Source organism: Myotis lucifugus, unplaced genomic scaffold (assembly GCF_000147115.1).
Source record: "Myotis lucifugus unplaced genomic scaffold, Myoluc2.0 scaffold_97, whole genome shotgun sequence".
Lineage (NCBI taxonomy): Eukaryota > Metazoa > Chordata > Mammalia > Chiroptera > Vespertilionidae > Myotis > Myotis lucifugus.
This window is the reverse complement of record NW_005871145.1, coordinates 2,037,623-2,109,711: the sequence shown is the minus strand read 5'-3', so window position 1 is coordinate 2,109,711 and position 72,089 is coordinate 2,037,623. Positions and strand designations below refer to the sequence as shown.

General features: G+C 37.4%; 7 protein-coding genes across 7 annotated transcripts; all 7 read right to left on the bottom strand.

Annotated features, from left to right (window-relative positions):
- Window positions 1–2,932: 2,932 nt before the first annotated feature.
- Window positions 2,933–3,901, bottom strand: LOC102431380 (olfactory receptor 10AG1-like). The gene has a single exon (XM_006092066.1). The coding sequence runs from the start codon at window positions 3,881–3,883 to the stop codon at window positions 2,933–2,935; it is 951 nt and encodes a 316-aa protein (XP_006092128.1). The 5' UTR covers window positions 3,884–3,901.
- Window positions 3,902–14,395: 10,494 nt separating this feature from the next.
- On the bottom strand, window positions 14,396–15,364 carry LOC102431064 (olfactory receptor 10AG1-like). Its single transcript, XM_006092065.1, has one exon. It carries the CDS (start codon window positions 15,344–15,346, stop codon window positions 14,396–14,398), a length of 951 nt encoding a protein of 316 aa, XP_006092127.1. The 5' UTR covers window positions 15,347–15,364.
- Window positions 15,365–21,016: 5,652 nt separating this feature from the next.
- Window positions 21,017–21,952, bottom strand: LOC102439872 (olfactory receptor 10AG1). The gene has a single exon (XM_006091929.2). It carries the CDS (start codon window positions 21,923–21,925, stop codon window positions 21,017–21,019), a length of 909 nt encoding a protein of 302 aa, XP_006091991.2. The 5' UTR covers window positions 21,926–21,952.
- Window positions 21,953–36,331: 14,379 nt separating this feature from the next.
- LOC102439548 (olfactory receptor 5F1-like) lies at window positions 36,332–37,276 on the bottom strand. Its single transcript, XM_006091928.1, has one exon. The coding sequence runs from the start codon at window positions 37,274–37,276 to the stop codon at window positions 36,332–36,334; it is 945 nt and encodes a 314-aa protein (XP_006091990.1).
- A 7,905-nt stretch (window positions 37,277–45,181) lies between these two features.
- LOC102430742 (olfactory receptor 5F1) lies at window positions 45,182–46,126 on the bottom strand. The gene has a single exon (XM_006092064.1). The coding sequence runs from the start codon at window positions 46,124–46,126 to the stop codon at window positions 45,182–45,184; it is 945 nt and encodes a 314-aa protein (XP_006092126.1).
- A 9,097-nt stretch (window positions 46,127–55,223) lies between these two features.
- Window positions 55,224–56,168, bottom strand: LOC102430422 (olfactory receptor 5F1-like). The gene has a single exon (XM_006092063.1). It carries the CDS (start codon window positions 56,166–56,168, stop codon window positions 55,224–55,226), a length of 945 nt encoding a protein of 314 aa, XP_006092125.1.
- Window positions 56,169–64,927: 8,759 nt separating this feature from the next.
- Window positions 64,928–65,965, bottom strand: LOC102430116 (olfactory receptor 5F1). The gene has a single exon (XM_006092062.1). The coding sequence runs from the start codon at window positions 65,963–65,965 to the stop codon at window positions 64,928–64,930; it is 1,038 nt and encodes a 345-aa protein (XP_006092124.1).
- Between the last annotated feature and the right edge of the window lie 6,124 nt (window positions 65,966–72,089).

Here is a 72,089-nt window from a genome sequence, read left to right as displayed (position 1 = left end):
ACATGCTGTACTTATGTAGGATTCTATGATCTCCAAAGTGTTTTATTATCAGTTCTGTTTCAATTTCCTGTATCATAATGAAGGTGAGAAATCCAAATTTTCAGCTTTGATTGGAGTGCAGATTTGGAGCTTACATCCATCTTCTTTACATGGTGAGTATGATGAATCTTGATTCTCAGAGTTCTACAATGTTCTAAAATAAATGAAAGATATCAATACAAAAGTCAGAGTGAAATAAAGTAATTCATCTTCTTTTTTTTCATATTTAGTTATAGCTGCTTTTTTATTTGTTATGTAGTTTTTATTTACTGAATAAAAAGTTATTTCTTTTGAGTTACATATTACATTATTTTTGTAATGGATCCAAACAATAAATAAAAACATAATAATAAATAAATCAGAAGTTATTTGAAATCCTGCCACTATGAAGAAGCCAATATTTTCTTTTTCTTTTAAAAATACATTTATATTGATTTCAGAGATGCAGGGAGAAGTAGAGAGAGAAATAGAAACATCAATGATGAGAGAATATTATTGATACACTGACTCCTGCACACCCCCTACTGGGATTGAGCCCATAACCCAGGCATGTGCCCTTGACTGGAGTCAAACATGGAATCCTTCAGTCCACAAGCCGACACTCTATCCACTGAGCCAAACCAGCTGGGGCAAACCAATATTTTCTAAAACACAGAGAACAGAGTAGTTGGTGGTTGCCAGAGGCAGGGTTGTGGGGTGGGCAAAATGGATGAAGGCGGGCAAAGATAAAAACTTGGAGTCATAAGATCAATAAATCAGAAGATGTGACCTAGGTGGCTATAGTTAATAATACTGTATTACATATTTGAAAGTTGGTAGGTGAGTAGGTCTTAAAGTCCTCATCATAAGAAAATAATGTTTCATACTTATATATGGTAATGGATGTTAAGTAGATTTATTGCAGTGATCACTTCACAATATACTAGTAGATGAACATCAACTCATTATCTTTTACACCTGAAACCAATATAATATTATATGTCACTTATACCTTAATTAGAAAATTAAGAATGTTATTTTTTGTTTTATGTATCATAATTTCTTTGTAACAAGTCCTAAATCTAAATAAAACTATAATACGTAAATCAGAAATTGTTTGAAATTCTACACTGTGAGGAAGGCAATATTCTCTTCTCGTCCACAACCTGCCAGATACTCCCAATGTAAATACACGCCCACTACTGACAAGTTCATGCAAAATGCTACATGAGATGAGGGAGTTCTATCCTTCTTTGTTTTATAAACATAGAACTATGACCTACACACATGTGCATTCTTTCTCACATGTCAGCAAAGCTTGGGATGTCCTCAGAGAAGTGGATCTGATCCATTGTCTTGAGACGCTCTGCAGTGTTGCTGGTGCAGATGTTTTCCAGTGTGTTAGTGGTTTCTAGCTCAGAGGGTCTTCCCTTTGCTTCCAGCTTGCTGTTGCACAATAAAAAAAACCTTTAATAAGCATTCTTGAACAAACCCTTGTAATACTCATTCTTGGCAAATATTATTTCTACCACTTGAGGTTACTTTTATGAATTGTTTTACTTAAAAAGATTACTATTTTGATTTTATTAAAAAAAACACAAACCACCAAATTATTGCCCACAAATGATACAGAAATCATGCCAGTTAATTCACATAAAAGCATTTTAATGAAAAGACTATTTATGTGGTTTATTACTTTCTTTGATCTACTGTAACAAATTACTACAGATTGAGTGGCTTAACACAACAAAAATTAGGTCTCTCACAGTTCTAGAATTCAGAGTCCCAAATCACAGTGTTGGCAGGTTCTCACTCCCTCTGAAGGCTTTCAGGAAGAATCTTTCCTGTTTCTTCCAGCGTTTGTTGGCTCCTGATCTTGGCTCCATGGTTCTTGGGTGCATCCCTCCAATCTCTGCCTCAATCTTCACATGGTTTTCTCCGTGTCTCTATCTGTTTTCTAAACCTCTATGCCTTTCTGTCTCATAAGGACACTGGTCATGGGATTTAGTGTCCACATTAAGTCAGGATGATCTTATTTCCTAAATTTGATGCAACTTCAAAGGCCTTTTATTTTTTCCAATTAAGGCCACATTTTCAAGTTCTGGATATATATGGTCCTATATTCAACCCAATACACATTGGCATGGATAGTTTAGAGTAAAAATTTCAGATACTTCTAATACTAAGTAGATATTACTGAAGCAAAACTCAAAGTTGTAAGGGGAGGGATGATGTTATTAGAGACAGTTAGAGCTGGAATAATAGAGGTGACACCCTCAGGATTGTAGTCTTAAAGCACCATGGAGAGTGACAGGAGATAGAAACAGGAAAAATGCAAAAACCAACAAACAGAAAAAAAAATGCTAGAATTGCCCTGCTTCTACCATCTCAGCTGCTGCTGGTTTTCCCTCGTTGGCCCAATATAATCACAATACAGTAGAGGTCAGTAAATATATCTGAAAAAATGGGAAGGTTAAAGAAAATATATCACGGAACATGACTCTAATATCTGGTTATGTAACACACTCAGTTAAGTATCATTGTATTGCTCAGCCAATCTCTTTCCTCACTAGTTCATAGTGAGAGGAAAGATGAATCTTCAAATTAGATTATTACAATTCAGATAATTTGTGCTCTGATTACACAGAAGCCCTTTAGTTAACTCTATGAAACTAAACCCCCTTAACATAATGCGAGGTGGCTATGATGATATTAATGATCATTACTAAAAAATCGGGGTGGGGGCAAAAGAGAAGAAATAGGGGAACATCTGTAATACTCTCAACAATAATTTTTTTTAAAAAATGCATAAAATTTTCAAAACAATAAAATAGGAATGAAACTAATTTTTTCCCCTGTTGTATCTATGTAATAAATATATAAACAAACCTGATAGCAAGTTCAAGTCTTTGAGTCATCGTAGTAACTTAGTTGCTAATTTTTTCAGTGCCGTCATGATGTCTTTGTTCCTCAGAGTATATATAATGGGGTTCAATGTTGGGATCAAAACGGTGTAGAAAAGGGAGATCAGTTTCCCAATTCCTTCAGATTGATTTGGTTTGGGTCGTAAATAAGTGATAGTAGCCGTACCATAGAATAAGACTACAACAATCAGGTGAGATGAACAGGTGGAGAAGGCTTTAGCCCTCCCTCTGGCTGAAGACAATTTCAGAATGCTGGAAATAATTTTGGCATACGAGACAACAATCAACAGAAATGGAACCATGATAAATACCACTGCAACTACATAGACCGCTATCTCATTCACAAATGTGTCCCCACAAGCTAGCTTGAGTACTGGGGGGATGTCACAGAAGAAATGATTAATTGTGTTAGACCCACAAAAGGGCAGAGAAAAAATCTGGCATGTTTGGCCAATTACGACTGGAACTCCACTGACCCAGGAGGCAGTGACCAGCTGGACACAGACCTTGTGGTTCATGACCAGAGGGTAGTGCAGAGGGTTACAAATGGCCACGTAGCGGTCATAGGCCATCACGGTCAGGAGGAGACACTCTGAGCCTCCGAACATCAGGACAAAACACATCTGGGTAGCACAAGCAAGCAAGGAAATGTTTCCTTTCTGGGTCACAAGGTCCATGAGCATTCTTGGGATAGTGACTGTTACGTAACAGATTTCTAGAAAGGAAAAATTGCTGAGGAAAAAATACATGGGGGTCTGGAGAGCAGGCTCAATTTTTGTTATCAGTATTATGATGCTATTGCATATGAGGATAGTCAGATAGATGACTAAAAATATCCCAAAAAGAATCCATTGGATATTGGGAATGTCAGAAAACCCCAAAAGAACAAATTCCATCATTGCAGTGAAATTTGAGTTTCCCGTGTTTAATCTGTTCTCCATCTGCAAATATGGTAAATTCAAGATGGTTAATTCATTGATGTTGTTGAACCACATCTTCCTGTTCTTTTAATTGGGTTTAATGCATGAAAGTAGTTCTATAAACTCTAAAATTATTTCCATCATTACCTTGCTCTATTTCTAGGAAATGGTATTTGAAACTTTAGAAATGAACTGATATCCAGTTTAAAAAAATCCAACAAATAAAATCCTAATATATTTTATACTTAAGTGGAATGATATGAAAAGGAAAAGAGAATTGTCATTGTTATTTAGAGCTAACTGTGCAATAATAATATCTAATCATTGCACCCCTATTAAGGGTGGAATTATGACGCAAGCTTTTTTACTGTTTTTGTCTGAATTCATCATTTTTATTCTGTATTGATTGACCTATTCCATCTTTTTTCAATGTAAAGCTTTTCTCTTACAGTTTTTCTTTATTCTTATTTCAAATGAGCATTAAGCCTTCACAATTATATAATCAATGAGAATCAACTTTCTCAAAACAAACCTTTTAAGTTAGGGAATAAATATATTCAATATTAATGTTCTACTCTATGTACCACACCTATCACTTATGCTAAGTATAAAAAACAATTCTATCATCCTGTTAAATAACATCTCATATACACTGTATGCAATTTATGATAAATATAAATCAATAAACTTTTAACTCAGTCAAGAAATATGGCTCATTCACCCACAATTGAAACCAAATACAATTCTCTTTTTCTCTTTTCCTTTCTTAATTTTGCTTAATAAAATATAACTTTGATTCAACCTAATTATTTGCTCTGGACATGTAGATAGTTGGAACATATGAATGAATGTAAATACAAACACAAATATACACACACAATCTTGCTCTAGTTTATGTTAAATTCCCCCAGTATCAGACAATTGACAATTTCTATTACACTTTATTAACATTTGATTTGCACCTTTCCAAAACAAATATTATGTTTTCCCATCTCATCAAATCTACTATACTTGTTGCCACCTTCTAGCCTCATCAGCTGTTTTTCCTTAATACTTTGATAAATTAAAACTCATAAGAGAAATATTTTTTCACAGTTCCCTATTTCATCAGTACTAGTTTTCAAAATTACATGAAGTGAATAATTTTATTGTAAATAATATTACTATATCTATTTCACATATTTCTAATTTAACTTTACAGTTAAGAAAGATAAGAACTGCATGATTTTTCTTAAGTAAGTATTCATTTTCAGATAAAGATCCTAGAATTTCATGCTTCCCTGTTTTATTCTTTGTATGTTGATCCTCAAGTTTGTAACTATCTTTAAATTAAGTAAGCTTAAAACAAAATTACTGCTTACCTTTATGGATCTGCATGAACTTGACTTTGTGAGTGTAGGTGCTTTCTAACCTGTAAACTTTTTAGGTTCCTTGGTGTCAGTCACAGTAACTCTACAATTCTTGCTAGCTTCACGCTGGCTGTTCTTAAGTAGGAAGTAGCCATGCTCACCCTGGGGGACATCTTTCTCCGGTGTACCAATTTAATTTCTAGGTGACTGCTTCTGTTTGGCAATCATCTGGGTTTATCACTTGACACTGCTTTCTCTGTAGATGACCTGTCTTCTTCAACCCCTTCTTGGCATAAAGCTCCCCAGTGTGGGGTAGTCCCTGGTGAAGAAATATCACTCAATCACCTAATTTTACTTTCAAGATAAAGTTAAAAATCCTTCTGTGTATTGTATTTTAGATCCTTCATAATTGGTGTGGATTTGCTTTCCTTTATTTATTCCTATGATTCGTACAGATCTAGAGCATCCACAATTTTAGAAAAATGTGCACATGTTTTATCACATGGACATGGCACACTTCCTCTCTTCCATACATTGGGCAGTTAGATCCCTTTTCATGAGTGTAAGTCTCTGTCCCTAGATTAACTGTTGTGAAAAATAGAGCATCTCATGTGTGCTGGTAAAATTCTGGATGATTTTATTCATGTTATGAACAAAGGGAATATATTGAAATGATTCAGAGACACAGACAACAGCATGGTGTTACCAGAAGGAAGGAGGGTGGGGGTTAGTAAAGGATACAGGAAAGTCAAATATATGGTGACAGAAATTTGGCTTTGGGTGGTGGGCACATAATGCAATATACAGATGATTTATCTTAGAATTGTACACTTGACACCTACATTATCATTAAACAATGTTACCCCAACAAATTTAATTAAAAAATAAATAAAATTTAAAAATGCAATATCTGGGAAGCACCATAAAGAGAAGAGTAATTAAAAAATTGTAAGCCACTCAAAAATAAGCATTGTCCTAGCTGGTGGTGCTTAGTTATGAGCATAATAATGCCTTTTCCTATGAGTCATATCACATAAGCAAGAAAGATGTCATAAAAAGAAACATTCCGTGATTGGGAATACAATAAAATCCCCAAAGGACAAAGTCCATCATTGAAGTGAAATTTGCTTCTGGTCGGTATTTTGTGGCGTTCCATCTGTAAAAATAGTGAAATTAATCATTTATCCTTTTGATTTTTTTATTGACTAGAAAAACTGAGGAATATATATTTCCTGTTCAAATTCCAGCGTTTTATATCATAATATTAAAGACAAATCTGAATCCAATGGTGAACATATGCTAAATTAAACATAGCAATAGAGGAAAACCAAGATGGTGGCATAGGTAAACATCGTAGATTGTTGCTGAGCACAACCACTTTAAGAATACAACTAAAAGATGAAACGGACATCATCCAGAACCACAGGAAGGCTGGCTGAGTAGTAATTCTACAACTAGAAGGAAAGAGAAAAGCATACCGAAACTCAGAGGAGCTGCGGTGCGGACGTAAAGTACAGAGGTATGGAGGCACATGCGGAGAGGGCTGGTGGCTGAGGACGCGGTTATCTTTTTCAATCAGTAGGGAGTCTCAAACTCTGAGCTCCAGTTCCAGGCGAGTCTCTGGCGACCCAGACTCATACGGGAGAAACGGGACTGTCTGGCATCGGTCAGAACTCGAGGGCAGCTTTCTCTCGGAGGTGCTTGCAGCAATTGCCAGGACACTGAAAAGCGGGGCCTCTGAGGGCAGCCATAGCTGCTTGCTCTGCCCTGTTGATCCCCTGGGACCCCCGCCCTGCCCAAACTGTGCACCAGCTTTTGCATATGAAAGGCCTGGCACTTTGCAATCTGAAAATTACCTAACAAACTGGCAGCTGGCCCAAGGCCCCAGGGCAACTTGCATTGCTTCACAGCTGAGCTCCTGCTGGGTAGCCTCAGGCAGAGGCTAGATTAGCACCTCCTTAGAGATCCAGGAGCCAGTGTGCCCAGTGGTCAGAGTGGGACCATCCAGATTTCAGCTCCTCAGATCCATAAAGGACACACTCAGGGGGCAGACTCAGTGAGCACCAAAGCCCCACTGAAGCAAGTCTTGCCCCGGAGGGGTGTCTCCAGTACAGAAGTTCTCCCACTGCAGACACAGCTGATTCTCACAGCCAATTGGCCTGGAGGTCAATTCCTCACCGTGATACCTACAACAATCAAGGCTTAACTACAACAAGACTAAGCACAAAGCCCACAAGGGGGTGCACCAAGAGTGTCCACCTCAGGTAATTGGGGCACTGAGTCACTGGGCCCTATTGGACACCTAGCACAGAAAGCCACTCTATCAACACAGGGAAGCATAAAAAATGCAGAGACAAAGAAACAGGACACAAATGACAGAAATAGAGGAAAGAAAACTACTGGATATAGAGTTCAAAACCACACTTTTAAGGTTTTTCAAAAACTTTCTAGAAACCGCCAATAAATTTAGTAAGACCCTCAAAAAGTCTGGTGAGACCGCCGATAAATGTAGTGAGATCCTCAAGAAATCTAGTGAGACCCTCGTGGTTATGAAAAAGGACCAACTATAAATTAAGCATACACTGACTGAAATAAAGGATATTATGCAGAGTTCCAACAGCAGACTAGAGGATCGCAAGAATCAAGTCAAAGATTTGTAATACGAAGAAGCAAAAAACACCCAACCGGAAAAGTAAAGTGAAAAAAGAATCCAAAAATACGAAGATAGTGTGAGGAGCCTCTGGGACAGCTTCAAGCGTACCAACATCCAAATTATAGGGGTGCCAGAAGAAGAGAGAGAGCAAGATATTGAAAACCTATTTGAAGAAATAATGACAAAAAACTTCCCCTACCTGGTGAAAGAAGTAGACTTACGAGTCCAGGAAGTGCAGAGAACCCCAAACAAAAGGAATCCAAAGAGGACCACACCAAGACACATCATAATTAAAATGCCAAGAGCAAAAGAGAAAGAGAGAATCTTAAAAGCAGCAAGAGAAAGACAGTCAGTTACCTACAAGGGAGTACCCATACGACTGTCAGCTGATTTCTCAACAGAAACTTTGCAGGCCAGAAGGGAGTGGCAAGAAATATTCAAAGTGATGAATGCCAAGAACCTACAACCAAGATTACTTTATCCAGCAAAGCTATCATTCAGAATTGAAGGTCAGATAAAGAGCTTCACAGATAAGGAAAAGCTAAAGGAGTTCATCACCACCAAACCAGTATTATATGAAATGCTGAAAGGTATCCTTTAAGAAGAGGAAGAAGAAGGAAAAGGTAAAGATACAAATTATGAATAACAAATACACATCTATCAATAAATGAATCTAAAAATCAAGTGAATAAATAATCTGATGAACAGAATAAACTGGTGATTACAATAGAACCAGGGGCATAGAAAGGGAGTGGACTGACTATTCTTGGGGGGGAAAGGGGTGTGGGGGTTGCGGGAAGAAACTGGACAAAAATCATGCACCTATGGATGAGGACAGTGTGTGTGGGGGGGTGAGGGCAGAGCGTGGGGTGGGAACTGGTGGAGGTGAGCTATGGGGGGAAAAAGAGGAACAACTGTAATAATCTGAGCAATAAAGATTTAATTAAAAAAATAAACATAGCAATACAATAAAATATACAGTAGGTTTGTATTTTAATGGAATTGAAAGGTTCTAGAAGCACGCATTTCTATTTTTGTTTGTGAACAGAGCCCAGGTTTTTACTCACTTTTTATTCCACATATTACAATCTACAGCAGAAACATTTATATCTACTATAATTCCCAATGGAGTGCTCACCATAAAAGTTTGAATTTTACTTTTTGGTAATACAACTCTTACATATAACTTTTTGTAAGTACAGTGTGTGTCATTCCTTAACTCTAATACTGTTATAGCTCTTCCTAACTGCATGCACTATGCTCTGACATTTTATTCCTGTTTCATTTATCTGTCAAAATCAAATAAATAATATTATCGCTAGGCATTATATTTCAAGATCTTTCACTCACCCTATACCATCATGCAATAGTCAATAAATATATTTTGAACTAAAAGTGGTTAATTAATAGTGAACTTATGAAATAAATTGCATAGATAATATTATTTCAGGAATGTTGTCTACTCCATATAACCTGAAATGATTAGTTGTTCTTATTTTAATAATATATCTGAGATGAAAAATAAAAAAATTCAAATTAAATAGTATAAATTATTATAAAATACTAGAGGTCCAGTGCACAAAATTCATGCATTGGGGGTGTGTGTCCGTCAGCCCAGCCTGCACCGTCTCCAATCTGGGATCCAAGAGGTAAGTCCAACTGCCTGTTTAGGACCGATCCCAGTGGGATCGGTCCTAAGCAGGCAGTTGGACATCCCTCTCACAATCCAGGACTGCTGGCTCCCAACTGCTCACCTCCCTGCCTGCCTGATAACCCCATAACCACTCCACTGGCAGCCTGATAAATGACTTACTGCTCCCTTGCTGGCCCGATTGCCCCTAACTGCCCTCCCCTGCCAGCCTGGTCACCCTTAAGTGCCCTCCCCTACAGGCTTGGATCCCTAACTGCCCTCCCCTGCTGGCCTGATCACCCGCTACTGCGCTCCACTTGGGGGAGGCCATCTTGTGTGTTGGAGTGATGGTCAATTTCCATATTACCTCTTTATTGTATAGCATAATGATTAAACAGTTGCTCTCCAATAGTCAAATACTTAATTATTGTCTTAAAGTTTTTAGTTCTCTTTTTAAGATTTAAAGAGCTGTGAAAATTAATATTGATAGAGCTACTTCAAAATAAAGTCAGTGTTGCCGTCCCAAAGGAATTGCGTAACATGACTTATAGTCCTCAGACCTTTAGAATGTTTGACTGGGATAGTCTTTAAACTGGACCAAAGCAACACTGTATTCCAAGTGTTTTCAGAGCTAACAGGGAAGCAGACATCCTCACTACAGACTGAAAATTAAAGACAATCTTACAAGTAGCACTACCATGTATAGCTAATGATATACATTCTGAGGAATAAGGATGTCAGGATGGCCTTGAGAAAATGGATTACTTAATTTGTATTGAACATGCATTAGCCACTGATTTGAATGCATAATCTGTCCTCCCTTCCTATTTGAGCTTTGGTCTAATCAGAACTTATCTCATGCAGGCTAGTGCTAATTCTAAGATGGTCTTTAATTTGTTATATACCAATTATAACTCAATTAGAAAAATAAAAAGGTTTTTTGTGTGTTTTACATATTATAAATTCTTTATAACAAGTCCAAACTATGAATTTCTATAGGTGCAGTTTGGTTGCACCTTTAGAAATTTCTTCCTTGGATCATTAGCATCAACAGAAATTCCTTCTATTTGTGTAATTATGCCTCTTCCCTTTTACATAAATAACCCTTGCCTCTATCTCACAACCCCAAACACTGTTTGGGTTTCTATCTTAATCAGTGCTACCCAAGTAGCTATTTTCTTTCATCTCAAATAAATGCTGTTACCTCTCACTTTGGCTTTTTATTTTTAAGGTTAACAGAAACCCATCTCCCCCAAAAAGAATAAGGTGGTTTGGAAAGTAAATGTTAGAAAGAAAATGTTTAAAAGCAAATAAAAGTACAAAGAGGTAAAAAAATAGATGACAGAGAAATTAGAAATTCCATGTTTGTATACTATTTTACACCTACTATTTTTAAGAAAAAATTACTTCTAAAAATATGTCTTAATGAAAAAAATCATAGAATTAATCTTTAAAGTAGCATATATATTTTTATATAGTAAGTCATAGAAGCAAATATAAAGAAAGATAAACCAGTGTCTTTTCTTATTAAGAGGGATTTGGTCCAAATTAGTTTCAGTTATTTACCTGATTAATTATTAACACAAACATGCTGTACTTATGTAGGATTCTATGATCTCCAAAGTGTTTTATTATCAGTTCCGTTTCAATTTCCTGTATCATAATGAAGGTGAGAAATCCAAATTTTCAGCTTTGATTGGAGTGCAGATTTGGAGCTTACATCCATCTTCTTTACATGGTGAGTATGATGAATCTTGATTCTCAGAGTTCTACAGTGTTCTAAAATAAATGAAAGATATCGATACAAAAGTCAGAGTGAAATAAAGTAATTCATCTTCTTTTTTTTCATATTTAGTTATAGCTGCTTTTTTATTTGTTATGTAGTTTTTATTTACTGAATAAAAAGTTATTTCTTTTGAGTTACATATTACATTATTTTTGTAATGGATCCAAACAATAAATGAAAACATAATAATAAATAAATCAGAAATTATTTGAAATCCTGCCAATATGAATAAGCCAATATTTCCTTTTTCTTTTTAAAATATATTTGTATTGATTTCAGAGAGGCAGGGAGAGGGAGAGAGAGAGAGAAACATCAATGATGAGAGAATATCATTGATAGGCTGCCTCCTGCACACCTCCTACTGGTGATCGAGCCCGCAATCCAGGCATGTGCCCTTGACTGAAATGCAACCTGGAACCCTTTAGTCCGCAAGCCAATGCTCTATCCACTGAGCCAAACTGGTTAGAGCAAACCAATATTTTCTAAAAAACAGAGAACGGAGTAGTTTGTGGTTGCCAGAGGTAGGGTTGTGGGGTGGGTAAAATGGATGAAGGCGGGCAAAAGATAGAAACTTGGAGTCATAAGATCAATAAATCAGAGGATGTGACCAAGGTGGCTATCTATATAATAAAAGCCTAAGCAACTGTCAAGGCTAAATGACCACAATAACCGGTCACTATTATGTGCACTGACCACCAGGGGACAGATGCTCAACACATTAGCTGCCCTTGGTAGTCTGTGTGCATCCCCAGGGGGAGAGCCACTCAGCCAGAAGCTGGGTGCAAGCTGGCAAGTGCAGTGGCGGTGGCAGGAGACTCTCCCATCTCTGCGGCAGTGCTAAGGAGCAGTAAGCAGTAAGGAGTGAGGGCTCCTTGACTGTGAGAGGAAGCAGGCCGGGATGAGGTACACCCCTGCCGCCCCAACCCTGTGCACGAATTTTGTGCACTGGGCCTCTAGTAGTTAATAATACTGTGTTGCATATTTGAAAGTTGCTAGGTGAGTAGGTCTTAAAAGTCCTCATCATAAGAAAATAATGTTTCATAACTATATATGGCAATGGATGTTAAGTAGATTTATTGCAGTGATCACTACACAATATAGATGACCATCAAGTCATTATCTTGTACACCAGAAACCAATATAATGTTATATATCAATTATACCTCAATTAGAAAAAAAGAGTTATTTTTTTGTTTTACATATTATAATTTCTTTGTAACAAGTCCTAAATCTAAATAAAACTATAATGACTAAATCAGAAATTGTTTGAAAATCTACACTGTGAGGAAGGCAATATTCTCTTCTTGTCCACATCCTCCCAGATACTCCCAATGTAAATACACAACCACTACTGAGAAGCTCATGCAAAATGCTACATGAGGTTATGGAGTTCTATCCTTCTTTGTTTTCTAAACATAGAGCTATGACTTACACACATGTGCATTCTTTCTCACATGTCAGCAAAGCTTGGGATGTCCTCAGAGAAGTGGATCTGATCCATTGTCTTGAGACGCTCTGCAGTGTTCCTGCTGCAGATGTTTTCCAGTGTGTTAGTGGGTTCCAGCTGAGAGGGCCTTCCCTTTGCTTCCAGCTTGCTTTTGCACAACAAAAAACCTTTAATAAGCATTCTTAAACAAACACATGTAATGTTCATTCTTGGGCAAATATTATTTTACCACTTGAGGTTACTTTGATAAAGATTTTTTTAATTAAAAGGATAACTATTTTGATTTTACTTTCAAAAGAAAAAAAACCCCACCAAATTATTGCCCCCAAATGATACAGAAATTATTCCAGATGATTCACATAAAAGCATTTTAATGAAAAGACTATTTAGGTGGTGTATTACTTTCTTTGATCTACTGTAACAAATTACTACAGATTGAGTGGCTTAACAACAAAATTAGGTCTCTCACAGTTCTAGAATTCAGAGTCCCAAATCACAGTGTTGGCAGGTTCTCACTCCCTCCGAAGGCTTTCAGGAAGAATCTTTCTTGTTTCTTCCAGCGTTTGTTGGCTCTGATCTTCTTGGCTGCATGGTTCTTGGGTGCATCCCTCCAATCTCTGCCTCAATCTTCACATGGTTTTCTCCGTGTCTCTATCTTTTTTCTAAATCTCTATGCCTTTGTGTCTCATAAGGACACTGGTCATGGGATTTAGTGTCCACCTTAAGTCAGGATGATCTTATTTCCTTAATTTGTTGCAACTACAAAGGCCTTTTATTTTTTCCAAATAAGGCCACATTATCAAGTTCTAGATATATATGGTCCGATATTTAACCCAATACACATTGATATGGATAGTTTGGAGTAAAAATTTCAGATACTTCTAATACTAAGTAGATATCACTGAAGCAAAGCTCGAAGTTGTAAGGGGGAGGGATGATGTTATCAGAGACAGTTAGTGCTGGGATAATAGAGGGGACACCCTCAAGGTTGTAGTCATAAAGCACCATGGACAGTGACAGGAGTTAGAAACATGAAAAATGCAAAAAACCAACCAACAAATGAATAGAAAACACGCGCACACACACACACACACACACACACACACACACACACACTAGCATTGCCAAGCTTCCACCATCTCAGCTGCTACTGGTTTTCCCTCGTTGGCCAAATATAATCACAATATAGTAGAGGTAAGTAAATATATCTGTAAAATGGGGAGGTTAAAGAATATATATCATGGAACATGATTCTAATCTCTGGTTATGTAACACACTCAGATAAGTATCATTGTATTGCTCAGCTGATCTCTTTCCTCATTATTTCATAGTGAGAGGAAAGATGAATCTTCAAATTAGATTATTACAATTGAGATAATTTGTGCTCTGATTACACAGAAGCCCTTTAGTTAACTCTATGAAATTAAACCCCCTTAACATAATGTGAGGTTGCTATGATGATATTAAAGATAATTACTTAAAAATGGGTGGGGCGGCACAAGAGAAAAATGCGGGAACGTTTATAATACTCTCAACAATAAAAACAAATTTTAAAAAAAGTGCAGAAATTTCTGAAAGCAACAATATAGGAATGAAGCTAGATTTTTTCCTGTTGTATCTATGTGATAAATATATAAACAAACCTGATAGCAAGTTCAAGTCTTTGAGTCATCGTAAGAACTTAGTTGCTAGATTTTTCAGTGCCATCGTGATGTCTTTGTTCCTCAGAGTATATATAATGGGGTTCAATGTTGGGATCAAAATGGTGTAGAAAAGGGAGATCAGTTTCCCAGTTCCTTCAGATTGATGTGGTTTGGGCTGTAAATAAGTGATAGTAGCCGTTCCATAGAACAAGACTACAACAATCAGGTGAGATGAACAGGTGGAGAAGGCTTTAGCCCTCCCTCTGGCTGAAGACAATTTCAGAATGCTGGAAATAATTTTGCCATAGGAGATAACAATCAACAGAAATGGAACCATGATAAATATCACTGCAACTACATAGACCGCTAACTCATTCATAAATGTGTCCCTACAAGCCAGCTTGAGTACTGGGGGGATGTCACAGAAGAAATGATTAATTGTGTTAGACCCACAAAAGGGCAGAGAGAAAACCTGGCATGTTTGGCCAACCATGACTGGAACTCCACTGACCCAGGAGGCAGTTACCAGCTGGACACAGACCTTGTGGTTCATGACCAGAGGGTAGTGCAGAGGGTTACAAATGGCCACGTAGCGGTCATAGGCCATCACGGTCAGGAGGAGACACTCCGAGCCTCCGAACATCAGGACAAAACACATCTGTGTAGCACAAGCAAGCAAGGAAATGTTTCCTTTCTGGGTCACAAGGTCCATGAGCATTCTTGGGATAGTGACTGTTACGTAACAGATTTCTAGAAAGGAAAAATTGCTGAGGAAAAAATACATGGGGGTCTGGAGAGCAGGCTCAATTTTTGTTATCAGTATTATGATGCTATTGCATATGAGGATAGTCAGATAGATGACTAAAAATATCCCAAAAAGAATCCATTGGATATTGGGAATGTCAGAAAACCCCAAAAGAACAAATTCCATCATTGCAGTGAAATTTGAGTTTCCTGTGTTTAATCTGTTCTCCATCTGCAAATATGGTAAATTCAAGATGGTTAATTCATTGATGTTCTTGAACCACATCTCCATGTTTTTTTAATTCAATTAAATGCATGAAAGTATTTCTATAACTCTGAAATTATTTCCATCATTACCTTGCTCTATTTCTAGGAAATGGTATTTGAAACTTCAGAAATGAACTGATATCCAGTTAAAATAAATCCAAGAAATAAAATCCTAATGTATTTTATACTAAGAGAAAAGATATCAAAAGGAAATGAGAAGTGTGCATTGTTTTTTAGAGCTTATTGTGCAATAATAATATCTAATCATTGCACCACTTTTAATAGTGTAATTATGGTGCAGGCTTTTTCTTTTATTTTTTTCTTTTTATTTTTTTTTAAATTTCCTACAGTTTTACATATGTCTCCCTTTTCCCCAATTGACACCCCCTGCCCCCAGTGGTGTAGGCTTTTTCTATTTTTTTGTTTGGGTTCATCATTTTTAGTCTCTATTGATTGACTTAGTCCATCTTCTTTAAATGTAAACTTTTCTCTTACAGTTTTTCTTTATTCTTATTCAAAGTGAGCTTTAAGTCTTTCCAATTATATAATCAATGAGAATCAACTTTCTTAAAACAAACCTTTTTAAGTTTGGGAATAATATATTTAATATTAATGTTCTACTTTATGTACCACACCTATCACTTAGGCTAAGTACAAAAAGCAATTCTATCATCCTATTAAATAACTTTCCCTATTAACGTCTCATATACAGTGTATGCAATTTATGATAAATATAAATAATAAATAAATAAACCTTTAACTCAGTCAAGAAATATGGCTCATTCACCCACAATTGAAACCAAATACAATTCTCTTTTTCTGTTTTCCCTTCATAATTTTTTTAATAAAATATAACTTTGATTAATCCTAATTATTTGCTCTGGACGTGTAAATAGTTGGAACATATGAATGAAACTAAACACACACACACACACACACACACACACACAAATCTTGCTTTAGTTTATGTTAAAGTCCTCCAGTATCAGACAGTCAACACAGTCTGACAATTTCTATTACACTTTATTAATATTTTATTTGTAACTTTCCAAAACAAATATTATGTTTTCCTATCTCATCAAATCTACTACACCTATTGCCACCTTCTAGCCCCATCAGCTGTTTTTGCCTTAATACTTTGATAAATAAAATTGATAGGACATTTTCTATTTCACATATTTCCGATTTTACTTTATAATTAAGAAAGTTAAAAACTGCATGATTTATCCTAAGTAATTATTCATTTTTAGATAAAGATCCTAGAATTTAAGTGCTCTCCTGTTTTATTCTTTGTATGCTGATCCTCAAGTTTATGACTATCTTTAAATTAAATAAGCTTAAAACACAATTACAGCTTACCTTTATGGATTTGTGAGTGTAGGTGATTTCTAACCTGTAAACATTTTAAGTTCTTTGGTGCCTTGGTGTCAGTCACGGTAACTCTACAATTCTTGCTAGCTTCACGCTGGCTGTTCTTAAGTAGGAAGTAGCCATGCTCACCCTGGGGGACATCTTTCTCCCGTGTACCAATTTAATTTCTAGGTGACTGCTTCTGTTTGGCAATCATCTGGGTTTATCACTTGACACTGCTTTCTCTGTAGATGACCTGTCTTCCTCAACCCCTTCTTGGCATAAAGCTCCCCAATATGGGTTAGTCCCTGGGTGAAGAAATACCACTTAATCACCTAGTTTTACTTTCAAGATCAAGTTAAAAATCCTTCTATGTATTGTATTTCAGATCCTTCATAATTGGTGTGGATTGCTTTTCTTTATTTATTCCTATAATTCGTACATATCTAGAGCATCCATAATTTTAGAAAAATGTGCACATGTTTTATCACATGGACATGGCACACTTCCTCTCTTCCATACATTGGGCGGTTAGATCCCTTTTCAGAAGTGTAAGTCTGTGTCCCTAGATTAACTGTTGTGGAATGTAGAGCTTCTCGTGTGTGCTGATAAAATTCTGGATGATTTTATTCATGTTATGAACAAAGGGAATATATTGAAATGATTCAGAGACACAGACAACAGCATGGTGTTACCAGAAGGAAGGAGGGTGGGGGTTAGTAAAGGATAAAGGAAAGTCAAATATATGGTGACAGAAGATTTGGCTTTGGGTGGTGGGCACATAGGGCAATATACAGATGATGTTTGTTAGAATTGTACACTTGACACCTACATAATCATTAACCAATGTTACCCCAATAGATTTAATTAAAAATAAATTAAATTTAAAAATGCAGTATCTGGGAAGCAGCATAAAGTGAAGTGTAATTAAAAAATGTAAGCCACTCAAAGATAAGCATTGTCCTGGCTGGTGGTACTTAGTAGTTAGAGCATTGGCCTGCACACCCTAGGGCCACAGGTTGATTCCAGGTCAAGGGGTTTTGGGTTCACTCCATTGGGGCACAGTGTGAGGCACCAAGTCAATGTGTTTTTCCTACAGAGATGTTCCTCTTCCTCCTTCCCTTCCAATGTCTCTGAAAAGCAATGGATAAATATCCAAAGTGTTATTCAAAGTGGTTATAAGATTTTACTCTCCTGTCAGCAGGTGTGAGGAGAACGATTGCTTGACCCACTTGCCAACATTTGGCATTGTTGGAATGTTCAACATTTGCCATTCTAATGGTTGGTTGTGATGCCTCATTAAGTTTTGATTGCATTTCTTAATGACTAAAGATGTGCATATTTTATGTACTTACTGGCTATATGTTTTTTGATGAAGTGTTCATTCAGTCCATTAGCTCTTTTTTTTTTTACTGGGTTGTCTTATTATTATTGGGGCAAGTATTCATTGTATATTCTTGTCATAAATCCTTGGTCAGAAATCCAGGGTGGGGCCAAAGTAAGTTTATGTTGTGAGTACAGGAAACATAGTATTTATTCTTGTATTTTTATTTTTAATTACTGTATTGTTTTCCATATGAATAATTGTAAACCTACTTTTTTCCCACCCTATATGTATAAAGAATATATTCCCCCTCTCTCTAGTTTACCTTTGTATCTCTTAATGCCATGCTTTGAAGAAAAATATGTTAATTTTAGTATAATAAAGTATGTGTTTTTATGAATTATGCTGTAGCACTTTATGGACTCTAGAAACCTGTTCAAAGATTGCCTTCATGAGAGGCATTCTAACGGTGAATAAGCATGACCTCCTGACCTGCCTTGACACATTCCCCTGGGGAAATTTGGAAAGGTTTTCTTCATTCCAATGCCTCTTCCCATTGTTCTGTGGAGTCAGCAGAGATAAAACTGCCAATAAGTTAACATTTTATGTCTAGTGTTTTGCAGCTCAAGTGATCATCTTCATAGGGGACCCACCTGAGCCATACCTGTGCTTCTCACCCAAGAATTCACGCTGACCCTGGGAAGCCCACCTTTGTCCATGGCGCTAACATGGATAGGGCAATCCCCAGGACCATACAAGGGTTTCACCATTTTCATGGCCCTTCTGTGACTATTCGTATTTCTTTCATCTTCCTCCAACTGGTTTTCTAGTGTGATATAAAATCCTAAGGTTACACAGTTTAAAAGGAACTAGAATTCTGATGTTCATATGTTGACTGAACACAGAACTTAGAATGCAGGCATTGTGTATACCAATACCCACCCTGTCTTCCATGCTTCAGATACTTTTCATAGTTTCAGTATTCCATACATAATAGTCTGATATTATTCGGGGAGAACACAGCTCTAGAGATTACATTGATAAAAATATATTAAGAAGCAATCCCCAGTAATTTTGATAGCTCTTTTACACAGAATTTAAGACTATCTCTAAGATCTATTTACTTATGATATTTTATAATCTATTTTATATAAAGGTCAAAACTATATTTTCTTATAATTGGATACTTTGTGACCTTTTTTAAAGTCTTTTTTTTCAAATTTTCTCTTTAAGCTGTGGTTTTAATGCTAGGGAGGAATTGTACAGAAATTATGTTATATGTACTCTCTCATCACCTTCTAAAGAGCTCTGATGATGGATGTGATTGGAGAGATGAAGAAGGTATAAGTGAGGGAAGGCTTTCTGTGTTTTGAAAGGAACATCATGGGGCACTTGGTGAGGTAACCCAAGATCCTGGAAAGGTTGGCGCTAGTTTTACAGAATGCAGGATTATGTGGAGGAAAAGTGGCATAGGGAGTACAGAGATGACTAATATGTGTTTTTTCTCATTTTGCTGCTCTAGCATTCAAATTTACATCTTCCTATCTTCTCACACAGCGATTCCTTTGTCATTAAGGCCCTATAAAGTTTCTTTAAAGAAAGAAAGGAAAATTGCTGATTTGTGCCTCAGTGAGAGAGCTAGAAGTGAGAAAAGTGATTCTCACACCTCCCAGGGGTAAAGTTTTAGTATCCTTATTGCTAAAAGCCTAAGTGGTCGTCACGCTGTGATGCCATCACGCCATCACAAGATGGCTGCACACACAGGTGGGCGGGGCGGGGCTTGATGCTGCGTGCGTGGCAAGGAGCCTGCCTGGGAGTCCTGCCTCCTCCAGGCTCCCAGGCAGGTCCCCCGGCCTCATGAGGCAAGGCCTGCCTGGGGGTCTGGCAAAGTCTGCCTGGTAGTCCCCCGGCTTCGCACGGTGAGGCCTGCCTGGGGATCTGGCCTCCTCCTGCCTCCTCACAGTGAGGCCTGCCTGGGGGTCCTGGGAGTCCTGCCTCCCAGCTCCACACGGCACGGAGTCAAGACACCCGGCTCCAGCCTACCTCTTTGGGGCAATTTATTGAGGAGCCCCGGATGGGTGGGCAGGGTCTACCTCTTTGGGACAACCAATCCTGGGGCTCCCGCACTGTGACAGGGCACAGGCCAGGCTGGGAGACCCCCTACCCCCGAGGACGAATTTCGTGCACTGGGCCTCTAGTTTTTATATAAACATCCTTGTTTCAATTACTGAAATACCTTTATTTTTCTAACCTCCACAATTTGTATTATTTTTTCTATGCATTTAAAACTTGTAAAACAAAATTACAATCAAGTCTTTTAATTAATACAATAAAAGTAAAGGCAATTATTTGGCATTCTAAAGGAAAACTAAATTCTGGAACTAAGTGTGCCCCTTTTTGCATATATGAATTTATCTTACCGAATTAGCTGATGAATCACCAATAAAAACAGGTGGAATGTCAACTTTCTTTAATGCAACAACTTACTGTTGTTGGATTATAATTCTTCCTTGCTTTCCATGACCTTGTTTGATTTTAATACAATTGGTGATCATGAGCTGATAAAACATCAATAGTTATACCTTTGCTGCAAAGTTAATTCAATACCTATTATTTTTCAGACAACATGTTGGGCTCTGGAGATACAAAGATGTATATTCTTTTTTTTTTTCTTGGTGAAAAATAAAATGTAGGCAATATTCTGGAATCTTAGAGAACAATGACAGCAACAACCTTTAATGACTCCACTGTGTTATTTCAAATATTTCAATACCTTGGACTGAGTTTTTGAGTTAATTTGCTATTTAAAAATAAAAGCATAGTTTATTTTATGTGAGATACAAATATGATATCACTCATCCAGAATACTTGAGATTCCTAGCAATATTGGAGAAGAACCAAAATTAATGTCTGGAGTCTGTGATAAATAAGAAACACATTTAAGGAAGCTACATTTTAAAGTCATAGAACAATCCATGCTGATAGGAATTTTCTTAATGCCACCCTAACATCTTTGTTTCTCAGGCAATATATCATGGGGTTCAACACTGGTATCACAATGGTGTAAAAAAGAGAAATAAATTTGTCCATCCCTGCTGAATAACTGGACTTTGGTCTCAAATATGAAATCATGCCTGACCCAAAGAATAAAGCCACAACCATGAGGTGGGAAGAGCAAGTGGAGAAGGCCTTGGCTTGCCCAGCTGCCGATGGCAGTGTCAGGATGGTGGAGATAACTTTCACATAAGATCCAAGAATCAACATGAAAGGAATAGTGACAAGTAGAACAGCAAGAACATAAATCAACATCTCTATCATAGAAGTATCCCCACAGGCAAGCCTAACTATTGGTGGTATGTCACAGAAAAAGTGATTCAACTGGTGAGATCCACAGAAGGGTAGAGAGAAAATCTGGTAGGTGAGCCCTATGTGCACTGGAATTCCTGTCATCCAACAACCAGCTGCCAAATGGATACACAGTCTATTGTTCATGATGAGAGGGTAGAGTAATGGCTTGCAAATGGCAACATACCTGTCATATGCCATTGCAGTCAGAATAAAGCACTCAGTGCCTCCCAACACCAGAAAGAAATACATTTGAGTAGCACAGGCCAGAAAGGAAATACTTCTATTTTGTCTACAAAGATCTATTAACAATCTGGGGACAGTGACTGACACATAACATATTTCCAAGGAAGAAAAGTTCCCAAGGAAAAAATACATGGGGTTCTGAAGGGAAGAATCAGCCTTGATTATTAGAACAACGAGGCTATTTCCCATCAGAATAATCACATAGATGCTCAAAAACACCCCAAAAAGGAATCCTTGCAGGTCGGGAACATCAGAAAAGCCAAGCAGGATAAAACCCATCAATGTAGTGTGGTTTTCCCATGGGGGATTTTGTCCTGTAGATTCCATGTACGAACAAAACAGTCCCAGTGGAGAAGTCCCTTCAATTCACTGGCATGGGATAGATAATCCAGGTTTTTGTCTGTTGGTTTTGTACTTTTGTTAATATATTTGAAATCCAATATCTTAAAATTCCTATATGGCAAAGCAGAAAACAATGTTAAACTTTATTTTTCCTGTTCATATTAACAACATGCACAAATGAAGAACACGGCAAAACAGACATGTCGGGTAGCTTAGTCTTGGGGTAAGAGCTTCTCGAGGTAACTTGTGAGAAATGTTTCTCCTTCCCGCCCAATCTGCTCTATGATTGCTTTTTATTTGCATTTTTGTCTGCCCAGCACCTGCTGGTTTACAATCTGTTTAGATGATTTTTTTCATCATGTTTGGTTTTATGTTTCCTCTGTGAACTTCATCTCAGATGACTGAAGGGCAAGGTCATCAGAAGACTCCAGTGCAATCCCAGCCTGGGCCACATCATATCTGGTAAAGAGACATAGACACTCATCAGAAAAGTAAGAAATATAGCCTTGTTCCATCATCAAAAGATTCCACTTAAATATCCCAGAAACTTATATGAGTAATAACATATTATAGCAAGTCTTATGTTCATTTGAATTTTAGAATGTGAAATAAAGATATTAGAATTTGCTTTAATACCCCCAACAATCTTAACAGCTTTACTTATATTCTGAACCTTAGGTATACTTTAGAAGTAATTAGCTAAATTTAGGGCTTTATGGGATAATTAAACAAGGGAAAGGTAAAATAAAATATGTACAAAAATTTGATCATATGGTTCACCCTTGACACCAGATAAAATATAAAATTTGTTTTGTACACTTTTTTATATCTCTAAATATGTATAAGCTCTTGAATACATAATTAATATATATTACAAATGTAATATATATTATGTATAATGCATATTTAAAATATCTGTATTAGAATAGCCATTAGAAAACACAGTGCTAAATGCAGTGTAGGTTTAGCCTAATCAGCTCCTTAAATAATTAAGCATTTTAGACCAAATAAGTTCAGTCTTTCCTCCACTGTGTTGGACCCTAGACATCACTCTTATGATTTCCACCCAGCCTTCATTGGTGTTAAACCATGACCTTTTTCACAGCAAGACATACTCCAAGATCTACATTGTCATGAGTTTTGAAGTTTCTCCTCCATTTCCCAGACTCCAACTTCATCTTCTCTTCCTACAGAATATAGTCTTCCTTTTCACTTTTCAGACCCCCAGTTCCTCTTCCCTCTCACAAATCCTGAGCTACCGAGTACTTAAATTTCTACTCTTTGTTTCTTGCATCTCACTAATCCTAAACCCTGGCCTTCTTAGTTCAGTGAATTCTCTATTCTGACATTGTTAAGTTTTCACTGCATATCCTAAAGATAAAAGCTCTCTCCTAGTTACTTCTCTGCTATGGCTCAGAAATTTCAAGAGGAGGGATCAAGGACCTGGGGCATTTCAGATTCAAATACTACGTTCTACAAGCAGAGAATAAGTACACTCCCCCAAGTCTTCTCTTTCCATCTCTTTGTTTTTCTGGTCTCTCTTTTTTCCCCTTTTGGTAGTTATTTCCTCATTTTAGATCTACTCAAAATGTTCAAAATTTATACCACCTTACTTATATATGTTTTCTCTAAGAAGTTATACCTATGAAAAAGAACTGCAACAAAAAGAGAATTGAATTTTCAGTAACCCAGATAAGTTGGATAAATGTATCAGGGTGTCAATCAATATATATTTTGCAGCATATATTGTAATTTATTATGGGTAAATACTAAGTGTCAGAATGTGTTAAACACTAAGGATGCTAATGGTAAATAGTATGAGCCCAGTTTCTGTCTTTACAGAGCTTACAGACTAGGTGAAGTCAGACCGATTAGAAAGGTTATTACCCTAGAATGTGCAGCATCTACATAGGAAGGAGCGTAAGGTGTTATGGGGACACCAGATGATTTCTTAAGGAAGTGACATTTACTCTGAGACGGGGTAAGATCTTACATATCACAGAAGCATTTTGTTATTTTTTACATTTAAGAAAATAGAATAAAAGACTTTCCAGAAAAAAATTCCCTCATATTATTATTATTTAGGTTTGCATTCCAATAGCTAGCTGAAGTCTTAAATGGAGCGGTGGTTCATAAATATTTCTCTTGGGAAAATTTAACTAAATTCAAGTACTCGCTGACCAAAGAACTTGACATTAATTGACTTAAAATGAAAATTAGATATATTCTGATAACATGTCTTTATTTAAATGATCAGAGCTTAATTTTTCTTGCTTGAAAATATACACAGTAATAATAATAATATGTGACTCAGGGAATTGTTTTGAGGGGTAAGTAATATAACCCATGTTAACTGCCTGCTTTAAAATAGGCAGTTTTGCTTCTATTAGGCATTGTATTTATGATTAACATACTTATTGTACTTATCATTATTATTTTAACTTACATATTTTTTCCTCTCTTCTCAAACTTTTCTCATCTTTTATCCTGCCATGGAGTAGCTTTTTCTTAATCTAGAAGAGGAGAAAATGTACAGGAGGGTGTTTTGGCAGGAATACTAAGCTTAAAAGTAGTATGCTGCCGGTCTGTACCCATTCGATGCTGTGTGGGTACACACCTGCAGCCAAACCAAGGGGGAACCACTGTCATTTCCTGGGCTTTGTGTTTAGTTTTCTCTCTTCTGTGCCAGTTTCCTGTACTTAGAACACAACGAAGAAGTAGGCTTTGTTATAGAAATATAAGCAAAATTAAAAGGTCTAACTCAAATCCTATTTAATATAAGCATCCCGGGGGATAACCTTATTTTTTAAAATTTATCTCATCTCTCCATTAGTAATTAATTGTATTTTGCAGTTGTAATATGGGAATGCCAGATCCTCCTCTACCAATTTTTCTGTTTCAATGAGAACTAACATAGCCATGGAGAATAGAGAGGCCTGATTATTTGAAACTACTTTTTTTTTATTGTCAACAATTTTTGAACATGTTTTTATGTAATAATCACCTTGTTAATGACTTCACAGGCATTATCTCATTTACTACATTCTGAATGAAGTAGGTACTGTTATTATTCACATTTGACATAGAGGCAGAAGTAGAGAGAAATTAAGTAATGCCCAATATCAAAAAGCTGGTGTGAACCAGCTGACTTCAAACTCAACAGTGCAATGCCAGGCCACCAATATATGTCCTTTCCCCCACCAATATATTTATTGAAAAATTTTGCATATAAGTGGATCCACATAGTTCAGACCTGTGTTGTTCAAGTTACAACTGCATATTAGATCTGTTTCATTTGAACAGTTTTGCTTTTTCTTCTTGAGCACTTTCCACAGCAGCTCTGCCTCCCACAATCACCCTTTCACCCGGCCAGTGTGTGCCCACATCTGTGAGACGCAGCACTGGTCCAGGGGACCTTGGTAACTCGGCAGCCTCCTGCCCACAGCAGCGGCATCACTGGCCTGACCATCCATTCCTGCATTTTTGCAGAGTCTGCATTTTTAATCAGAATTCAATGGGCTTCATAGAACATTCAGTAGAAATATTATTTTAAATTTAATGCTTTAAGAATAATATTAATAAATTTACAAAATATGAAATGTCACAACAGCAAGGTGATTTTATGTTCATTTTATATCTCAATTGCTATTATAAAAATGAAAGACTGAGTTGATTACTTATAGCTACCATCTACATTTTAATTTCAGGAGATTTATCTCATAAATTAGTCTGATTGGAAGCAAGTATTTTCTTTGATGACTTAATTTTTGAGATGAAAAATAATGTACTACCATAAAATAAGCAGAATAAAATAATTACTGCTTACTTGTTTATATTATGGAGACATCACCATGTGTTGCTTCTTTCATAAAGATATGATCTGTGTAATATAAATTTTTGGTTTAAATTATTCGAGTAACAAATTCAGCCATTCTTATTTTTCCTGAAGCTTATACTTCACTTTAAAATCTATCAGTGTACCTTGGGTAAGAAGTAATAGCCTCTTATTCCTTGTGACGGCATCTTCTCTCCAGGACATGTTGCATAGTTAACTCAGTAATCTGTTTATCAGGTGGTAACTTAGAAAACAACCCAGGCTGCCTCTGGTTGGATTAGTGCTGCAGTAAGGATGCTCTCTATGGAATACGGTCTGAGCAGCATTAGCCCCCTGGCCACTCCTCTTTACCTTCTCCCATCCTCTCCATATTTGGAAAGTGGAGGCAATTCCCCATTGGGAAAGGTTGTATTAAGACCAATGAAGGTATTAAGCAAAGAAGATAAAGAAGATTCATGGACACAGACAACAGTTTGGTGATTGTCAGAGGGAAGGGGAGATGGGGAGAGGTAACAGAAGGTAAAAAGGGGATAAATAGTGATGGAAGGAGACTTGACTTGGGCTGATAAACACACAATACAATATACAGATGGTGTATTACAGAATTGTATACTTGAAACCCATAGATTTATTAACCAATGTCATTCCAATAAATTCAATTAAAAAAGACATTATCAGTCTCTAAGTTGGCCTTTATCTACATATGAAATCCAAGGATACTAAATTTGAAATTCTTAAAAACCATTTCTTAACCTCAAAGAATATAACATGGAAATATTCTAGATTTCATGCATAATCTAGGTTGTTTACATGTTAAGGCTCTCTGTTCATGACATGGATAGGATTTATCTGTAGTTACAGATATTAACATAAGGAAAAATGAATTTGGACAAGAGGATAGAGTATAATAAGCCTCAAGGTTTCTATATCAGAAAGTGAGGATGGGAAAAGGACCTTATGAGGGCTTTAAAATTAAGAGGAGAGAGAAGATAGAGTGACTTGTTATTATTGCTGTAAATAGTTGGTAAGCTATGTAACATAATCACTACATGCACCAGCTTTTCTCTATTTACTGAAACTTTCAATAAATATCTAATTGCATAAGATATGGTGCTATAACCTTCAGGAGGCACTGAAAACATTGTACTCTGTAGCTTGGTCTCATGTCTGACTGCCAAACTCCTGGTTATCTTTTAGACTGAGTTGCTGTGTCACATTTATGAAAAGTGATCCATTATTTTTGTAGGCAAAGTTAACTACCCTATCTAATAAAGAGGGAATATGCAAATTGACCACCACACCATCACAAAGATGGTGGTGCCCATAGCCACAAGATGGCAGCGCCCAGTCCCCTCAGCCCCACCAGAGTCCCCCAGTCCTTTCAGCCCCACTCGGGGTGCGGCCAGACCCGCCCTCAACCCCCCAGCTGCCCAGGGTTGGCCTGAGGCACAGGCAAGCCTTGGATGTCAGCTGCCCAGCTGCCCAGGCCACCAAAGGCTCAGGTAACCAGGGCAGGCTGAGGCTTGTGCTGCCGGCAGTGGCAGCAGCAGAGGTGTGATGGGGGCGTCGCCTTCCCCTGATCTCCAGGTGGCCTCCCGCCCCTGAGGGCTCCCGGACTGTGAGAGGGGGCAGGCCAGGCTAAGGGACCCCCCTCCAGTGCATGAATTTTCATACACCAGGCCTCTAGTTTCTAATATAATGCTCTCTATTTTCCCCTTATTATATTACATTTAAATTTTTATTCCATAATTTGTCTTCTTTTCCTTTCATAAAGTCCTTGATTTCAAGGGAATCTGTCTTATTTACTTCCCAGTACACATCCACCTCCAAGAATGGAGCTATCTACATAGAACACTTGGGCTTTTTAGGGACTCAGTATTGTGCAACCATGTCATTGCATCTTTCAAAATCATTAATGATATATATTGTGTTTTCTTACATTTTAAGAAATGAGTAAAATGCTTGAAAGGTGGTAGGAAATAAGAACACAAAGTACATTAGTGAGGGCAAGAGTGGAAGCAGAGAGATGTGTTAGGAGGTGGTTGCCACAATCTATGTGGGAGTTAATAGTGGCCAGGACCAGGTTTGTAGTAGTGTAGCTATTGTAATCAGTGGTCGCAGGATTTACATAGACCTTATGCTCAAACATTTTCTTCTGTTTTGACTCATAATTTTGTCATACATAAATTGAAAATTGTCAGCCATGCCTGGCTAGTGTGGCTCAGTGGTTGAGCGTCAACCACTGTGACTCCTGGTCAGAGCACATGCCTGGGTTACAGGCTTGAACCCCAGTAGGGGGCATGTAGGAGGCAGCAGATCAATGATTCTCTCTCATCATTGATGTTTCTATCTCTCTTTTCCTCTCCCTTCGTCTCTGAAATCAATAAAAAAATGTTTTTTTAAAAAGAAATAGTATTAAAAAAAAATCTCTGCCACATTAAAAAATATAACATATTTATCATTCTCCATGTCTTTTACCCACATGTCTAGTGAGTCACCAAAATCATGTGAATTCTGTCTTCTAACTATCTATCAATGTATAGTCAAGTCATTTTCCTATTTTAGAATAGTTACTGTTTGTTTGTTTTTAATTGAATTTCATATATATATATATATACACACCCCTTATTAGATATTTAAGTCTTTAGTTAAATTTGAGTTGATTTTTGTATATGTTCTAAGATAGGGGTCCTTAATACATTTCAATTTAATTTTTGTGAGTGGTGTAAAATAGGAATTCAATTTTATTTTTTTGCACATGGATATCCAGTATTTCTGGTACCATTTATTGAAGAGGCTATTTTCCCCCATTGTGTGTTCTTGGTGCCTTTGCTGGCCATATATGAGTGGGTTTATTTATGGAATTTCTATTTTGTTTCACTGATCTATGTGTCTATTTGCATGCCAATACCATACTGTTTGATTTCTAAGCTTTGTAATATTCAGGGTGGGGGGAAAATAGGTTTGCAGTTTGAGTATGTGAAACTCAGAGATCATTCTTGCATTATTATTATTTATTAATTATTGTATTATTTTGCATATTAACAACTATAAGCTTACTTTTACCCTACCCTGCAGTTTGAAATCAGGAATTGTGATGTCTCCACCTTTGCTCTTCTTGCTTGCTAGGAATTGCTTAGCTAGAATGGTGTTCTATGTTGCTTAATGCATAATTAAGCCCAATATAGTTGGATGCTAGTTAATTCACAGTTTCTTTTAAAGTATTTTAATAAATTGCAGCTCTCAGAATAAGTAGCAATGTGAAAATGCATTGTTATTGCTACCGGTGCTTTTTTCCTTACGCCATTTATAAATGCAAGAATGCAACATCAGAAATCAATTTGAATCCAGGAAAGGGGTAAAAACAGTCTTGCTAAAAACATCTACACTAATAAAAGACAAACATGCAAATTGACCATACCTTCGCTACGCCTTAAGCCACGCCCACCAGCCAATCAGAGCGACTATATGCAAATTAACTCAATGAAGATGGCAGCCGGCAGCCGTGGAGCTGGAGCAAGCAGGAGGCTTGGTTGCCCCAATGATGGAGGAAGCCAAGCTTCCTGCTTGCCGTGTCAGGCTCTGAGTTCCACTAAAAGCAACAAAGTTTCAATTATAGAAGGTAAATAAACCCCAGATACCTGCTTTCAGCCAGCTGTGGCCACGGAGCTGGGGCGAGCAGGAGGCTTCCCTCCCGCCCGCCCTGGCTGACTCTGAGCTCCTCTCAAGGCTACAAAGTTTCAATTATAGAAGGTAAATAAATTCCAGAATAAAAAAGTAAAAAAGAAAAAAAGGAGAGGCTGAGAGCTCCCATCACTGGGGGGCTTAGCCAGCCTGAAAACAGCCCCCAGCCTCTCACCCAGACTGGCCAGGCACCCCAGTGGGGACCTCGCCAACCTAAGGGGGGTGTGGCCTGCCTGAAAACAGCCATCAGCCCCTCACCCAGGCTGGCCAAACCTCCATGGGGTGAGGGTCCCAACTGGGGGGGGCTTGACCAGCCTGCAAACAGCCATCAGCCCCTCACCCAGGCTGGCCAGGAACCCCAGCGGGACACAACCCTGATCTGGGACACCCTTCAGGGCAAACCAGCCAGTCCCAACCCATGCACCAGGCCTCTATCCTATATAGTAAAAGGGTAATATGCAAACTGACCCTAACAGCAGAACGACTGGGAATGACTGGTCACTATGACACACACTGACCACCAGGAGGCAGACGCTCAATGCAGAAGCTGCCCCCTGATGGTCAGTGCACTCCAACAGGGGGAGCTCTGCTCAGCCAAAAGCCAGGCTGATGGCTGCCAGCACAGCGGTGGTGGTGGGAGCCTCTCCCACCTCCTCAGGATGTCCGACTGCAGCTTAGGCCTGCTCCCCGCTGGCAAGTGAACATTCCCCGAGGGCTCCCAGGCTGCCAGAGGGATGTCTGACTGTCAACTTAGGCCCATTCCTCCTGGGAGTGGGCCTAAGCCAGCAGGTGGACATCCTCCGAGGGGTCCCAGACTGCAAGAGGGCATAGGCCAGGCTGAGGAACCTCCCCGAGTGCACAAATTTTTGTGCACCGGGCCTCTAGTTCTTGAATAAAAGCAAATATTCCTGACAGGAACAATGCTGTCATTGACCACGAAAGGTAAAGAGAACGGAGTCACAGCCTGCATTTTTGATAAAGGAAGTGAAATTAATAAGGGACAAATCACAAGATGTCTGTGATTCCTACACTGGAAACAACCTCTTGGACAAAATCTGCTCTCAGTGACTCAAGCTTTTATCCAATCAAGGTTCTCAATAGCATGTCAGTGTCTTTAAAATCCTGTGTGTGAGTGCATGTGTGTTTCATATCAAGCATATTGTTTTCATCTAAACAGATCAATAGTAAATAACTACTTTATTTAAGTCTCACCTGAAGTTATCAGCCTCATCTTCAGAAGAAAAATGTAATATATATTTTTAAAGAGAAAAATCAAAATTAAGAAATAGGAAAAGTGAATTTCGCAAATTTTGTTATCCCTAGTAAAAAATCACTGGCAATGGCCCATTTAAAAATAAGATTTGATTTTTGTCACTCTGACCTCTTTTGGCACATTCTATGAGCCAATGCTAATCATGCCTGTTTGGGCACTATTATTGGAGGATAAAGCTATGTCATTACACTCAGCCACAGATATGATTTACCATTCACTCTTTAAGTGTGTTATTTATTATTTTTTTACTATTTCTTACCAAATCTAGCACACAGCTTATTCTGACACACCATCCTCTTAAGTAGCACATGATTTGGGCATGATAATTTATAAAATAAAACCTCAACTTTAACATTTTTATGTGGCTCATTATATTTTCCAGCTTTGTAAATAAAGCTTCTATTGCCATATCCCCTCTAAGCCTGTACCTTTTTTCATCTTTATGTTTCTCTTCCCAGTGTATTAATGAATCTGACACTGCCTCAACACAAACTTAGCTAGTATATTATATTTATTATGTTTGTTTGTTGAACAACACATGGTAAATATGATCATACAGTTTCAAGAGGTTGAGGGTGTGGAGTCTAATTCAGACACTCAGAGTTTTTGACATACATCTCCATCAGGTTGATCTGTTTGCAAAACCTCAAAATTCCTTGGACAATATTTATCACCTCTTTCTTCAGTTCTTGGGGCAATCAGTTTGTTTTCTTTATTGATAAAGATATATATGTGTGCTTATCCCCCACTTCCTGCCCCCTCTCCGTTCATGCCCTTACCCCCTGGTGTCTGTGTCCATTGGTTAGGCTTATATGCATGCATTCAAGTCCTTTGGTTGATATCTCCCCTTACCCGCCCCCCCCCACTTTCCCTCTGAGGTTTGATGGTCTGATCAATGCTTCTCTGTCTCTGGATCTGTTTTTGTTCATCGGTTTATGTTGTTCATTATATTCCACAAATGAATGAGATCATATGATATTTATCTTTCTCTGACTGGCTTATTTCTCTTAGCATAATGCTCTCCAGGTCCATCCATGCTGTTGCAAATGGTAGGAGTTCCTTCTTTTTTACAGCAGCATAGTATTCCTTCCTTTTTACAGCATACTGTAGATGTACCACAGGTTTTTAATCCACTCATCTGCTGATGGGCACTTAGGCTGTTTCCAAATCTTAGCTATGGTAAATTGTGCTGCTATGAACATAGGGGTGCATATATTCTTTCTGATTGGTGTTTTTATTTAATTGGGATATATTCCTCAATCAGTTTTGATAGTGGCTGAAATACCTAGGACTCTTTGAGATTTAAGGGTGGTACACGGATATATGCAATGTTTTCACAACAGGATTTAAATCACAAAAATGTAAGAGAACCTTAAAGATAATACATTTCAATTTCTCAGCTAGAGCAGTAAATTATATCTAAAATTAGCAACACATATTCACATTTCTGCTTTCTGATCCACACATTCTATTTGACTTGCATTCCATACATTTTTGATAAAGCTATTAACAATGTTTCTCTGAAGCTATATATTTCAATAAAACTGCATATTTTCAATAAAGTTTTTTGCACATTCCTCTTGTACAGAGTATAGATTCTCACATCAATTCAACTCCTTTGTATTTGATTTTTTTTGCCCTGTACCCCACCACTTAAGCATTGCCTTTTGGACATAATATTATTTATTTCTGTTCATTGAAACTTGCTGACTATGAAATAACACACTATTTTTGATTCTATTTGATCACTGTGTAGTTAAATGGAATTATTTCTTCACTTAATCTTGGCTCCAGCCTTTAACCTAATTATTATTTACAATACATATGCCCTCTCCTCCCATTTTTAATAGATCAATGAAAGTTACATTGCCCACATAACTGTACAACTACAAACTAAATGCAACATTATCTATACTAATAGAAGGGTAATATGCTAATTAGACTGGACATCTTCTGGATAACCTTCCGGATGTCCTTCCTGACAAAGCTGGGCCCCGGCAAAGCCGCCTGCCCCATGGTCCTGGGCACCAGTGCCTGTGGCTGTGGCATGGGAGCGGGAGAAAAGCTGCCTGCCCAGCAGTCCCGGGTGCCTACAGATGCAGCACCAGGCAAAGCCGCCCACCCCATGGTCCTGGGCACCTGTGGCCAGCCCGGGTGAAGCCGCCCTCGCATGGTCCCCTGCGGCTGCGGCTGATCTGGGTGAAGCCAGCCTGGGTCCTGGATGCCTGCAGCCAGCCAGAGGGAGGGAAGCCCGGGTCCCGGGTGCCTGTGGCTGGCCAGAGGTTGGAATCCAGGGTCTTGGGTGTGGGGCTGAGGCAGAGGCGGTTAGGGGCTATCAGGCAGGCAGGCAAGTGAGCAGTTAGGAGCCAGTGGTCCTGGATTGCAACAGTGATTAGGCCTGTGGGATTGGGCCTAAACCGGCAGTTGGACATCCCCAAGGGGTTCTGGATTGGAGAGGGTGCAGGCTGGGCTGAGGGACCACACCCCCCCCCCCCCCAGTGCACTAATTTTGTGCATCAGGCCTCTAGTTTTTATATAATAACATCAATCTGTACTCATATTTTCCTGCCTAAATACAGGGCTCCATCTACTAATGATTATATTTAGTTGTTTATTTGGAATTTGTGACTCTAGAATATTGATTCTTTTACTCCTTTCAGCTTGCTTGCTTACTTTCCAACTTGGTCACAGGTTTTGAGAGCTATTCTCTATTTGGCCTCATCTAATTACTGATAAAAATGTAGATTAAAATATAGCCTAAAGACATACATTTCAAACTTCATTCATTTTAATAAATGAATTACTCAAAACTTTTGAATAAGGCAAAACATTGATTGATATGTGTATATTTGGAGAATGTAGTAACAGTAAACATTCAAGTAAAATAAAGGACTGGGAATATAAAAACCAGAAGCAAAGGAGATAGTATATCAAAAAGGCAAAAATAACATTACATTCATGGGGGGGTTTAATAAATATTGTCAGGTCCTAAAGAAAGAAGAGAATGATAAAATCACACACATCCTATATAATAAAAGCCTAGGTGGCGTGACACCCTCACGTGACACCCTTGCATGACATCGTCACAAGATGGCTGCCACAAAATGGCCTCATGCACAGCAGAAGTGGGGCCTGGCAGCTTCTCCGGGTGGTGCAGCCTGGGGGTCCTGTGGCTCTGCGTGGTGCGGAGGAAGCTGGTCCTGGTGTCTCTGCCGTCTTGCGCAGAGGAGGCGGGTCCTGGCAGAGGAGGCGGGTCACGGCAGGGGAGGGCAGTTGTGGGCGATCAGGCTGGCAGGCAGAAGCGGTTAGGGGCAATCAAGCAGGCAGGCAGGTGAGCGGTTAGGAGCCAAAGGTGCCGGATTGTGAGAGGGATGTCTGACTGCCGGTAGTTGGACATCCCCTGAGGAGTCCTAGATTGGAGAGAGTGCAGGCTGGGTTGAGGGACACCCCATCCCCGTGCAAAAATTTCTTGCACCAGGCCTCTAGTACAAAATCAAAATTAGAAGTCTCTTAATGCCTTTATTTTTTTAATTCTCATGCAAGGATATTTTCCCATTGGTTTTTAGTGAGAGTGGAGGAGAGAGGGAAAGACAGAGAAAAATATTGATGTGAGAGAAACACATCTATTGGTTGCCTCCTGCACGAGCCCTGACCAGGGCCCAGGCCAGGGAGAAGCCTGCAACCAAGGTACATGTCCTTGATCGGAATCCAACCTGGGACCCTTCGGTCTGCAGGTCAATGCTCTACACACTGAATAAAACCAGCTAGGGCTCTTAATGCTTTTATTATTTAGATTTCTTTTGAGTTAAAGAGAGTAAAAAATAGTTGGAAAATTTTTCATATAAATGTATTGAACAATAATCAAGAACATATGATAAATGTGATTTTGTAAATATTAATGGATTTAAGAAATAATTGAAATTTACATAAGAAGCTTATATTTAATGAATTAAAAGTAAGAAACATCATTAAAGACAATAGCTCCCAACACTGAAAATATCTGTAGAACTTTTAAATAAAATTAATTAAATGTAGAAAAACTGAACTAGAAAATAGAGAAGATGTCTTAAAATATGACATGTCTAAAATCCCAAATATCAGAGTAACTGGCTTCATCTTTCAAGCATTTTCTATTTCTGTTTTACTGGAAATTAAAGCATTGAATGGAAGGACTATATTAGTTTTTATTTGTGAAATATCCTGGTCCCATATGTGATTCCATTAAATATACAAGGCAGGGAAAGCAGAAAAAAATCAGGCCGATGAGCAGCCAGCTGGTGCCGAAGAAAGTAGGCAAGGTACCCAGGAAAGAGTGAACCACCTCTGAGACAGCCTGATTTTTCTGCTGCAAGGGCTCCAGGGCCAGGTACCTACTATATACCTGTGGGGTGAGAGCATGGCCCACAGGTCCACAGACAACACCAATAGCTTCATGAACATTTGTTTGGCCAAGGTCACCTATGTGGACCATTGAGGGCATTATGAATGGTCAAGCTGGATGACCTCTGTGTGACAAACCATAAGCTCTGCTATGCCATATCCCAGATGACTTGTTCATCACAACATCTATCAGCAAGGGTAAAGGAAAGGTGGGGAAACATTTCTCTCCAATAACTGTAAATGTGGCTGTCTCCTTAGCAAGCACTGGCCCTCACTCAGTTCCCTCCAGGGTTCTACTAACCCAGCTGCCTGTCTACCTGCATATTAAGAATGCTTAGATTTAATATTAAGATTAATTTTAATATATTTTTATTAGAAATTTATAGAGGATTTCTATATGCAAGAAATCCATGAGCCATGGTAAATAATATGTGGCACATTCAGCCATTTAAGTCTTCATGCAGTAAACTCTTTGCAGCAGCCAAATGTGTATGTGTGGGCATTACTGTGTGTGTGTCAGTCTGGGAGAGAGGAAGCGAGAGAATTGGAAATTTTTGAGGAGAAGGGAAGGAAAGAGAAGTAACTGGAACATTCTAATCAGACAGCAATTTTCTCAAATCACACTTTTGCACAAAATCACACTTATTTTTTAGGGAATATGTATGTGTGTATATATGGGTAATGAGGCATATAAAAGCTGGAGAGTTTATAGTGGTATTAAAACGATAATCTCAAAATTTAAATATTTTTCCACAAGATACTTTAATATTTAAAAATGAATAACATTTTCAATTTAACAAACATTGACAGGTAATAGATAATATTCTCTTAGAAATCACAAATGGTGAAAAAAGAATACATGAGAAAAAGATGAATGTGTAATTATCAATGTTTACTATAGCTAGTTTTATGTGATATTGTGACTTTTGTCTCTAAACATTCAATATCTTTGTTTCCCTAGGTAAGATTTTATTACAAATAGGCCTTATTGTTTAGAACCCATGAAAACACAAAATGGTTACATAAAATTTTTATGGTTGTATATAAGTTTGGTAATATACTTGAATATTAAAGGACATAAATAGAAATATTCTTATGAAAAACTGTAGGCTTGAATAGGCTTTGCAAGTTCCTTAAATACTCTGCTAGGTCCAGAAAATTAACCAAACAATCACAGAAATGCAGGGATCCTTTCCCTGGTAATTGCATTCCATAAAGCCTTCTTCACTTCCTTATTCCTGAGGCTGTAGATCAGAGGGTTCAACATGGGGATCACCACCGTGTAGAACACGGAGGCCACTTTGTCCTGACCCAGGGAGTAGCTGGATGTCGGTCTCAGATAAGTATAGATGGCGGTGGAATAGAACAGAATTATGGCTGTCAGGTGAGAGGCACACGTTGAGAAAGCTTTGTGCCTGCCCTCCCCTGAATGCATACGAAAGACAGAGAAGAGAATGTAGGAGTAGGAGGTGAGGATGACCAGCAGAACCCCCACCATATTTACTCCAGCAAAAGTGGAAAAGATGCTTTCATTCAGGCGTGTGTCAGAACAGGAGAGCTTAAAGAGCGGAGGGCTGTCACAGAAGAAGTGGTGGATGACATTGGAACTGCAGAATGGCAGGCTGCTTACATAACTTGTGTTCACCATGGAGTTCAAGAGTCCCGCTGCAAAAGCCCCTGATGCCATTTTCAGGCAGACTGTCCTGGTCATGACCAAGGGGTACAGGAGGGGGTTGCATATGGCCACATACCGGTCGTAGGCCATTAAGCCAAAGAGGATGCATTCAGTTGTGGCCAAGGCGATAAAGAAGTACAGCTGCAGAAAGCAGCCAGCAAAGGAGATGGTTTTCTTCTCTGACAATAAATCCACCAGCATCTTTGGGGTGACGGTGGACGAATAACAAACATCCACAAAGGACAGGTTAGCCAGGAAGAAATACATGGGTGTGTGGAGTCTGGAATCAGTCCCGATTAAGAGGATCATCCCAACATTCCCACAAACTGTCAGTGTGTAAATGACAAAAAAGAGCACAAACAGGATAATCTGTAGCTCCAGCGTTTCTGCTAATCCCAGCAGGATGAACTCGGTCACCAAAGTATAATTAGTTCTGGTCATGTATTACACATATAGTTTGCTTAAGCTTATATAGATATAGATATTTCCCTCTCCAAAGGTTATAGGAAATAGTAGAAATGTTAAAGAGCCTATTCCTACATGAAAAATAAAACCCTTAGGTTAATAAAATATAGTAAGAAAAGTGACTGAAGTAAGAGGAAAATTAGTGGAGAAACAGAGAAGCATTTGAAGTTATGAAGTAATTGACCTTATTAAGTCTGTTGCAGGTTCCTCCGATGGCTGGTCTCAATCCACGTACTCCACTTAAGTTTCTTCATATGCAACGGATGTTCTCTACCAGCCCACATTCAAAATGCCAAGGATAAAAATATTGCTGCCTTAGTCTCCCCCAGTCTCTGAAAGGTATGTGCATTTAACACAAATCCATTGTTTATTTCTCAAGGCCACTCTGTTTATTCTACAATTCCAAAATTCATGCATTGCCTCCCAGAAATTTCTTGTGTACCTCAAGCAACAAAAACAGTGCCCATTTCAAATGACTAATAAGTTGATATATATTGTATATTATAGGATGGTTTTGTAGAGTTTTAAAAATGAACTAAATAATTATTTTTGATATAAAGTACACAATCAAATTAATGTCATGTAGTTCCACACACAGTACCTGTCCCCCGCAATGAATAACAGCATGAAATCTTTATGAGCTTCCTTCCTCAGTGTATTACTCATGCAGATTATTATTTTTTGTTTTTATTAGGGGTTCTCAGTTGGAGCTTAAAAATAAAGGAGAAAGATTTCACTCTGTAAATGAAATGCAATGAATATTTGAATTACCTTTTGGTTAAAATGAGAGACTCCTTCTGAGTGAATACATGTTGCTGCACCTTTATTTTGTTTTCTTGGAAGAGAATTGGATGACCATGGGGACTATATTATAGGGTTTAATTGTGTAGTCAATCCTCTAATGGCAGAAACTCCCAGGCTCAAAATAAAATAAAATATAATCACACACAGTTATGTGGAATCAAACATTGCATCATGAAGTGGTTCCTGACCTCTATATAACCTTAAAGACTTTCACCAATGTAAAAAAGAAATTGGCTATTTACGGTGCCTCTCTCTTTGTATTTTCTAGACTATTTCAAATGGGTTGTAGTCCACTACCAAATTATTATTCTTCCCCTTACCTGAATGTGTGTGTGTGGAGATGATGAGTCAGTTTAAACTTCAATCCAATTCTTTTCTTGAGTGAAATTAATGACAAGGAGGAACTAACTAAATACATCGTATAGTGTTTTAAAAAATTATACCCTGATCAAACAGGACAATGAAAAAGGAAATTAAGTTACTTTTTTATTATTTTGAAATTGTGTTAGCTTATTGAAATTGTTGTCCATTATTCTCATCATAGAAGGGGATGGTAGCACAGTTTTTCTAGATCTAAATATCCAAGTAAAACCAGGTTGAATAAAGCACATTGGGTGTCCATATGAAAGGGGATTCTTTTGGCAGAGAGAACTCATCATGCGTTGAGTTCTGTATTACACTTTCCCACTTAAGTTTTTAAGTCTTTGAAAGAGGTGTGCTTATTTTGAACACTTTGCAGATGAATAAAGCAGGGCTTGAAGCTATTAAATGACATTTCAATGGACGAACTGTTCAGACGTGAAAAAATGGACTTGAGCACAGTCTTCAACAAAAGCATTAATACCCAGCTACCTAATTTTTCTGTCTAATTTCATTTTATCTCCGTTAGAAGATTTTATATATATAACATATATAATACATATATACACATATACATATGCACACATATACACATACATGTGTGTAACTTCTAATAAATCTAATTTTCCTAATATCAGAGCATGTAGAGTTCTTGTGCTTCTAAGGAAAGATCTATGACATCACGAAAGATACTGAATGAGGCGGGTGGGGAGATAGAAGAGGGTAAAGTGGGGATAAATGGTGATGGAAGAAGACTTTACTTGGGTGGTGAACACAATATAATATGTAGATGATGCATTGTAGAATTATATATCTGAAGTCTATATAATTTTATTAAGCAATGTCACCCCAATAAATTCAATAAAAATAACAATGTAAAGATCTCATTATCATGCCATTAAAAACTACCCTCTGATTGGCATCTGTGCAAACTGTTTTCCATTTATCTTTATTGTTGTATTTTAGATGTCTCCCATTTCCCCCCCATTACTCTGTTCCACCAGGATCCTACCCTACTCCAGAACTTCGCTGCAGTATTGTCTGTGTCTATGGGTTATGCATATATGCATATTCATTCTTTGGTTGATCTCTTCCTGCTCACCCTCACTCCCTCCCATCTGAGATTCATCAGTCTGTTGGATGCTTCCATGTCTCTGGATCCATTTTGTTCATCAATTTATTTTGTTCATTAGATTCCACAGTTAAGTGAGATAATGTGATATTTTTCTTTCCCTGACTGGCTTATTTCATTGAACATAATATTCTCCAGGTCTCTCCATGCTGTCTCAAAGAGTAAGAGTTTCTTCTTTTTACAGCTTCATAGTATTCCATTGTGTAGATGTACCACAGGTTTTTATCCATTCATCTATTGATGGGTACTTGGGCTGTTTCCAGATCATAGCTATTGTAAGTAACATTGCTATGAACATAGCAGTGCATAAATTATTTCTGATTGGTGTTTCTGGATTCTTAGGATATACTTAGTTATTTACTGTGTTTTTCTTCTGATTATTTTATGAGGTGATATAGATATTGACTTTCACAGAAGGTGCATAAGAGATAAACTCTAGTGTTCTGAGGATTGTAGTCTCTTCAATGGGTATAAATTTGGTATTGATCAAAAGGATTTGCAATTTATGACATGTAGGGTAAGTTTTATATTATCACATGTCACTTACTCCACAATTGCCAAAATAAATTCTATGAAAAAAAGGAGTGAAACTACAAAGAAAGAGAATTACAGGCCAATATCCTTGATGAACATAGATGCTAAAATCCTTAACAAAATTCTATCAAATCGGATCCAGCATTACATTAGAAAGATCATACACCATGACCAAATGGGATTTATTCCAGGGATGCAAGGCTGGTACAATATCCTCAAATCAAAAAACGTGTTACATCACATAAACAAACTGAGAGACAAAAATCACTTAATCATATGAACTGATGCAGAAAAGGCATTTAACAAATTTCAACACCCTTTCCTGATAAAAACTCTCAGCAAAGTGGGATAGAGAGATCATACCTAAACATAATAAAAGCTTTATATGACAACATCATACTGAATGGGCAAAAACTAAAAACATTTCCCCCAAGAACAGAAACAAGACAGGGATGCCCACTTTCACCACTCCTGTTTAACATACTACTGGAAGTGCTAGCCATAGCAATCATACAAGAAGAAGAAATAAAAGGCATCCAAACTGGAAAAGAAGAAGTAAAATTGTCATTATTCACAGATGACATGATATTGCCCATCAAAACTAGACTTAATAAATGAATTTGGCAATGCATCAGGATACAAAATTAACACCCAGAAATCTATGGCTTTTTTAATACACCAATAATGAACTCACAGAAAGAGAAACTTAAAAAACAATCCCATTTACCATTGCAACAAAACAATTAAGATACCTAGGAATAAATCTAACAAAGGAGGTAAAGGACCTGTACTCAGAAAATTACAGGATGCTGAAAAAAGAGATAGAGGAAGACATGAACAAATGGAAGAATATACTGTGTTCATGGATTGGTAGAATCAACATCATTAAAATGCCCATAATACCCAAACCAATCTATATAGATTCAATGCAATCCCCATTAAAATATCAAAGGCATATTTCAAAGACCTAGAACAAACTCTCTAAAAATTCATCTGGAATAAAAAAAAGACCCTGAATAGCTGCAGCAATCTTGAGAAAGAACCAAGTTGGAGGGATCACAATACCAGATATCAAGCTATATTACAAAGCCACTGTTCTCAAAACTGCCTGATGCAGGCACAAGAACAGACATATAGACCAATGGAACAGAACAGAGAACCCAGAAATCAAACCAAGCCATTATGCTCAATTAATATTTGATAAAGGAGGCAAGAGCACACAATGGAGTCAAAACAGCCTCTTCAATAAATGGTGTTGGGAAAATTGGACAGATATATGCAAGAAAATGAAACTAGACCACCAACATACACCACACCCAAAAATAAAACTCAAAATGGCTAAAGGACTTAAACATAAGATGGGAAACCATAAATATTTTAGAAGAAGCCATAGGCAGCAAAATAGCAGACATTTGTTCTGGCAATATCTTTACTGATACAGCTCCTAGGGCAATGGAAACTAAGGAAAAAATACACAAATGGGACTACATCAAAATAAAAAGCTCCTGCACGGAAAAAAGAACCATCAACAGATCAATAGGAAAGCCAACTGAATGGGAGAACATATTTGCCAATGTTATATCCGATAAGGGCCTAATCTCCAAAACTTATAGGGAACTCAGACAACAAAAGGAAGATAAATAATCCAATCAAAAAGTGGGCAAAGAGCCTAACTAGACATTTTTCGAAAGAGGACATACAGAATGCCAAGGGACATATGAAAACATGCTCAAAGTCACTAATCATCTGAGACATGCAAATCAAAACGACAATGAGGTACCATCTCACACCTGTTAGAATGGCTATCATCAACAAATCAACAAATGACAAGTGCTGGCGAGGATGTGGAGAAAAAGGAACCCTCTTGCACTGCTGGGTGGGAATGCAGACTGGTGCAGCCACTGTGGAAAACAGTTTGGAGTTTCTTCAAAAAATTAAAAATGGAACTTCATTTGACCCAGTAATCCCACTTCTAGGAATATATCCCAAGAAACCAGAAACACCAATCAGAAAGGATATATGCACCCCTATATTCATAGCAGCACAATTTACAATAGCTAAGATTTGGAAACAGCCTAAGTGCCCATCAGCAGATGAGTGGATTAGAAAACTGTGGTACATCTACACAATGGAATACTATGCTGCTGTAAAAAGAAGGAATTCTTACTATTTGCAACAGCATGGATGGAACTAGAGAGCATTATGCTAAGTGAAATAAGCCAGTCAGAGAAAGATAGATATCACATGATCTCACTCATTTGTGGAATGTAATGAACAACATAAACTGATGAACAAAAATAGAACCAGAGACATAGAAACATTGAAGATACTGTCCAACCTACGAGGGAAGGTGGAGGGTGAGAGGGTAAGAGATCAACCAAAGGACTTGTATGCATGCATATGAACATAACCAATGGACACAGACGGGGGGGTGGGGTGGGTGAGGGCATGTGCTGGGAGGTGGGAGCAGCTGGGGAGAGATCAATAGGGGAAAAGAGACTCATGTAATACTTTAAACAATAAAGAATTTAAATTAAAAAAAGGAGGGAAAGCATAATTGTAAATGCACTAAATATATTTGTTTATCATTGACTTACCTGAAAAAGATACTCATTCTATTGTTGATTTAGATTTCCACATATCTTGATTATGTGAGGCAAGATTATTATATACTCTGTAATTTAAATATTTTTAAAAGACTATCATATGAAAGGTAGAATGAAACAATTCAAAATCTATTCAATTTTTAAAAAAATATTTATTATTTATTATTGAAAATATTACATATGTCCCCTCTTCCCCCTGCATTGACCCCATCTAGCCTGCCTCTGCTCTTCCCCTCTACCTGCTCCCTGTCCCAGGCCTTCACCACCCTATTGTCCGTGTCAATGAGTGTGCATATATGCACACAAATTCTTTGGTTGACCTCTTCCTACCCACCCACCCACACACCCTCACCTTCTCTCTGAGTTTCAGCAGTCTGTTTCATGCTTCTATGTCTCAAGAAATAATCTAAATTTAAATAATTAAAGAAATGAAATAATAAAAATTTGCATAAGAAGCACACATTCAATGAATTATAATAAAGTACCAACATTATTATGTGATAATAGTCTGCAAAGCAGGAAATATTTGTAGATTTTGTAAATAAGATTAATTACATGTAGGAGAGCTATACTAGAGAGTAGGAAGATAAAATGATATGTCTGAAATATGATATGTCTGAAAACTCAAGTCTCAGAATAACTGAATTTCAACTTCCAAATATTGTTGCTATTTCTGTTTTATTGAAAATTTAAACATTTAATGGAAGGAATATAATATTAGTAATTATTGGTGAAGTAGTTGGTTCCATATGTAATTTTATTAAATACTCGGGACAATGAGGGTGGGAAGAATCCAGTCAATGATCAGCAGGTGGTGCAGAATAAAGTAGGTGAGCTACTCAGTGAAACAGTGAACCACCTCTGAGACCAGCCTGATCATTCTGCCATAGGCCTCCAGTGCCAGTAACCGATGTGGGGGGGGGGGTGTGAGAGCATGGCTGCTGGGTGCACAGACAACATTAATGCCTTTGTGAACATCCATTTGGCCAAGGGCACCTATATGGACCACCGAGGGCATTGTATGTATGAGTAGGGTGACCTGTTAGTGACAGAACATAAAGCCTGTTATGTTGCATCTCAGATGACTGGACCATCACCTCTTCAATCAGGTGCCACTTCAGAGGCAAGGGCAGGGGAAGTTTTATATGGGGTTTTCCTTCAAAAACTATACCAGTAAATGTGGTTGTCTCTTTTTAGCAAGCCTAATCTCCCTTTCCTCCATAATTCTACTAGGCCAACTACTGTTTACCTTCCTATTAATAATGCTTAATTTTTCTTTTTAATGTTTTATAATGAAGGTATAATTGACATATAACATTATTTAGTCCCAGGTGTAAAAGATAATTATTCAATATTTGTATATATTATGAAATGATCACCACAGTAAGTCTAGCTATCATTATCACTATACATATTACAACATTCTTTTTCCTTGCAATGAGTTTCATATATCTACTCTCTTAGTAACTTTCAAATATGCAATACAGTCATATTCACTATAGTCACCATGCTGATATTACATTTTGTGAGTTATTTATTTTATAACTGTAAGTTTGTAATATTGATATTAATTGATTATGTTGGTAATTGCTAAGAGATTTCTATGAGCACATAATCAATGAGCTTATTGTAAAGAATATGCTTATTGTAAAGAATATGTGTCCCATTCCTCCACTGAACATTGATCCCTCTCCTTTGGAACCCTGCACTGATAAACACTTTGCTGTATATGTAGTTTTATGTGTATGTGTCTGTGTCAGTCCCATAAGAGAAAGAAAAGAGAAAGAGAAAGAGAAGGGTTGGAAATTTTTAAGAAGGGGAGGGAATAGGAGAGCAATCATTGATGCATTCTAATCAGACACACATTTGCACAAACTCACACATTCTTTAAGAAAGATCTATGTATATGGAGGAATAATGGAAATAAAAGCTGGAATTTACATTTTCAATTAAAACTATAGTTCTGAAATTTTATTTAAGCATCCTACCTGGGATAACTTGATCTATTAAATCAAAATATGTTAAATTTAAAGCATTTTCTACATATGTAATATATAACAATCTTTACAAATCATAAATGGTGAATAATAATGCACAGGAAAAACATATGGATATTTACACATTATTTTCTATCGCTAGTATCATGTGATATTGTGACTTTCGTTGCTTAAGACTTTATACCTTTATTTTCCTAGGCAAGATTTTATTACAATAGGCTTCATTTTTGAGGACTCTGAAGATGCAGAATGGAAACAGAATCATATATAAGTTTTTAAATTAATCTTATACTTAAGTAAATTTAAGGTAATTACCTTGTATGATATGTATATTTGAAAATTATAGGACATAATTACTTTAAAATATTCTAATTAAAAACAGTAGCCTTGAACCATCCTTTGAAAGGTCATTAAATATTCTATTTAGTTCAGAAAAACAATCAAATAATCACAAAAATAGAGGCATCCTTTTCCTGGTAATTAAATTCCAAAAAGCCTTCTTCACTTCCTTATTCCTGAGGCTGTAGATCAGTGGGTTCAACATGGGGATCACCACCGTGTAGAACACGGAAGCCACTTTGTCCTGACCCAGGGAGTAGCTGGAACTAGGTCTCAGATAAGTATAGATGGCGGTGGAATAGAACAGAATTATGGCTGTCAGGTGAGAGGCACACGTTGAGAAAGCTTTGTGCCTGCCCTCCCCTGAATGCATACGAAAGACAGAGAAGAGAATGTAGGAGTAGGAGGTGAGGATGACCAGCAAAGTCCCAACTATATTCACTCCAGCAGTAGTGGAAAAGATGCTTTCATTCAGGGGTGTGTCAGAACAGGAGAGCTTAAAGAGCGGAGGGCTGTCACAGAAGAAGTGCTGGATGACATTGGAACTGCAGAATGGCAGGCTGCTTATATAACTTGTGTTCACCATGGAGTTCAAGAGTCCCGCTGCAAAAGCCCCTGCTGCCATTTTCAGGCAGACTGTCCTGGTCATGACCAAGGGGTACAGGAGAGGGTTGCATATGGCCACATACCGGTCGTAGGCCATTAAGCCGAAGAGGATGCATTCAGTTGTGGCCATGGCGATAAAGAAGTACAGCTGCAGAAAGCAGCCAGCAAAGGAGATGGTTTTCTTCTCTGACAATAAATCCACCAGCATCTTTGGGGTGACGGTGGACGAATAACAAATGTCCACAAAGGACAGGTTAGCCAGGAAGAAATACATGGGTGTGTGGAGTCTGGAATCAGTCCTGATTAAGAGGATCATCCCCACATTCCCGCAAACTGTCAGTGTGTAAATGACAAAAAAGAGGAAAAAGAGGATTATCTGTAGCTCCAGTGTGTCTGATAATCCCAGCAGGATGAACTCGGTCACCAAAGTATAATTAGTTCTGGTCATTTATAACAAATATAAATGTGTTTTATTTGTTTAAGCTTGTATGTAGTTTAATGCTTTATTTTTAAAATGTTTACCAAAATAGTAGAAATGTTAATGAGGACATTCACACATGGGAAAAAACATATCTGGGTTAATAAGGCATGGTAAATAGAGTGACCGTACAAGTGGAAAAATAGTGGAGAAATGGAGAAGCATTTGAAATTATGAAGCAATTGCCTTTATTCTGGTTGCAGAGCATTCAAATAACTGGTCTAAATCCACATCCTCCTCTTAAGTTTCTTCAAATTCATCATATGTTGTTCTCCTTCAGCTCACATCCAAAATACAAAGGATACAAGTATTTCTGCTAAGTCTCTCCCAGTCTCTGAAAGGTATGTTAGTTTAACTCAAACATATTGTTCTTTTCTCAAGACCATTCTGCTTGTTCTTCAACTCCAAAATTCATGCATTGCCTCCCAGAAATTCCTTGTGTACCTCAAGCAACAGAAATAGTGGCATTTCAAATAACCAATATTTTGACTTCTATCTATCTTTAAGAATGATTTTGTACTGTTTTAAAAGTGAACTAAATATTGTTTCTTATTACAAAGTGCACTATCAAATTAATGTGTAGTAGCAGACCCAGTACCTGTCCACCTCAGTGAATAAGAGCATCAATTCCTCCGGAGCTTCCTTCCATGGTGTCTTACTCATGTAGACTATTATTTTCTTTTTTATTAGGAATTCTCAGAAAAAAAATCAAATTTTAAATAAAATGAAATGCAATGACAATTAGAAGGATCTATTTGTAAAAATTTGAGACTCCTTCTGAGTAAGTACACGTTGCTGCACTTTTATTTTGTTTTTCTGGACGAGAATTGGGTGACCATGGGGACTAGATTGTAGGAGTTAATTGTGAAGCCAATCCTCTGAAGGCAGAAACTCTGTCTCAACATAAAATAAAATTAGCTCACATGAAGCTATATGGAATCAAACATTGCATCATGAAGAGGTTCCTCATCTCTGTATTACCTTAAAGACTTCTTGTTTCCAATATAAAAATATTAATTGCCTATTTACATTATCTCTATCTTTCTCACTCCCTTTCTCTCTCAGCTTATTTCAAATGGGTACATAACCCAAAACCAAATTATTATTCTTACCTTTACCAGTATGTGTGTGTGTAGGGAGGTAGGGTTTGGGGGGTTGGGTGGGTCTCTTTCTTTGTCTGAGTAAGTTTAACTTTCAATCTAAGTCTGTTCTTCAGTGAAATTAATGAGGAGAAACTAAGTCTATTGTACAGTGTTTTAAAAAATTATGTTGTGAATAAATAGGACAATGGATAGGAAAGTCATATTGCTTTTTTATGATTTCGGAATTGTGTTCGCTTCTTGAAATTATTGTCTGTGATTCTTATCCTTGAAGGGGATGATAGCACCGATTTTCAAGACCTCCAGATGCAAGTGAAACAAGGTTAAATAAAGCACATTGAGTGCCTATAAGCAGGGAGAGTCTATGTGCAGAGAGAACTCCTAGTGCAGCAAGTTTTGTATTACACCTTTTCATTTAAATTCTCAGTTAATTTTATACACCAGTTTCTGAGGGAGGCATTATTATTTAAAACATTTTAGAGATGAATAAAGCATGACTTCGAGCTATTAAATGACTTTGCGATAGATAAAATCTTAGAAAGTAGGAGAATTGAGTTGTTTTTCAACAGAAAGCATTAATAACCAGCTGCCTAATTTTCCTGTCTAGTTTCATCTCAGTTACTTAGAAGAATACATATATGTATATGTATACAAACATATGCACACATATATATGAATATATGTATATAAATGTGTATAGATGTGGTTTTTTTGTGTGTGTGTATCTTCTAGGAAATTACATCTTCTAATCATTGGAGCAAGTGGAATCTTATGCTTCAACAGAAAGATCTGTAACATGAAAGATACTGCTAAAAAGTTGACTTGTAAAAATCCCATCATTGTGCCATTAAAAATTACAATCTGATTGACAACTGTGCAAATTTCTATCTATCCATCTATGTATCTTTCCATCTATATGTCTTTTTCTTCTGATTATCTTATGAGGTAATGCAGATATTGACATCACAGAAGTTGCATAAGAGATAAATTCTAGTTCTGACAATTGTAGTTTTTTTCAGTATTAATTAAAGGGACTTTACAGTTTATGAGATGTAGGGTAAGTTCTATATTTTTACATACTCCATTATTACAAAAAAACTACGTAAAATGGAGTTAGAAAGCATAATTGTAAATGAGCTAGATATCTTTGTTAATTATTGACTTACCTGACAAAGATACATTTTTTTGTTGATTCAGATTTCCACATATCTTGATTTTGTTAAGTAAGATTGTTAAATATTTTGGGGGGAGTTACAATGAGTCTTTTATTTATTTTTCTTTTTTTCTTTATTTTACTTTATTTCTTTATTTTTTCATCACTATCCTCCATACCTTCTTTCACCTCTATCCTCCCCTCCAATCATCACACTGTAGTCCATGTCCATGATTGCTCAATTCCCTCCCTCCCCCAACCTCCGCCCCCCCCAACTAGAGCTCTCTGCTAGCTCTCTATGAGTCTGTCTCTATTTTGCTTGTTAGTTCAATTTGTTCATTAAATTCCACACATGAGTGGAACCATATGTACTTATCTTTCTCTGACTGGCTTATTTCACTTAGCATAATGTTATCCAGGTCCATACACGCTATCACAAAGGGTAAAATTTTATCCCATTTTATGGCTGTGTAGTATTCCACGTGTAAATGTAACTGTTTTATCCACTCATCTACTGATGGACACTTGGCTGCTTTTAAATCTTGGCTATTGTAAATCTTGACTACAATGAACATAGGGGTGTATATATTCTTTCAAATTAGTGTCTTGGGTTTTTGGATAAATTCCCAGAAGTGGAATCACTGGGTCATCAGGCAGTTCCATTTTTAATTTTTTGAGGTAACTCCAGACTGTTTTTCACAGGGGCTGCACCAATCTGCATTCCCACCAGCATTGCACAGGGTTTCCTTTTCTCCACATCTTCACCAACACTTGTTGTTTGTTTGTTTATTTATTTATTACAAGAAGCCTGGTGCACGAAATTCGTGCACTCGGGGGATGGTCCCTCAGCCCGGCCTACGCCCTCTCGCAGTCCGGGAGCCTGGCATCTGGCTGAGTGGTGCTCCCCCTGTGGGAGTGCACTGACCACCAAGGGGCAGCTCCTGCATTGAGTGGGACTGAGCCAAAACCAGCTCTCCAACATCCCCTGAGGGATCCCATATTTTGAGAGGGAACAAACCAGGCTGAGGGACCCCCTGGTGAATGGTCGGGGCCAGGGAGGGACACAGGAGGTTGGCCAGCCAGGGAGGGGCTGTGGGAGGGCTCCAGGGTGTGTCTGGCCCAACTCACTCAGTCCTGATTGGCTGGATCCCAGAAGCAAGCTAACCTACTGGTTACAGTGTCTGCTCCCTGGTGGTGAGTGCATGTCATAGTGAGCAGTTGAATGGCCTTAACATATCATTAGCATATTATGCTTTGATTGATTGAATAGAAGACCAATGACCAGACACTTAGCATATTAGGCTTTTATTATATAGGATAGCCATTTTGACAGGTGTGAGGTGATATCTCATTGTGGTTTTAATTTGCATTTCTTTGATGATTAGTGATACTGAGCATATTTTCATATTTCTATTGGCCATTTGTATGTCCTCTTTGAAGAAGTGACTATTCAGTGCCTTTACCCATTTTTTAATTGGATTGATTGAATTTTGGTGTTGAGTTGTATAAGTTCTTTATAAATTTTGTATATTAACCCCTTATCATATATATTGGCGAATATGTTCTTCTCTTCCATTCAGTGGGTTGTCTTCATTTTGTTGATGATTTCCTTTCCTGTACAGAAACTTTTCTAATTTGTTGAAGTTCCATTTGTTTATTTTTTTCTTTTGTTTCTCTTGCCCCAGGAGATATGTCAGAAAAAATATTGCTATAGAGACGATAATGTGAAAGGTAGAATATAGTGCTTACTTATAAAACTCTGCTCAGCTACATTAACAGGACATATTAATAATAGAATAGAAATTTTCAGTTACTTGTTTATATTTTTCTTCATTTTAAATAACTAATGAAAATGTTGGAGTACAAACTTTTACAATTATTGACCAAGTTAATAGAACAGTGACTGTCATATTTTAGGCATTTAATTAATATTTGTGGGTAAATGAATGAATAAACAAATATATTTAATTATGTTTTAAAATTTAAATTAAAAATTTTAATCCAGTTTCAAAATTATATGATTTTATTATTCATTACTTTTTACATTGTGAACATTTTTATGTATATTACTAGGGGCCCAGTGCACGAATTCATGCACCAGTGGGGTTCCTCGGCCTGGCCTGCAGGACTGGGCCGAAACCAGCTCTCCAATATCCCTTGAGGGGTCTTGGATTGCGAGAGGGCACAGGCCAGGCCGAGGGTCCCCACTGGTGCACAATAGGGGCCGGGGAGGGATGCGGGAGATTGGCCAGCTGGGGAGGGACTGCGGGAGGGCTCCAGGGCATGTCTAGCCCATCCTACTCAGTCCTGAACAGCCAGACCCCAGCAGCAAGCTAACCTACCAGTCGGAGCGTCTTCCCCCTGGTGATCAGTGCATGTGATAGCTACTGGCTGACCGGTTGACTATCTGCCTCCTGGTGGTCAGTGTACATCATAACGACTGGTCAACTATCTGCCCCCTGGTGGTCAGTGCACATCATAGTGAGTGGTTGAGCAGCCTTAGTATATCATTAGCATATTGTGCTTTGATTGGTTGAATGGACGACTGGACGATTGGACACAGCATATTAGGCTTTTATTATATAGGATTTATCTAAGGATTGACTTCAGGATGTTAATATGTTACTTGAGTAAGTTTATTTAAGGTAATAAAGAAAATGCATGTAAGAAATAATAAATAAAAATATATGATAAGTGGGTTTTTTATTTCATCATTTCTAAATGCACATGTGGGTTGCTTTTTTATACAGAAAAATGAGTAATATGAATAATATGTTGATGAATTAACTGTAATGTCTACGAGTTCTCTTGAGATTCAATAAGAAATAGCATAATTAAGAAATATTCTGATGCTGAGCCATATATTTTTCCCAACATAAAAGGAAGGAATTTTCAATTTTCAAAGGGATTAATTACATTAAAGTAAAAGAAGTTAGGGAGAATCTTCATATCTTTGTCATGTATTCATTAATTTTCTCTAAGATAATCATTGTTTATGGTACTTATCCCTTCATTAACAATTGTTCTGTACTCTCTTTTAATTTAAGCTAAAAACATTCTCCAAAGATTTTTTATAATGAGGCCCATTGGGCATTCACTTTGAATGGTGAGTCTGTCTCAAAACGTGATGATATTAGCATTACAAATTTGAGGATAGTGAACAATCACTTTTAATGTTAGGTCATTTTTTGCAATTTAATGTTTAAAGTTTCTGACCTCGTTGCTTGAATTTTTGTTCTAAAAATTTATCATTGAAAATGTTTTTTCTATGTTTCTTTATGTCAATAATGAAACAGGGTAAACCAAATAATTTCAATTTGTATTTAAGACTAAGAAAGGTTAGAGATATTTACTTTAAGATTATGTAAGACAATGATGTCTAATATTGCTAATTGTTGGTAGAAAATCAATGGAGGGAGCAGCTACAGGAGGAAAGAAAAACAAAATAAAAATTTTAAACTATAAGGAATAAACTCATGTAAAGGAGTAAAATAAAAATTATGAGAATTAATAAAATAGCTTGTCTGGATTGCCAAATATAAGATGAAAATTAGTTGCATTTTTTCATCACTGCAGAAAATATTTAGAATTCAATGTTTAAAAAGTTAACAGTAATCATATACAAGGTCCTCAGGAAAATAGATCTAGCAATAAAAACTCATAACTTATGGAGATTATAAAACATCATTAAAATATTTTTAATAAATAACACAAATAGTTACACTATGTTTATGAGGATGACTCCAAATTTCAAAGATATGTTTTACAAAACTGGTCTGTAAATACAACACAGTTATATACACAGCTTTATTAATGTTTTAAAGGTGAAAAACTGAGGGTAACATTTTTGTGGAATTGTTCTTACATGCTGTTGTGTCTGCTCTAACTTCTGGGAATCCTATGAATGAGTGGTGTCCATGCAGTCCTAGCCTCAATAGCCCTGCTCAATGGAGATTCATGCCTATGGCTTTCTTTGTGGAATGAATCCCTGTCATATTTGGTATTCCTCTTTTTCCACTGCCTTCTATAGTTTCCAGTATTATTTTCTTTTCTCAAGAATCCTGCCTTCTCCCAATGGGCCTGCAGTAGGACAGCCTCAGTTTTGTCATTTTGTCTCCAGAATGTTTCAGGCTTAATTGATTTAAGATCCACTTGTTCATCTTCCTGGAGGCCCAGGGTACCCATAGAGCTCTCCTCCAAAGCCATATTTCAAATGAATATTTTTTTTCAGCCTTCTTCACTGTCCAACTTTCACATCTGAACATAGTAATTGGGAATTATGTGGTTTAACCCAGAACAAAACATGAAAAAGATGTAGGAGTTATTAATGTCATTATATGAAGGAAAGGCTACCAATGAAGAAAGTGTAAGTTTGAGTAATGAATAGAGTGTAGAGATTGTCAACACATTAATGAAAATTTAACATATATTATACGGTGTCATTCAGGATGAATGGAGGACACATATTAAAAAAATAGGCAGTGGTGGAAAATCAGCTGTTTTCATTCAATGAAGAAAAGATCTCTACCTAATACATTGGCAAAAAATAAAAATCTCACATGTGCTAAGGATTTAAATATCTGTCATCCACACTATCTTGGAAAAAAGAAGTTAAATTTCTGACTATAACAAGTGTTACAAGGAAATGGAACCTGAGGTCTTCTGTGCTATTGTTGAGGGTATAAATATAAACAAGAAATTGAGAAAACAGTTCGTTATATTTTAAAGTTGAACATATGTATATGTATACAAGTAATGCCACATCCTAAGATGCACCTGATGAATTCTTGTAGTTGTGCATTGAGTGACATGGAAAGTAACATTCATATCACCATTGGTCATAATAGAAGATAACAATTTAATTATGACACATTAAAGGAAGAGAATACTACAAAATTGTGAAATTAAAGAGTGCAGGAATACATATGAATACAGTAGAATGTTAGAAACACAATATTGAAGAAAAACACAAGCAATACAGAAGGTAAACTGTGTATGATACATTCCTAACATTAAAAAATAGGTTTTAAAAATACGGTTTTAGGAATACAGATAAATTAATTTTTAAAAGTTAAACTAGGGAAGAATGAAAAATACAGAAGAGCGGTTATCACTGTCAGGGATGCAGGGTAATGGAATGATCACAGAGAACTTTCAGTTATAGCAATAATGATTTTTAAAAAATTTATTTTGGGAGATGAGTTTATTTGTGCTCACTTACTTTGTTTTCTGATTCACATATTTACTTTATATTCCTTGAATTAACTGAAATTTATGTTTTACATAATACAATAATAAAAAATTAAAACAAAAATACTAGGGAAAAATTTTTTAACTTTGTGCTTGTGTTCGAGATTCCCAAGACCACCATCAGCTTCAATGATTGACCAGGGCTCACAAAATTCAGAAGAGCCCTTATATGTATGGTTATATTGTATTACAGTTAAGAAATAGATTAAAATTGGCAAAGGAAAGAGATGTGTAGGGCAGTGTCCAAGAGAAACCAGGCATAAGCTTCCATGACTTATGTCCCAATAGAATCACAGACAGAACTGAATTCTCTGAGCATTCCTGGTTGGTGATGAAGGTTTTATGACAAATAAGCCTTATTTTTTAGGATGAGGTATCACCAACCAGAAATGCTTAATCAAGATCTGGTGTTCAGGGCTTTCCTGAGGGTCAGTACATAGACATGGAGGGCTCACATAACAGTTCTTGGTTACTTAGTCTTCAACTGCTCCACCCTGATCAAACTAATACAGCCCAACCCAAAGCCCTGGAATACAAAAACAGGCATTCACCATGAGTCACATCATTAGCATAAACTGTTAGCTGTGGGCCCCAGGATACAAAGATGCTCTTATCAGGCAGGATATTCCAAGATTTCAGAGGTTCTCTCAGTAGACAGTGAAGGTCCATCCTGAAGACCTTGGAATAGGCACAGTTTTGGTAGCCCAGGCTCATTGAGTTAACCTTTCCTGCACAGTATCAGTATATGCACATATATAGTGCAGTCTCCATCTGTTAATAATATCATGGTTTTGGGTTGTTTATTTGCATCTATGCAGTTGTTGAATATTGATTCTTTGAGTCCATACAACTTGTTGGTTGACTTTTTTTTAACTTTGTGACATTCACAGGTTTTGAAATTAGTCTCTATTTGGACTTACTTAATCACTAATGAAAATATTGACCAAAATAAACCCCAAAGGTATACATTTCAAACTTCTTTCATTAATTTTAATAAATTAATCACTCAAAAAACATTGAGTAAAGCAAAACATTGATTGATATCTATGTATTTAGGGAATGTGGTAACATTCAACATTCAAATGAAATAAAAGACTGGAAAATTAGAAACCAGAAAGCAATAGAGATAGTACAGCAAAAGGCAACACAATTTACATTCATAACAGAGGGTTTGATACATATTCTCAGATTTAAATAAACAAGAATGATAGAATCACACTCAATATAATAATTAAAAGTCTCAATATTTAACACTTTAATTTTTTAAGTTAAAGAAAAAATATTTGGAATGTCTCTTTCTATTTTTATGTTATATTGTGACTTTTGTTTCTAAATACTCAATACCTTTCTTTCCCTAGATAAGTTTTATTACAAATAAATCTTATTTTTAGGTTGCCTGTGAAGGTACAAAATGGTTAAATGAAAGTTTCATGATCTTATACAAGTTACATGAATAATACAGAACATAATTACTTAGAAAATATTCTAATAAAAAACTGTAGGCTTGAACAGGCTTTGCAAGTTTATTAAATACTCTGCCAGATTTGATAAATTCACTCAACAATCACAAAAATACAGGGATCCTTTTCCTGGTCATTACACTATACAAAGCCTTCTTTACATCCTTATTCCTGAGACTGTAGACTAGAGGGTTCAACATGGGGATCACTGCAGTGTAGAAAACAGAAACCACTTTGTCCTGACCCAGGGAGTAGCTGGATGTCGGTCTCAGATAAGTATAGATGGAGGTAGAATAGAACAGAAATATAGCTGTCAGGTGAGAGGCACACGTTGAGAAAGCTTTGTGCCTGCCCTCCCCTGAATGCATACGAAAGATGGAATAGAGAATGTAGCAGTAAGAGGTGAGGATGACCAGCAAAACCCCCACCAGATTCACTCCAGCAAAAGTGGAAAAGATGCTTTCATTCAGGCGTGTGTCAGAACACGAGAGCTTAAAGAGCGGAGGGCTGTCACAGAAGAAGTGCTGGATGACATTGGAACTGCAGAATGGCAGGCTGCTTACATAACTTGTGTTCACCATGGAGTTCAAGAGTCCCGCTGCAAAAGCCCCTGCTGCCATTTTCAGGCAGACTGTCCTGGTCATGACCAAGGGGTACAGGAGAGGGTTGCATATGGCCACATACCGGTCGTAGGCCATTAAGCCAAAGAGGATGCATTCAGTTGTGGCCAAGGCGATAAAGAAGTACAGCTGCAGAAAGCAGCCAGCAAAGGAGATGGTTTTCTTCTCTGACAATAAATCCACCAGCATCTTTGGGGTGGTGTTCGAGGTACAACAAACGTCCACAAAGGACAGGTTAGCCAGGAAGAAATACATGGGTGTGTGGAGTCTGGAATCAATCTTGATTAAGAGGATCATCCCCACATTCCCGCAAACTGTCAGTGTGTAAATGACAAAAAAGAGCACAAAGAAGATAATCTGCAGCTCCAGAGTTTCTGTTAATCCCAGCAGGATGAACTCGGTCACCAAAGTATAATTTGTTTTGGTCATTTGTAAGAAATATAGTTTGCTTAACTTATATCAGGAGTAGATATTTCCTTATCTAAAGGTTACAGGAAATAGTGGAAATATTAATGACCTTATTCACATATGGGGGAAAAAAAACACCCTTGGCTAATATAGCATAGTTAACAGAGTTACTGAAGAATGAGAAGAATTAGTGTAGAAATGGAGAAACATTTGAATATATGAAGCAATTGACTTTATTAAATCTCAAATAACTGCTCTCAATTCACATCCTCCACTAAGTTTCTTCAAATGCAACAGATGTTGTTCTCTCCCAGACCACATACAAAGTGCAAAAGATACCAATGTTCCTGCCTTAGTCTCTCCCAGTCTCTGAACGATATGTATGCGCAATTAACACAAATCCATTTTTTTCTCAACTCCAAAATTCACACATTGCCTCCCAGAAATTTCTTGTGTACCCCAAGTATAAAAAATGGTGACATTTCAAATAACCAATATCTTGACATCTATTGTATATTAAAGACTGATTTGGTAGTGTTTTTAAAATGAATCAAATGATTGTTTGCTATGAAAAGTACACTATCATTAATATCAGGTAGTTGCATACACAGTACCTGTCCCTGTAGTGAATAGCAGCATCAAATCCTCATGAGCTTCCTCCCACCGCGTCTTACTCCTGTAGACTATTATTTTCTTTTTTTATTAGGGGTTCTCAGTTAGAGCTTAAAAGTAAAAAAGAAAAAGATCACATTGTAAATGAAATGAAATGTGGTGAATATTTGAATTACATTTTGGTAAAAATGTTAGAGTCCTTCTGAATGAATACATGTTGCTGCACTTTTATTTTGTTTTCCTGGAAGAGAATTGGGTGACCATGGGGACTATATTATGGGGTTTAACTGTGGAGTTAATCCTCAAAAGGCAGAAACTTTGTCTCAAAAGAAAATATAATCATATGCAGTCATATAGAATTAAATATTGCATCATAAATGGTTCTTGATCTCTGTATTTCCTTAAAGTCCTTTCTCAAAGTAAAAAAAAAAATGCTATTTACATTGCCTGTCTCTTTATATTTTTAGCCTATTTCAAAAGGGTCATAGCCAACTACCAAATTATTATTCTTCCCTTTACTCCAGTGTGTGTTTGTGGGAGAGATGTACCCTTCCTTTGAGTCAGTTGAAACTTCAGTCCAACGCTACCCTTGAAATTAATGTGAAGGAGGAACTAACTAAATACATTGTATGGTTGTGTTTTAAATATGCCCTGATCAAATAGGACAATGACTAAGAGAATGGGATTCCTTTTTTATGATTTTAGAATTGTGTTGGTTTATTGTAATTATTGTTTGTGATTCTCATCCTAGAAGGGGATGATAACACAGATTTTCTAGATGTAAATACACAAGTAAAACCGGGTTGAATAAAGCACATTGTGTGTCCATATGCATGGAGAGTTTATTGGCAGAGAGAATTTAGAATGCTTTGAGTTCTATATTACACGCTTCCACTTAAATTCTTAATTAATTTTCACACCAGTCTTTGAGGGAGGCATTATTATTTTACACATTTTGCAAATGACTTCAAGCTATTAAATTACTTCCATCAATCAAGGAACTTATATACATACTAGAGGCTCGGTGCACAAAAATTTGTGCACTCGGGGGGGTGGGGATGGGGGTCCCCCAGCCCGGCCTGTGCCTTCTCGCAGTCTGGGACCCCTCGGGAAATAACGACCTGCTGGCTTAGGCCTGCTCCTCGGTGGCAGAGGGCAGGCCCAATCCCTAAGTGTAGCCCCTGGTCAGGCTCAGAGCAGGGCCGATTGGGGAGTTGGGGCGCTGCCCCCTGTCATGCACAGAGCAAGGTGGATCGGGAGGTTGCGATGCCACCCTCAGTCACGCTCAGGGTAGGGCTGATTGGGGGGTTGGGGCACCGCCCCCTGTCACACTCAAGGCAGGGTCGATGGGGAGGTTGTGGCGCCACCCCCTGTCACGCACAGAGCAGGGCCGATCAGGGGGTTGGGGCGCCGCCACCTGTCACTCACAGAGCAGGGCCAATCAGGGGGGTTGCGGCCCCGCCCCCTGTCACACACAGAGCCACAGGGTGATCGGGGGTTTGTGCGCTGCCCCCTGTCACGCTGATCCCGGTGCCGGGAGCCTCGCTGCTCCGCTGATCCCGGTGCTGGGAGGCATATTACCCTTTTACTATATAGAATAGAGGCCTGGTGCATGGGTAGGGGCTGGCTGGTTTGCCCTGAAAGGTGTCCTGGATCAGGGTGGGGGTCCCCACTGGGGTGCCTGGCCAGTCTGGGTGAGGGGCTGAGGGCTGTTTTCCGGTTGGCTAGTGACTGAAGTTCCCAACCGCTCCTTGTTTTCTTTTTTTTTTTTTTTTTTTATTCTGGGCCAGCTTTATCTCTGAGGCCTCGCTGCTGAAAACATCGATACAATGTTGCGGTCCGGCTGGCTTTCAGTCCAGCTGGTTTCTGGGGTTTTGTTTAGCTTCTTATTTGCAACATAGTACATAGTTGCTTAGAGTTGCAGCTGAGAGGCCGGCAAGTTTGGCGGGGAACGTTGGAGTCCGCAGTCACTGGAGCAAGCAAGCCTCCCTGTTCGCTTCAGTGCATGGCTGCCGGCCGCCATCTTGGCTGACAGTTGATTTGCATAAGGATATGCTGATTAGCCAATGGGAAGGGTAGGGGTTGTACGCTAATTACCATGTTTCTCTTTTATTAGTGTAGATATGCATAATCCAGGGACACAGACAATAGAGGGGTGAAGGTCTGCTGTGAGGGAGGGTGCAGGCTAGGAGAGGTCAATGGGGGAGAAGGGGAAACATATGTAATACTCGCAACAATAAAAATAAAAAATAAATAAATGACTTTCCAATGGACAAATTCTTAGGAAGTGCAATAATTGACCTGAGCACAGTCTTCAACAAAAGCATTAATGCCAGCTACCTAATTTTCTAATTTCATTTTATCTCAGTTACTTAGAAGATTTTAAATCTATAATATATATATGTATATATATAACTAGAGGCCCAATGCACAAAATTTGTGCAAGGGGCTAGGCCTCCCGCAAGCACGGCGGCTGTCTCTGCCTTGGCTGCCACCCGCCACAGCTTTGTCCGGAAGGTCGTCCAGGAGGACATCAAGTCTAATTACCATATTACGCTTTTATTATTATAGATATACATATACATATGTGTATATATAGAATTCATTTATACACATATACTATATGCACACACATATATTCATATATGTGTGTTCTAGTAAATCCAATCTTCCAAACATCACAGCAGGTTCTTGTGCTTCTAAAGAAAGATCTGTATGTAACATTATAAAATATACTGCATGGGGTTGGTGGGGGAGATAGAAGAGGGTAAAGTGGGGATAAATGATGGTGGAAGGAGACTTGACCTGGGGTGGTGAACATATGCTACAATGCACAGATGATATATTATAAAAGTGTACACCTGAAACCTATCTAATTTTATTAACCAATGTCACCCCAATAAGTTCAATAAAAAACTAGATGTGAGAATCTCATCATCGTGCTATTAAAAATTATTCCCTGATTGACATCTGTGTAAACTTTTCCTTTCATTATCTCATGAGGTAATGCAGATAATTGACTTTCACAGAAAGTACATAAGAGATCAACTGTAGTGTTCTGGCAATTGTAGTCTCTTGATTGGTATCGAACAAAGGGACTTTACAGTTATGACATGCAGGGTAATTTCTACATTTTCACATTGCACTTACTCCATTATTACCAAAAGAAACTCTATGTAAAATGGAGTTAGAAACTATAATTGTAAAGGTGCCAAATATCTTAGTTAATCTTGATTTACCTGACAAAGATACTCATTCTTTTGTTGATTATCATTTCCACATATCTTGGAAATATTAGGCAAGAATATTGTATACTATGTAATTTAAATATTTTTAAAAGACTACAACATGAAAGGTAGAATGAAATGCTGGATTATACAAACCCACTCAATTGTATTAATAGGACATGTTAATAATAGAATTGTCATTTTCAGTTACTTGTTTATATTTTTCTTCTTTTTAATTAGCTAACAAAATTTTTAGAGCATAAACTGATACCATTGTAATTAACCAGTCATTGATAATAGAATAGGAGCAAAAAAAAAAAAAAAAGAGAGAGACAGACATTATAAGCATGTCATTTGGGTAACTTCACCAGGAATGGGCAACTTTTCACTCCCCAGGGAATCACCAGCCTATCCTTCGCAAAACGCTGGGGGAAGGGGAAAGAAAAGACAGACACATCCTCAATAAAGTTAAGTGACATAGGAAAGATACTTGCCTGTTAATTACACCTGGGAACAGAGATCGTTGGCCAGAATGGGCATGGCCATTGCAAGCGGAGAAGATTGGGAATAATAATCACCTAAACAAAGAAATGTGCTCTCTCTTGCCCGGCTGGTGTGGCTCAACAGTTGAGTGTTGACTTATGAACCAAGAGGTCACAGTTTGATTCCCAGTCCAGATTTCGGGCTCAATCCCCAGTAGGGACTGTGCAGGAGGTAGCCAATCAATGATTCTCTCTCATCATTGATGTTTCCATTTCTCCCCCTCTCCTTTCCTTTCTGAAATCAATTTTTAAAAAAAAGAAAGAAAGAAAGAAATCTGCTCTCTTGTTCTCTGCTCTTGGTTTCTCTTGGCTCCTGGGACTCTCATTTTGCTCCTGCCTGTTTTTCCTCCATAGCCATGTGGCCCTCTGGACCCCACGCAATGGACTAATGGACTAAGCGGGGAAACAGAAATTAAGCTGTCTTGATGCTGGACTGTACCCAGCTCCAACATGGAAAGGAAACTCTGGACACTGACTCTGAGTTTAGCTCTACTGAAGCCCCGGCTATACTTCTTTTATGACTGGACTAAGGGAAATGCTTTGGAAACCCAGTAGTAAAATTCCACGGAAAAAAAGCTTTCCACTAAACTTCATCCTCCCGTGGAGGCCTTCAGAAATGCTTATTTTAGCAGTACCAAGAACCCACTTCTACAAGCAACCAAGGAAGATGAGCCCCTCTCCTATCCTGTAACATATGGCAACCCAGATGGGACAAGAAGACCAGGAGGATTGAAGCTTGGAAAGCATTACTTTACTGCTGGTCTCCTTCCAACCTGCTGTTCAGTCCATGTCTGGCCTGCAATGGGAAGGGAGAACACCCGGACTGGCTTATGGTGAGGTAAAACCTTGCCTCCCTAAGCTGGGGGTTTTATCACTCATTTGCCTCTCTCTCTCCTGTCCTGGCTCATTTTCTTATCTCAGCCTTCCACCATCTCTGGCATTGCCAGTCCTGGCTCAAACCCCTAGGCAGGAGCCTGCTTCCTTGTGCTCAGTGCAGCTTCAGCAGCCTGAGCCCACAGGATCTGACATCATGGGCTGGGAGGGGCCAGCAACCTGGAGACTTCGGGCATGACTCAGTCCAGAGTGCAGCTCCCAGCCAAGGCTGAGGTTGTGCAGCTCTGTGGGACCCGTGGCTGGGTTGGGGGTGATGTGTGTTGGTGTGATAGAAAAAACCTGGAAGCCAATTCCAGCATGACAGCAGGGCTGAATCTGGGAAAGGCTGATGGCATTTCCCCAAACCTGAATAGGATACATTAAATTGATTGCTTGCTGCCAGAAGGGCCTTTATATGTATGGTTATGGTTTATTGCAGCTAAAAAATAGATTAAAATTAGCAAAGGAAAAAGATGTGTAGGGCACTGTCAGTTAGAAACCAGTCTCAGTACAATCACACAGACAGAACTTAATGCTCCCAGGAGTGCTGTCTGATAACTTGGATGAAGTACCACCAACCAGAAATGCTTAATCAAGATTTGGTGTCCAGGGTTTTATTGAGGGTCAGTACATGGACATGGAGGGCTTGCATAACTCTCCCTGCCACCCTGAGTTTAAACTGATATGGTCTAGTCCAGTGGTTGGCAAACTGCGGCTTGTGAGCCACATGCGGCTCTTTGGCCCCTTGTTTGCCGACCACTGGCCAAAGCCCAGGAATATAAAACAGGCATTCACCATGAATCACATCATTAGCATAAACTGTTACCTGTGGGCACCAGGACACAAAGATGCTCTTATCAGGTAGGATATCCCAAGGTTTCAGAGGTTCTCTCAGGAGCCAGTCAAGGTCCATCCTGAAGACCCTGGAATATGCACAGTTTAGGCAGCCCAGGCTGATTGAGTTAACCCTTTCCTGGGCAGTACCAGTATATGCAAATATTTAATGGAGGAATCCATCTATTCATGACATGTTTTATTGCTTATTTATTTGGATGTATGCAATTGTAGAATATTGTTTCTTTGAGTCCTTTCATCTTGTTGACTAACTTTTCCAACTTTGTAGCATTGACAGGTTCTGAAGTTATTTGGTCTTACTTAATCACTAATGAAAAAATTGACCAAAAAAACCTTAAAGGCATGTATTTCACACTTCTTTAATTCATTTTAATACATAAATTATTCAGAACACATTGAATAAAACAAAGCATTGATTGATATCTACATATTTAGGAAATATTCATTAAAATGAAATAGAAAACTGTAAAATTTAAAAACCAGAAAGCAATAAAGATACCATATCAAGGGGCAAAATAATGTACATTCATAAGGAAGTGTTTAATAAGTAGTCTCAGATTCTAAAGAAAAAAAAAAAGAAGATAAAATTACTTTCAATATAATAACTAGAAGTCTCAATATTTTTATAATGTAAGTTTCTTTTTTAAATTAAATAAAATATTTGGAATGTTTTCCATATAAATGCATTGAACAATAAGCAAAAAAATATAATTTTAAAAATATTACAAGAAATAATCTAACTTTACATAATTAAATAAATGGAATGAAGAAATACTCAGAATTTACATAAGAAGCACATATTCAAGTAATTAAAATAAAATGCCATCATCATTAAGTTATAATAGTCCCCAAAGTAGGAAATGTTTGCAAGTTTTGTAAATGAGATTAATTACATGTAAGAAGGCTGTATTGGAGAGCAGACAGAGAACATGGTATGTCTTAAATATGACATATCTGAAAATCCAAGTCTCAGAATAACTGGATTGCATTGTCCAAATGTTGTTTCATTGAAAATGAAAACATTCAATGGAAGGAATATAATATTAGTATTTACTGGTGAAATGTCTTCGTTCCATATGTGATTTCACTAAATTCCTGGGACAAAAAAAGTGGAAAGAATCCAGCCAAAAAGCAGGCAAGGTGGTACAGAATAACATAGGTGAGCTACTCAGTGAAAGAGTGAACCATCTTTGAGACCAGCTTGATCATTCTACCTCCAGGGCCAGGTAACCAATGTGGGGTGAGAACATGGCCCGTGGATGCACAGACAACACTGATTCCTTCATGAACATCCATCTGGCCAAGGTCACCTACGTGGACCACTGAGTGCATTGTATGTATGAGCAGGGTGACCTGTTAGTGACAGGTCATAAAACCTGCTATGCCACATCGGCCATCACCTCCCACTCAGGTGCCACTTCAAAGACAAGGGCAAGAGATGGGTCTTGAGGAATTTTCCTTCAAAAACCATAAGTGTGGCTGTCTCTTTTTAGCAAGCCTTGATCCCCACTCACTTTCCTCCAGAATTGTACTAAGCCCTGCTACCTTTATGTTAATAATGTTTAACTTTTTATTCTTGAGAAATAATTTACATATAACATTATATTAGTGTCAATTGTAAAATATAATAAATCAATATTTGTTTATATTGTGAAATGATCACCACAGTAAGTCTAGCTTATTACTCATCACTATACATACAATATTTACAAAATTTTTTCCTTGTGATGAGGAGTTTTAAGATCTACTATCTTTGCAACCTTTAAATATGCAATATAGTCATATTAACTATAGTCGTCACGCTCTATATTACATAAACTATCCATATTACTTATTTATTTGGTATCTTTTAATCTGCTTGACTTTAATATTAAATTTAAATTTATTTTATTGGAAGCTGATAGGATTTTCTGTGAGCAGGAACTCTAGAAGCCTTTTGTGAAGAACATATATTGCATTCATCCATTGAACATTGAGCCTTCTCTTTGGAACCATCCACTTTATGCTTTGCTGTAGCTCAATCTGTGAGTATGTGGCTTTGTGTGTCTGTGTCAGTCCCATGAGAGAGAAGGGAAGAGAAGGGTTGGGCATTTTTAAGAAGGGAAGGATACAGAAAAGCTATAATTTGTGCATTTTAATCAGACAGCGTCTCTTGATAGCATGCTTTTGCACAAACTCATTTTTATACTTTAAGGAATAGATACGTAAATGGTAGAATAAGAGAAATAAAATCTGGTGAGTTTACAGTTGCAATTTAAACAGTACTTCTGAAATTTTATTTAAGGATCTTATGAGGGGATAATTTAATACACTAAATGGAAAGATTTTAAATTTAAAGCATTTTGATATGTGATATATAACAATATTTGCAAATCATAAATGATGAATAATAATAATGCACAGGGAAATAGTTTATGAATAAATACAAATATATTCTATGCCTAGTTTCATGTGATATTATGACTTTTGTTACTAAGTAGTCTATACCTTTCTTTCAATAGGCAAGATTTTATTACAAAAAGGCCTTACTTTTGAGCATCCAGGCAGATTACAGAATGGTTAAGATGAGGGTCCATGTTCTTACTTAAATTTGGTAATTTACATTATGCTTAGGGAAATTTAAGGTATCTTTTCTTATACAATACATATGTTTCAATATTACAGAACATGATTACTTAGAAATATTCTTATGAAAAACTGTAGGCTTGAATAGGCTTTGCAAGTTCCTTAAATACTCTGCTAGGTCCAGAAAATTAAACAAACAATCACAGAAATGCAGGGATCCTTTCCTGGTAAATACATTCCATAAAGCCTTCTTCACTTCCTTATTCCTGAGGCTGTAGATCAGAGGGTTCAACATGGGGATCACCACCGTGTAGAACACGGAAGCCACTTTGTCCTGACCCAGGGAGTAGCTGGATGTCGGTCTCAGATAAGTATAGATGGCGGTGGAATAGAACAGAATTATGGCTGTCAGGTGAGAGGCACACGTTGAGAAAGCTTTGTGCCTGCCCTCCCCTGAATGCATACGAAAGATGGAGAAGAGAATGTAGCAGTAAGAGGTGAGGATGACCAGCAGAGTCCCGACCATATTCACTCCAGCAAAAGTAGAAATGATGCTTTCATTCAGGGGTGTGTCAGAACAGGAGAGCTTAAAGAGCGGAGGGCTGTCACAGAAGAAGTGGTGGATGACATTGGAACTGCAGAATGGCAGTCTGCTTATATAACTTGTGTGCACCATGGAGTTCAAGAGTCCCGCTGCAAAAGCCCCTGCTGCCATTTTCAGGCAGACTGTCCTGGTCATGACCAAGGGGTACAGGAGAGGGTTGCATATGGCCACATACCGGTCGTAGGCCATTAAGCCGAAGAGGATGCATTCAGTTGTGGCCAAGGCGATAAAGAAGTACAGCTGCAGAAAGCAGCCAGCAAAGGAGATGGTTTTCTTCTCTGACAATAAATCCACCAGCATCTTTGGGGTGATGGTGGATGAATAACAAACATCCACAAAGGACAGGTTAGCCAGGAAGAAATACATGGGTGTGTGGAGTCTGGAATCAGTCCTGATTAAGAGGATCATCCCCACATTCCCACAAACTGTCAGTGTGTAAATGACAAAAAAGAGCACAAAGAGGATAATCTGTAGCTCCAGCGTGTCTGCTAATCCCAGCAGGATGAACTCAGTCACCAAAGTATAATTAGTTCTGGTCATGTATTACACATATAGTTTGCTTAAGCTTATATTAGGTTGAATGTCTCTTTTTGAAATAATATATTTTTATTGGTTTCAGAGAAGAAGGGAGAGGGCTAGAGAGATAGAAACATCAATGATGAGAGAGAATCATTGATCGCCTGCTTTCTGCACGCACCCTACTGTGGATTGTGCCTATAACCTGGGTATGTGCCCTGACTGGGAAACAAATTGTTATTTCCTGGTTCATAGGTTGATGCTCAATTACTGAGCCATGCCGGCCAGGTTATATGTCTGATTTTTAAAAAGTTTACAAGCATAGTAGGACTGTTAATGAGGACATTCACTCATGGGAAAAAACCTAGGATAGCATAGCATAGTAAATAGAGTAATTGAAGTTAGATGAAAATTAGTGGGAAAATGGACAAGCATTTGAATTTATTAAGCAATTGTCTGCATTGAACCTGAATTTAAATTACTGTTCAAGTCCACATACTTCACTTAAGTTTCTGCAAATGCAACAAACAAATGATGTTTTATTTTTTTTCTACCACCCCACATCCAAAATGTGAAGGATACAGATATCCTTGCTGAAGGGTCTTCCAATTTCTAAACAAGTATGTAGTTTTAACTCGAAAAAAATTTTCCCGCTCAAGACCATTCTGTTTATTCTTCAACTCCTAAATTCATTCATTGCCTCCAAAAAGTAACTCTCATGTAACCCAAGCAGCAAAATAGTCATTATTTAAAATAACCAATCTTTGACATCCTTCAATTCTGAAGACTGACTTTGTGATGTGCTATCAAACTATTGTTCTACTTACAATGTACATTTCAACATAATGTCTTGTTGTAGCGCTTGCTACCTGTCTATTTTGGTGAATAACAGCACCCAAACCTTACAGCTGTCTTCCCATTGTCTTACCTGTGCAGTCTATGGTTTTCTTTCTCTTTTTTATCAGCACTTCTCAGTTGTAGCTAAAAAGAAAATGTTTTTAATGAGGGACATCTGCAATATTGTCAATATACCCTCACTTTTAGAAGAGATGAAACAGTGAACATTTGAATGACCTATTTGTAAAAATTTGAGACAGCTTCTGAGAAAATACATGTTGCTCCACTTTTATTTTGTTTTCCTGGAAGAGAATTGGGTGACCACAGGGACTAAGGTATAGTGTTTAATTGTGAAGTTAAATCTCCAGAGGCAGAAACTTCCAGTCTCAAAGGAAAATAAAATATGATCACATGCAGTTATGTGGAATCAAACATTGCATCATGAAGTGGCTCCTGTCTCTGTATTACTTTAAAGACTTTGCCAACATAAAAATTGCCTATTTACATTGCCCGTCTTTTCTTATTTTCAGATGCTTCCAAAAGAACATAGCCCACTAATAAATTCTTCTTCTTCCTTCCAGTGTATGTGGTATGTTTGTGAGTGTGTGTTTGTGTGTGTCTGTGTCTGTGACCCTCCCTTCATCTGGATAACTTCATCTCTAATCCAACCCTGTACTAGAGTGAAATTAATGAGAAGATAAAACTAATATTCATTGTACAATGTTTAAAGCAAAACTATTACCTTTTGTGACAGCATGGATGGACCTGGAGAATATTATGCTGAATGACAACTATCACATAATCTCACTTATATGTGGAATCTAATGGACATATTAAAGTGACAAACAAAACAGATCCCCTGGCATGGATGCATGGAACAGACTGACATATCTCAGGACAGGGATGCGGGGAAATGGGAAGAGATTAACCAAAGAAATAATGTGCATATATGCATAACCAATAAACACAGACAATAGAGTGTGAAGGCCTGGAGTAGGGCAGAGGCTTGGAGGAGAAAGGCTGGGTGAGGGTCAGGGGGGTGGGGAGATTGAGGGACATCTGTAATATTGTCAACAGTGATAAAGAACCTATACCCTGAGCAAATAGGACACTGAATAAAAGAGCCTAATTTCTTTTTTATGATTTAAAACGTGTTGTTTTTCTGTAATTATTGTCTATAATTCTTATCCCACAAGGGGGTAGAATTGCAGATTTTCTACACCTCAATTCACAAGTAAAACAATGTGAAGTAAACCACATGGAGCGTCAGATGCATGGAGAATCTATTTGCATAGAGAATGCATATGCAGTCATGAAATACTATATCACAATTTTCCATTTGAATTCTCAGTTCACCTCTGCACCAGTCTTTGAGGTTGGCATTATTATGTTACATGCTAGAGGCCCGGTGCATGAAAATTGGCTGTGGGCACCACCATCTTTGCAATGGTGTGAGGGTCAATTAGCATATTCCCTCTTTATTAGATAGGATTTTATAGATAAGGAAAGTAAGACATAAAGCTATTAAATGCTTTTTCAATGAGCAAACTGTTAGGAAGTTGGAGAGTCAAACTGAACACAATTTTGTAGGAAAGAATTAATACCTATCAACTTAAGTCCCCTGTCCAGTTTCATCTAACATTTTATCTTAGTCACTTAGATTACACACATACTCACATGTGCATATATGTACATGTACATATACTTTTCTGTGTGTATCTTCTGGCAGATCCAATCTTTCAAACTTCAAAGCAGTTAAAGTATCTCTGCATGTGAAGAAAAATCTGTTACATTGTGTTAAATATTGTTTAAAAACTTGATTTGCAAAGTTCCTAATCTCAAGCCTTAAAATCTGCTCTATTGATATCTATCGAATACATAATATTTATTTACTTATGAAACTTAACAACATAAAATATGAACATACTTAAAAATAATTTTTAATTGAGCTACCAGAAATGTGAATTAAGAGAGACAGAAAGAAAATCAGCATAGTGAGTTATCATAGCAGGGGAAGGAGAGATTAATATTATTAAACCATAAACAAAACAGGTCTAAGAAAGGAGATTGAATTTACTGAGCAAGAGATTATAAATTAAAATCTTAAAAAAGTTTATTTAAGGAAGAAGCAGAAAGAATAATAAATACAAATTTTCAACTAAAAATGATTAAATAGTAAGTTGGAAACTAACTTTTTTAGTCAGGTTTATTGTACCATAGGAGTCTTAGAGAACATTATCACTGTTTTTAGGTGGACAGTTTGGTGAGTTTTGACAAACACCTACTGTCTTATAACGACCACAACCAACACGGAATATTTTATCCAGTTTGATAACTTCCATTGTACCCCTTACAGACAGCTCCAGCCCCTCTTCTTGTCTCTGACAACCACGGTGAAGGCATTGGTGTGATTTATGCCATGTTTTTTCCCTGTCCAGAATGGAATAATCATGTGTGGAATCATACACTGGAAGCCTTTGTGAATCTGGCTTCTGTCTCATTGCACTGTTTTGAGATCCAACCAGGTGGTTACTTTTATCAGTTTTTTCCTTTTATTATTAAGTAGTTGTCCATTCTATAGATGTAGCATCAGTTGATGGCCCTTAGGTCTGTTTCTAATTTAAAGTAATAATGCACAAAGACCCTCTTTGTGTGGACTTATGTTTTTATTTATCTTTGGTAAATAGAATAGCTCTCTCTTCCCTTTTTTTTTCTTTTTCTTCCTTTTTCCTCTGCAAATTGATGTCTAATTGATCTCCTACCATTTTTTAAAAAAACAACAAAACTATCCTTTTTTAATAGATTTAATTTTTTGTAAAATTTACTTGACCATATAGGTTTGGATCAATTTCTAAACTTTTTATGCTATTCTTCATTACTGTCTTGATTACTGTAGCTTCATAATACATCTGAAATCAGATAGTGTCTGTTACAATATGTTTTCCAAGATTCTGGCTATTTTCAGTTCTTTACATTTACTATTTAGTTTCAGATTATAAATTTCGACAAAAGGACTGCTGGGAGTTGATCATTATTGCTCTGTATTTGTAGATCAGTTGGGAGACAGTAGATGTCTTGACAGTAATGAGTCTTCCAGACCATGAGCACAGTATATTTCTTCATTTGTATAGCTTTTAAATTTCTCTCATCATTATTTTATTGCTTACAATATTTTGCTGTATATAGTTCTTATGCATATTTCATTAGACTTACCACTATGTGTTTCATGTTTTGATACTATTACAAATGGTATTTGTTATATTTAAATTTTGAAATTAATGTGTTATTTTTCTCCTTTCCAAACTTTATTCACTTTTTCCTTAGTTTCTTTTTCCCTTTTTGCTTATTGCACTGGTAGAACCATCAGTACCATGTAGAATAGAAGTGGTGAGGGAACACATATCTTTAGCTTGTTTACTGTATTGAAAGAAAGCATTCATCCATTTTATCATTAAATATTATATTAGCTATAGGTTTTTGTATATTCCCTTTATCAAGTTCAGAAGTGATATTCTGTTTTTAATTTGCTAAAGTATTTTGTTATGACTAAATGTTTAATTATATTAAATCATTGTTTCTTCATCCATTGATATGATTATGTTCTTTTTTAGAATGATATTATAGTGAATTGCATTGATTTATTTTTGACTGTTAAATATTTATTTACTGTGTTCATGAGAAAATTCTACTTGTTAATGATTTTCTATTTTATTTAAGTGAGATAAATATATATTTTATTGCTATAATTGTATAATTGCAAAAGAAAGCTAGTAGCCATTAAATGAATAAAATCAGGTGCTAAGTATTTACATGTATTATCTCACTCCTCACAAGAATCTGATAAAGGGGGCAATTATTATTCACAATTTACCAATTAATAAAAGTAAGATTAAATAAGTAGCTCAATGTCTCACAGTTGTGAAGTGACAAAACTAACATTCAAATCCAGGTGGTTTTATTTTTGTCACAACTCTCACTCTTATATCTTACCATTCAAGACATATTTCTTTGCAGTCACTCAGATAATTGAGAAACAAACAAAAATTAGGGTCCCTGGGATTCTTCTTAATAGCATTGAGCTTATAATTTAGAACTCCATTACGTAACTAAATGCTTGTCATTAAGTATCTGATAGACATCATAGAATATACAGGATAAATCTTTTTCTTTGTTGGTATAATTTAAGGATTTTTGTTGCTGATATTGTTTTTTAATCAAAGATCTCCCAGTGAAGGAGACATATGTTATATTGTAACTGGCCACATGATAGTCAGTTCATTATCTTTCTCATTTAAAATAAATCATTCAAGCCATTTCACTGGAACAAAAGTAATTGTTTATCCAAAGTCCTTCTGGGGCTGGGGATTATCTTGGGGCAATGTCCCACTTGTCACAAACTATGTGATAAATATTCATCCCTTACAAGATCTATTACAAGATGGATTCACTATGCTATTGCTCCATAACTGGAGAGAAAATGTTGCCAGTGTCTTATCCAAAATAAATTCTTTACTTCAAAATTCTAGATGATACTGAGGTAAGTACTGATTCTCTAAAGCATCAACGAAATATCTTGTGTGAGTATCACAGATAATATTGTCTTAGATATCATGTGTCTTCGCTGATTCCTAGGCTGGGGGAGTGAGTAGGAGATGGGATGGGCCATAATTCTAACCTTACCTTAACCATGACAGTTTCCAAAATTCACTGTCTGATTCATCGTGTTCCTTATTGTTATGAGGGGGAAACTGACTGTACCTATTTTGGAACTTGGGGAAATTCAATGGTCTAATGAAACTGAGTAAGCTAAATGAATTAAGCTAAACTTCATCAGCAGGATAAACCTTATTTTCTATGGGCATAGAGAGTATGCCTATGTTATGTTTGTTCCATGTTTTGTGTGAGGTACAGTTATGCTCAAAGACTTAGATTGTCTTTGCCAATTTTTTAACACAAGTTCGCTGCTGGAATTGTAATTTGTAACAAAAAGATTTTACAAGCCAATAGCATACAGGATAATATCTCTTAATGAGTCAACAGAAATAAATTACTCCAAACTAATGATAGATTCACTATGCTACTGTTCCAGGCAAGGGGAAATAAATAAAGTCTAACATTAATTGTGGTGTCCCTGTCCACGAGTTGGCTCTCAGAGGAGTCAGCTAAGCCACACAAGAGCTGATGTCTAGCTGTCAGCATTAATGGAAAGTCCTTTGTTGCTAGTGTGTGATGCTATCCTATCAGAACAGAGGTGCTGATGTTGGCAGGCAAGATGATCTCCTTCATGAGACTGATTCACGTTTCCACTGCC

Excerpts from the sequence above, each read along its gene's own strand:
- LOC102431380 (XM_006092066.1), bottom strand. The coding sequence starts at position 3,883 with ATGGAGAACAGATTAAACACGGGAAACTCAAATTTCACTGCAATGATG.
- LOC102431064 (XM_006092065.1), bottom strand. The coding sequence starts at position 15,346 with ATGGAGAACAGATTAAACACAGGAAACTCAAATTTCACTGCAATGATG.
- LOC102439872 (XM_006091929.2), bottom strand. The coding sequence starts at position 21,925 with ATGGGTTTTATCCTGCTTGGCTTTTCTGATGTTCCCGACCTGCAAGGA.
- LOC102439548 (XM_006091928.1), bottom strand. The coding sequence starts at position 37,276 with ATGACCAGAACTAATTATACTTTGGTGACCGAGTTCATCCTGCTGGGA.
- LOC102430742 (XM_006092064.1), bottom strand. The coding sequence starts at position 46,126 with ATGACCAGAACTAATTATACTTTGGTGACCGAGTTCATCCTGCTGGGA.
- LOC102430422 (XM_006092063.1), bottom strand. The coding sequence starts at position 56,168 with ATGACCAAAACAAATTATACTTTGGTGACCGAGTTCATCCTGCTGGGA.
- LOC102430116 (XM_006092062.1), bottom strand. The coding sequence starts at position 65,965 with ATGACCAGAACTAATTATACTTTGGTGACTGAGTTCATCCTGCTGGGA.